This window comes from Setaria italica, chromosome II (assembly GCF_000263155.2).
Source record: "Setaria italica strain Yugu1 chromosome II, Setaria_italica_v2.0, whole genome shotgun sequence".
Taxonomy (NCBI): domain Eukaryota; kingdom Viridiplantae; phylum Streptophyta; class Magnoliopsida; order Poales; family Poaceae; genus Setaria; species Setaria italica.
The window spans coordinates 30,331,962-30,384,938 of NC_028451.1; the positions used below are offsets into that span (position 1 = coordinate 30,331,962).

The following is a 52,977-nucleotide window of genomic DNA, read 5'->3' on the forward strand; positions in this document are numbered from 1 at the left end:
GTGGTTAATCCGTGATCCTTATACGGCAGGTCTTCCTGGTTTTACGCGGTAGAAATTTTGATTTGCGCTATGTAGCCTACCTCGTATCCCTACAGTGGTATCAGAGTCATAGCTGCTTAGTTTTGGATTCGGGATGTGTGCATATGGAGATATGCGAGTTTTCCGTTTGATCTATGTCCTGTTTTCGTGCCCTTGCTGCAATGGTAGTGTAACGACATACTCCTACCGGTCGGTTTCCGCCATCGGAGTTAAGTGATACACGTAAATCCAGTTGCAGTGAGCGAAGATCAATATGATTGGTCGAATTGAAATCCAGGGTCATACGCCAGGCGCATTAGATGTGCAATAGTAGATGAGATCTACTACCGGGGTCGGGATTTTTGCCGTATGCGTATGCTTCGGTAAATCAGCCGTAACTTTTCGGTACAATCTCGGATCGGGGGGAATTTTATATGAAAATTGATCTACAGAAAAAGTTACACATGAAATTCAACGGCTTTGCCGTTTTCGGCGAAATTAGATTTCCCAAATTCGGCTTGGAAGATGGAGTTTCGGGCCTCCGAAGTTTGGAACGTTATGACGTCTAACTCTGTTTTGCAGGATGTATGTTTGTATCTTGTGATCAGTATGGCCCCCTTGTGTATGTGATGCATGTGTGTAACTCATTCGTGACCTGCGTGTCGCGCGTACGGCAACACGGCAGGAGCCATATGTGTTGTCACCTTAATGTATTTAATGGTCTGTGTACCAATCTGTGATGAGCCAAGCAACTATGTAATCTTCATTACTAGCTTCCTTAACTAGCTATTAGGCGTAATAGCATGTTCTAGTTCTTGGAGGACTCATCACCAGAAGGATGGCGCACATGGAACATGGAGATGGAGATCACCATGGTGAACAGGTTCTATGGAGATGGAGATCACCATATGAAAACGGGCCATACCGTGTCACAACTGTGTGAATGCTATTCTGTTTATGTTTTACTTTCTGCATGCTGTGATGTTAGAAGTAGAACGATCCCTCACAAAATTTAAGTTAGTATGCCCTCCCAACTAAAACTTGCACCGTCCCATGTCTTGTACAATTAGTGGTGGGTCTATGAAATTAGGGTGCCACTAGTTTTCCTTGACTAGACGGGTTTGTGTCGGACACTTACACGCATAAGGGTTGGTTTGCTTAACTAGGTTATCTTAACGGTTAAGGACCTTGGGGCATAAAGGTTGGGCGCCGAGACATAGAGATGTCACCCAACAACAGGAGTCATATGTGATATGATTAGCAAAAGTTGCTTACCGATCTACCTTGTTTGCTAGCGGTGATGCTAAAGCTCACTAGTGGACTTGTTAGTTGTGGATCCTGAATCACTAAGTTTCAATAGAGGGATATTGATTTTAGTGGGAGTAGATTCTGTTAAAATAGTTTAATGTGATTTGCTCTATCATAGATACGTTTGTCTTAGTGTATTTTGCATTACTTTGTTGTAGATTAAATGGCACCTAGCAGCACTACACCGTTTGCTTTGCGTTCGGTCCTTGAGAAGGACAAGTTGAATGGAACAAATTACTCGGATTGGATCCGCAACCTGAGAATTGTTCTCAGGGCTGAGAAAAAGGAAGATGTTCTAGACAACCCACTACCAGAAGAACCTGCTGATGATGCACCCGCTGCTGCTAAGAATGCTTACAAGAAAGCATGTGATGCTAACCTTGAAGTAAGCTGCCTTATGCTTGCTTGCATGGAACCCGAGCTGCAGATGCAGTTCGAAACAAACCATGAGGCGCACGATATGATCGTGGCGCTTAGAGACATGTTCCAAACACAGGCCAGGACTGAAAGGTTCAATATGTCTAAGGCCTTTGTTGAGAGCAAGCTAGCAGAAGGCGCAACAGTAGGACCACACGTAATCAAGATGGTTGGTTACACTCAACGGTTGGAGAAGCTAGGCTTCCCACTGGGCCAAGAGTTGGCCACTGATTTCATTCTTTTGTCTCTTCCGCCTAGCTATGGGAACTTCATCTCGAACTACCATATGCATGGGACGGAGAAGGGTTTGAATGAGCTGTGTGGCATGCTTAAAACAGCAGAGGCTGAGATCAAGAAAAGCGCTAGTACCAGCCATGTAATGGCTATACAGAACAAGCCTAGCTTTAAGAAGAAGGGCAATTCTTGGAAGAAGAAGGGCAAGGCTGGAACGTCCAAGCCAAACCCACCGCCCAAGGTTAAAACTGGACCTGGACCTGCTCCAGACAAAGAGTGCTTTTACTATCATGAACTTGGTCACTGGAAGAGAAACTGCAAGCAGTACCTAGCTTCCTTGAAGAATGGCGGAAGTAAGAGTACTTCTACCTCAGGTACGCTTGTTGTTAATGTTATAGACAACATATTTCTCGCTGATACAATTATTAATTCTTGGGTATTTGATACCGGATCGGTTGCTCATATTTGCAATTCGATGCAGGGAATGATAAGAAGTAGAAGCGTTGAAAGAGGAGAAGTTGATTTCCGCGTGGGCAATAATGCAAGAGTTGCTGCGTTGACCGTCGGGACGATGCAACTCCACCTCCCGTCAGGATTTATTATGGAGTTGAATAATTGTTATTTTGTTCCTAGTTTAAGTCGAAACATTTTGTCTCCTTCATGCTTGATGAAGGATGGGTATTCATTTGCGAGTGAAAACAATGGTTGTGTGATCTCTAAGAATAATATGTTTATGGCTTTTGCACCCATTGTGAATGTATTATTTGTTTTAAATCTTGATGGTTCACCTGTCTGTAATGTAAGTGCTAAAAGGCCTCGGCCTAATGATTTGAGTCCTACCTACTTGTGGCATTGTCGTTTGGGTCATATAAGTGAAAAGCGCATGAAGAAGCTCCATTCTGATGGACTTCTAACTTCGTTTGATTTTGAATCATACGAGACATGTGAGGCTTGCTTGCTAGGCAAGATGACCAAGACGCCTTTCACAGGATTTCCTGAGAGAGCAGTAGACTTGTTGGAACTCGTACATAGTGATGTATGCGGACCAATGAGCACGATGGCTAGAGGAGGATTCCAATACTTCATAACTTTCACTGATGATTTTAGTAGATATGGCTATGTCTACTTGATGAGGCACAAGTCTGAAACCTTTGAAAAGTTCAAGGAATTTCAGAATGAAGTTGAAAATCAGCGTGGCAAGAAAATTAAGGCCTTACGATCTGATCGTGGAGGCGAGTATTTGAGCCACGAGTTTAGCAATCATCTAAAGAGTTGCGGAATTGTTCCACAACTTACGCCGCCTGGAACACCTCAGAGAAACGGTGTGTCCGAGCGACGTAATCGAACTTTGTTAGACATGGTTCTATCAATGATGAGCCAGTCGGACCTACCGTTGTCATTTTGGGGATACGCTCTAGAAACAGCAGCTTTCACACTTAATAGGGTACCATCTAAATCCGTAGTTAAGACACCATATGAGATATGGACTGGAAAGGTTCCTAGTTTGTCTTTTCTAAAGATTTAGTGATGTGAACTGTTTGTCAAGCGACTTCAGTCGGACAAGATCACACCCAAGTTGGATAAGTGCATTTTCGTGGGATATCCAAAGGAAACTTTGGGATATTATTTCTACAACCGATCAGAAGGCAAAGTGTTTGTCGCTCGGAACAGGGTTTTCCTAGAGAAAGAGTTTCTCAAAGGAGAAAAGAGTGGAAAGACAGTGCATCTTGAAGAAGTTGAAGAAGAGCCGATCGGGCAAGAATCAATGAGTGATGCTAACGTAGCAGAACAAGTTGAGATACCCATGGCAAGAGAAGCACCGCCACAACCACGATGGTCGGCAAGGCTCCACGAAATGCGGAAAATATTATTGTTGGACAATGATGAGCCTGCGACATATGCAGAAGCAATGATGGACCCAGACTCCGAAAAATGGCAGAGTGTCATGCAATCCGAAATAGAGTCCATGGGAGACAATCAAGTTTGGAACTTGGTTGACCCGCCTGATGGTGTTAAAGCCATAGAGTGCAAGTGGATCTATAAGAAGAAAAAGGACATGGATGGAAATGTTCACATCTATAAAGCACGACTTGTCGCAAAAGGTTTTCGACAAGTTCAAGGAGTTGACTACGACGAGACCTTCTCGCCCGTAGTGATGCTTAAGTCCATTCGGATTATTCTAGCTATAGCTGCATATTTCGATTATGAGATATGGCAGATGGATGTCAAGATAGCTTTCCTGAATGGAAACCTAGCTGAGGATGTGTATATGATACAGCCCGAGGGTTTTGTCGATCCGAAAAATGCTGGAAAGGTATGCAAGCTTCAGAGATCCATTTATGGATTGAAGCAAGCATCTAGGAGTTGGAACATTCGTTTTGATGAAGTGGTCAAAGGGTTTGACTTCACCAAGAACGAAGAAGAGTCTTGTGTTTACAAGAAGGTCAGTGGGAGCTCTGTAGTATTTCTAATCTTATATGTGGATGACATATTACTGATTGGAAATAACATTCCTATGCTTGAGTCCGTAAAGGCTTCACTGAAAAATAGTTTTTCGATGAAGGACTTAGGGGAAGCGGCATATATTCTGGGCATTAAGATCTATAGAGATAGATCAAGAAGGCTTATAGGTTTAAGCCAAGATACTTACATTGACAAAGTGTTGAAGCGGTTCAGCATGGAAGAGGCAAAGAAAGGGTTCTTGCCTATGTCACATGGCATACATCTTAGCAAGACTCAGTGTCCTTCGACTGCTGATGAGCGGGATCGCATGAGTAGAGTGCCATATGCCTCGGCTATTGGATCTATCATGTATGCAATGATAAGTACTCGCCCAGATGTTTCATATGCGCTAAGTATGACAAGCAGACACCAATCTGATCCAGGTGAGAGTAATTGGACAGCGGTGAAAAACATTCTTAAGTACTTGAGAAGGACTAAAGATATGTTCCTCGTCTATGGAGGTGAGGAGGAGCTCGTTGTAACAGGTTACACCAATGCTAGTTTCTAAACCGACAGAGATGATTCAAAGTCACAATCAGGATTTGTGTTCACGCTAAATGGTGGTGCTGTTAGTTGGAAGAGTTCCAAGCAGGGGATGGTGGCCGATTCTACGACAGAAGCCGAGTACATCGCGGCTTCGGAAGCCGCGAAGGAAGGTGTTTGGATAAGGAATTTCCTCATTGAGCTTGGTGTGTTCCCGAATGCGTCCAGCCCATTGAATATCTACTGTGATAACAATGGGGCAATTGCGCAAGCAAAGGAACCAAGGAACCACCAGAAGAACAAACACGTAATGCGGCGATTTCATCTCATTCGAGACTTCGTTAACCGGGGTGAGATCAAGATATGCAAAATACACACGGATCTGAACATTTCTGATCTGTTGACAAAACCACTCCCGCAGGCTAAGCATGATGCGCATGTAAGAGCTATGGGTATTAGGTACCTTCTAGATTGACTCTAGTGCAAGTGGGAGACTGTTGGAGGTATGCCCTAGAGGCAATCATAGAGATGATGATATTCCATTTGTATCCATGATTTGTATATTGTGTTCATTGAATATCCATTAAAGGCTACTTGAATTGATTTGCAATTATGTGAATTGTATGTGAAACTCTTTACTTGTATGGTTATTCTAAAGTTGTCCCTAGTCGGAGTTCATGTGAGGACACACATGAATATTAGACTAGCACATGTATTAGTTGATGACTATGTTTCACAAGTCATGGACATGGAGATGTTGAACTAATAATGTGGACACATGTGGAGACATGTGCTAGGACTGACCCAACACGAGAAGTAGTTCTCTCTTTAAACAACATATACGCTTTGTCCTTAGACCTGAGATTGTCGCATGTATTCTAGATGTGGATCGACCTACTAATACCTGAGATTGGGGGGAAATATTAACGACCCGCTAATACGCTGCTTAAAGAAACAAACATGAAGGCCCAGGCCCACCGAAGCCTGATCAAATCTTCGCCTCGCCCGACCCGGGCGTCAGGATCGGGAGCGCCCGACCCCCCTCCCCAAGGTTTCCGCCTCGACCGACTGCGATCCCAGGGTCGGGGGCACCCGACCCCTCGCCACGAAGTTCTCCGTCTCGCCCGACCCTGAGTGGAAGGGTCGGGCGCACAAGGGCCCACAAGTCCAAAGACCCCCTCGGATGCGGTCCGCCTAGACAAGACAAATCCTGAGGGACCCCTCGTTACCCTCACCATAAATGCGCCGCAGTTCTGGCGGAGGGCAGGGCGACCGCGCCCCCCACGCAACCCGGCTCAAGTACCCGTGCACGACCATCCTGTGCGGGCTACAGTGCCGGCGGCCGACTCCCATTCGCCGCAGGGTACTCATGACTTGCGACGACCGGAGCAAAGGAGGAAGTAGCCCGTCCTCGAGTCCCGCACGCCCTCGGGTCCCGCGCGAACAGCAGAACAGATGTAAAGCTCCCCCTCTCAACAGCCATCACCGGAGCAGCGGCATCCACCGTCCACCCTAACGGACGCTAGGGTAACGACGAAGCCGCCTCATCATGATCTGACCTGGTACCTACGAACATCGAAGTAGCTACCTACGGGAGCAGCAACACTTGGCGTCCAACGACCGCCCCCTCCGGCATGCACGACGGCACGCGTTTAGGGTCGGCAGGACATCGGGCGCCAAAAGACCTCTCCCCTCCCCCCTGTCGTATTTTTTACCATCTTACTCTTTACTCTTCACAGACCTTTTACCCGATCCCAATTGTAACTCCGGCCGTCCCCTTGCGATATAAAAGGAGGAACCTAAAACCGGAAGGGGGGGATCAAGAAAAACCAGCCTCTTCTCTAGGACACCATTGTACACTACCGCTCTCGCGAAGTGCAACAAAACCAAAGAGACTTGGGACCTGTCCCTCTCTCGCCAATCTGTAACCCCCTCCTACAGAACCCCCGCGTGGGCAACACGAGCATCCTCGATACTGGACGTAGGGCTTCCCTTGCCCGAACCAGTCTAAATTCGTGTCTCCCGCGCAACCATCTGAGGCTGACGCGCATAAAAGAAATTTACTAGTCTAAAGTCTAGATCCGCTGATCTTGACAACGACAGTTGGTGCACCAGGTAGGGGACCTTTGCACGTACATCTCCAAGTCTCAGATGGCCAATCGCGATAGCAGCTTTGCTCCGGGCTCCCTGATCCGTTTCGGGAGCCTGGACTTCCTGGCCATCGGGGAAGGGATTGAGCTGATCCCTGTCCACGTCCTGCCCGCTCGTTCCGCTGCCCCCGGTCCCGCTGCCAGGACGGCGGCGAGCGGTCGGACGCCTTCCAGAAGGGCCCCACCAGAAGGATGGCTCTTCGGGCTACGCAACGCCACGGGGGCTCACGGTCGCCTCCTAGCGCGGTCCTTGACCACATCGCCGGCGAGCAACGAGCTCGTGGGCGTGGCAAGGACAATCTCCGACACCGGCTCCAGTAACGAGAGCGCTCGCCCCTCACGCGAGTGCCTTATGGTTGACGCGCACTCTGAGGGGTCCAACGGCGATGGTGCCGAGGGGAGGCAACAGGCCCTCCCCTCACGCGCCGCGGCTACGACCGGGGCCTTACCCAGGGCCCCAGAGTGCTCTCAGCAACCGGAAGCGCACGTGGGCGCTCGTCAAGAAGTTGAGCACCTCTACCACGAGGGGGGAGCGCGACAACGAGCGCGCGACGTCCAGGAACGCATCTGTGCGGATGGAGAACGTCCACCGCTCTTTGCCCGCGCTAGCCAGAACGTCGCCGCAGCGGCGGTGTTGCTCCGACAGCTCCCCGAGCCAGCGACGCCCGAGGAGCGACGGGCACGCCAAGAGATGCGCAACCTGCTCGAGTGCGCCGCCGTCCAGCAGGCGGAAAGCTCAGCGTCTCGACGACGCGGCCAGAACGCCAGCCGGGCAATGCATGGCGCGCCCCCGGAACCACGGGGGGAATCTGTCCATCAACCCCCTCCGGGGGCGAATCCGGCTGCAACCGCCCGACGAACACCGCCACCCGCGGTAGACAAGGCCCGATCCGTCCACCAACGCGTCGGTCTCGTCCGAGACGCCCGCGACACCCTGAACGCGCGGAGACGCTCCCGCGCGGACAGGGGGGACGGGGCAGATCGAGGCTACCACGTCCATCGTGGCGGGCGCTACGACAGCGGGGAAGACCGCAGTCCGAGCCCCGGAGCGGCCGGACCTCGGGCCTTCTACACGCGCATCCTGAATGCGCCCTTTCCGCCGCGCTTTAGCCAACCCACGAGCGTGGCCAAATACTCGGGGGAGACCAACCCTGGAGTATGGCTCAGCGATTACCGGCTTGCATGTCAAGCCGGCGGGGCGGACGATGACCTGTTCATCATCCGCAACTTACCCCTGTTTCTGGCAGACTCCACGAGAGCCTGACTAGAACATATCCCTTCAGGACGCATTCGCAACTGGAACGACCTGAAGGAGATTTTCGTAGGAAACTTCCAAGGGACGTACACACGCCCTGGCAACTCCTGGGATCTCCGGAGCTGTCGCCAGGGGGCGGACGAGTCCCTCCGGGATTACATCCGGCGCTTCTCCAGAAAGCGCACCGAGCTCTCCAACGTCGCCGACGCCGACGTCATAGGAGCCTTCCTAGCAGGGACCTCTTGCCGACCCCTCGTCCACGAGCTAGGGCGCCGAGGCCCACGAACCACGGAAGAGCTCCTCAACATCGCCACTAGCTACGCTTCTGGTGAAGAGGCAGTTGGAGCGATCTTCGATCATTCCAAAGGCAAGGCGAAGCGGGAGGAGGACGCCGACGAAGGCACCTCCAACCGCCAGCAGCAGAAGAAGAAGGGCAAGCAGTGACGCGAGGCACCGCTCGTAGCCCCAGTCGAGCGCAAGCGGGGGCAACCGCCCCCCGACGGCGCTCCTGGCTTCTTCGACAAGCTGCTCGAGGGGCCGTGCCCGAACCACGAGTTCCCCGTCAAGCACGCCTACAAAGATTGTAACCTCATGAAGAGGTTCTTTGTGGGCAATCCGGTGAAAGGTGACCGGAAGCGGAAACCCGACGAGGAAAAGAAGGGTGACGAGGAGAAGGAAGACGGCTTTCCTAAAGTGGACGGCTGCTTCATGATCTTCGGGGGCTCCGCAGCGTACGACACCAGGCGCCAGCAAAAGCTAGAGCGCCGGGAGGTCTACGCGGCCGAGCCTGCGACCCCGGCTTTCCTCGATTGGTCCGAACCGGCCATCACCTTTGATAGGTCCCACCACCCGGGACGCGTCCGGCATCCGGGGCGCTACCCTCTCGTCGTCGACCCCATCGTCGGTACGACACGCCTCACCAAGGTACTCATGGATGGGGGCAGCGGCCTCAACCTCCTCTACGCCGAGACCCTCGACGTCATGGGGATCCACCGCTCCCGTCTCCATCCTAGCAAGGCACCCTTCCATGGCGTCGTGCCAGGGAAGCAGGCGACGCCTCTCGGGCAAATCGACCTGCCCGTCACGTTTGGGACCCCTTCCAACTAAAGGAAGGAGGTCCTCACCTTCGAGGTGGTAGGGTTTCGCGGAACCTACCACGCCATCTTGGGACGGCCATGCTACGCGAAGTTCATGGCAATCCCCAACTAGACCTACCTCAAGCTCAAGCTGCCAGGGCCCAACGGGGTCATCACCATCGGCACAACCTTCCAGAAGGCGTACGAGTGCGACGTCGAGTGCTGCGAGTACGCCGCGGCCATCACCGTCTCGGGCGACATGGTGGCCCAGCTTGAGGAGACGATCGAGGACCAGCCCGACGCCAAGCTGTCAGGTACCTCCTTTGAGCCCACCGAAAGGCATCAAGGAAGCCCCTCTCGACCCCGGCAGCTCCGATGGTGGGGTCGTGCGGATCAGCGCAGCCCTATCCCCCAAATAGGAAAGCGCGTTCGTCGACTTCCTCCGCGCGAACAGCGACGTCTTTGCGTGGAAGCCCTCGGATATGCCAGGCATCCCGAGAGAAGTCGCCGAGCATTCCTTGAACATCAGGGCCGGCTCTAGGCCAGTGAAGCAAGGCTTGCGCCGTTTCGATGAAAAAAGGCACAGAGCCATTGGCGAAGAGCTCCAGAAGCTTCGGGCGGCCAGATTCATCAAGGAAGTACACCACCCCGAGTGGTTGGCCAATCCTGTTCTTGTACCGAAAAAGAATGGGAAATGGAGGATGTGTGTCGACTATACCGGACTCAACAAAGCGTGCCCGAAGGATCCGTTTCCTTTGCCACGCATAGATCAAATAGTTGACTCAACCGCCGGGTGCGAAACTCTCAGTTTCCTCGACGCATACTCCGGCTATCACCAGATTGCGATGAAAGAGGCCGACCAGCTCGCTACCTCCTTCATCACCCCCTTTGGCCCCTACTGCTACGTTAAGATGCCGTTCGGCCTCAAAAACGCAGGGGCTACCTTCCAGCGATGTATGCTTAAGTGCTTCGGAGATCTCATCGGGCGGACCGTTGAGGCCTACGTCGACGACATCGTAGTCAAATCCAGGAAGGGCGATCAGCTCGTTCCCGACCTGGAGCTAGCCTTCGAAAGGCTAAGGGATAAGCGTATCAAGCTTAACCCCGAGAAATGCGTGTTTGGTGTCCCAAGGGGCATGCTGCTAGGCTTCATCGTCTCCGTGCGCGGCATCGAGGCAAACCCAGAGAAGATAGCGGCCATCAACGACATAGGGCCGATTCGGAACATGAAGGGAGTGCAGCGCGTCATGGGATGCTTAGCATCCCTAAGCCGCTTCATCTCGCGCCTCGGCGAGCGAGGACTTCCTCTCTATCGGCTCCTGAAAAAATCCAACCGCTTTGAGTGGACCGGCGAGGCGCAGGAAGCACTTGACAGGCTCAAGGATCTCCTGAGAAAAGCCCCAATCCTAGTTCCGCCGGCCGACGGCGAGACCCTTCTACTCTACGTCGCGGCGACCACCCAGGTGGTCAGCGCAGCCCTGGTAGTAGAGCGGGAGGAGGAGGGACACGCTCTTAAGATGCAACGCCCGGTGTACTTCATCAGCGAAGTATTGTCCGAGTCCAAGTCACGATACCCGCAGATCCAGAAGCTCGTCTACGCCATCCTCATCACGAAGAGGAAGCTGCGTCACTACTTCACCTCCCATCCGGTAACGGTCGTCTCTTCATTCCCGCTTGGTGAAGTAATCCGGAACCCAAATGCAACAGGAAGGATCGCGAAGTGGGCGCTTGAGCTTATGGATCAGGGTATCACCTACGTCCCCCACACCGCCATTAAGTCCCAGGTACTTGCCAATTTCGTGGCCGAGTGGATAGAGGTACAAACTCCAGCGGCAGTAGAGGAGCAGGAGTACTGGACGATGTACTTCGACAGGTCGCTGATGAGGGCCCGCGCCGGAGCAGGCCTCGTCTTCGTCTCTCCGTTGGGCGTACGCATCAGGTACATGATCCGCCTCCATTTCCCTGCGTCCAATAATGTCGCTGAATATGAAGCCCTGCTCAACGGGCTCCGCATCGCAATCGAGCTTGGCATCCGACGACTAGACGTCCGAGGCGATTCCCAGTTGGTCGTCGAGCAAGTCATGAAAGAATGGAGCTGCCACGACCCTAAAATGGCCGCCTACTGCAACGAGGTACGTAAGCTCGAGGACAAGTTCGACGGGTTGGAGCTCAACCACGTCGCAAGGCGCTTCAATGAAGCCGCCGACGAGCTCGCAAAGGCGGTGTCCGGCCGGATGCCCGTTCCCGATGGCGTCTTCGTTAGCGACCAGCTGAAGCCTTCGATCCGTTACCGAGAGCCAGCAGGGGTCGGCGGGGCATGCCCAGCCTTGGGGGCGGGATCCAAGCCAGGGGAGGTCAGCAGCACGCCACCTGTCCTGGACCCGAGCACCGATCCCAAGGGAACCAACGCTGCTCCACCCGACCCAGCCCCGGAAGCCAAGCCTCCCGACCCCGTGGTTATGGAAATCGAGGCGGGCCCCGCGGCGGGGGCCGACCCCTCGACCGATTGGAGAGCCCCGTACCTCGACTACCTTATCCATGACGCGCTCCCGACCGACAAGACCGAAGCCCGTAGGATCACGCGCCGTGCGAAATCCTTCACCATCATCGACCAGGAGCTTTACAAGCGAAGTCACACTGGGATCCTCCAGCGCTGCATCCCGATCGAACAGGGAAAGGTGCTGATCCAGGACATCCACGCTGGGGCTTGTGGTCACCACGCTGCGCCAAGGACGCTTGTGGGCAATGCCTTCCGACAAGGTTTCTACTGGCCAACCGCGGTCGCGGATGCTACCCAGGTAGTCCGCACTTGCGAACGATGCCAGTTCTTTGCCCGCCAAACCCACCTGCCCGCGCAGGCGTTACAAACCATCCCCATCACGTGGCCGTTCACGGTCTGGGGGCTGGATCTCGTCGGACCCTTCAAAAGGGCGCCCGGGGGCTTCACCCATCTACTCGTCGCTGTCGACAAGTTTTCCAAATGGATCGAAGCAAGGCCTGTGGCGCAAATCAGGTCCGAGCAGGCGGTGCAGTTCTTCACCGACATCATCCACCGCTTCGGGATCCCGAACTCCATCATAACCGACAATGGTACGCAATTCACCGGAAAAAGATTCCTCCAGTTCTGCGATGACCACCACATTCGAGTGGATTGGGCGGCAGTTGCGCACCCCCGCACGAACGGGCAAGTCGAGCGAGCCAATGGCATGATACTTCAGGGTCTCAAGCCACGGATCTTCGACCGCCTCAAAAAATTCGGCGGGCGATGGGTCGCGGAGCTCCCAGCAGTCCTCTGGAGCCTGAGGACAACCCCCAGCCGGGCGACAGGGTTCACCCCATTCTTCATGGTCTACGGGTCAGAGGCCATCTTGCCCACCGACTTGGAGTATGGGTCACCGAGGGTCAAAGCATACGACGAACAGGGAAACCAGACGTCACTCGAGGACGCACAAGACCAACTCGACGAGGCGCGAGATGTAGCCCTGCTACACTCAGCTAAGTACCAGCAGGCCCTACGGCGTTACCACAGCCGCAGGATACAAGGCCGCGCCTTCAACGTCGGAGATCTAGTGCTCCGCCTCGTCCAAGACAACAGGGGTCGGCACAAGTTGACTCCCCCATGGGAAGGCCCGTTCATCGTCGCACAAGTGCTGCGGCCAGGCACCTACAAGCTGGCAACTCCCGACGGGCAAATCTTCAGCAACGCCTGGAACATAAAACAGCTAAGGCGCTTCTACCCATAGCTCTCATTTACAACTTATGCATGGTCTTGCCATCTTTTCCGTTCTTTCGTTTAAGCTCAGGGGTATCCGACCCTAGCCTCGCTCAAGGGTCGCATACCCCCCGGGGGCTACCAGTTTTGTTCTTCTGCGAAAAAGAAACCCTGAGCCACTTTGGCTCAGTTCCTTTCGTTTAAGCTCAGGGGTATCCGACCCTGGCCTCGCTCAAGGGTCGCATACCCCTCGGGGGCTACCAGTTTTGATCTTCCACGAAAAAAGAAGGCCTTTTCTTTTAAACTCAGGGGTATCCGACCCTGGCCTTGCTCCAGGATCGCACACCCCTCGGGGGCTATCGGGGGTCCCGACCCCAGCCGCTGGGCACCACTAAAAAGAAAACGTTTTTTCTTTTTTCAAAAAACCGAACACTCCCTTTCGAAAACCTTTGGACGCAAAAAGATAAGGATGCGTGAACGGTACTCAGCCAAGTTGCGATCGGACTGCGAAAAAGCCTACACCCCAGCGGCTACGGTACCTTCGCTCATCAAAAACTTACTGACGCACCCGGCAACGCATCCAAAAGCTTTCAAGACCAAAGGAATAACAAAGCGAAACGGTTTCCTTAGCGCAGATAAAAAGTCATAAGAACAGGCCCGTATGGCCAGCGCAAACGAGTTCAAAACGACTGACTTAAGTACAAACTTTTTTGGGCACAAGCCCAGTACAGCTAATTAACAGGAGGGTCGGCTGGAGCAGTGGTTCCGGGGTCGGCTGAAGCAGCGGCTTCGGGGTCGACAGGAGCGACGGCTTCAGGGTCGGCGACGGCAGCGGCTTCAGGGTCGGCAGGAGCGGCCTCAGGATCGGCAGGGGGGACGGCTTCATCCTCCAGGAGCTTCGCGAGGGCCTCCGCCGGCGCGGTCACCACGGCGTCGATCTCATCCAGCTCGGCGTCGGTGTAGCCGGCGCAGTACCCCTCACTCATCCCGACAAAGTTTATGTCGGCATAGTGAGAGCCAAAGACCCCGAAGGCGCGCCGCACGCCAAGGCGAAGCGCGTCCACGGCTATCTCGCGACGACGACGGCGCACCTCGAGGACACGAGCCGGCAGCGAGCTCGACCCCTCCTCCGGAGCGACGCCGAAGTCCTCACAGATAACGCGGACCGCATCCCGCAGGGCGTTATGCTCGCCGCGCTCCTCATCGAGCAGAGTCCGCAACCTGGCAAGGTCACCTGCAGGAGCCACTCAAGAAATCCCACCAAGTCAAAAGAGGCAAAACACCAAACGACATAAAAATGCAGGAGCAGAAAGAGCCCCACCGTCGGCCTCGGCTTTCAGCTCGCGCTCCCGGTCGACGCTGCGGGACAAGGCGGACTGGAGCCCATGCACCTGCAAACGGAATTGGTCGCGTTCCGTGCGGAGGGCTCCATTTTCCCCCCTCAGCCGCGCCAGCTCCTCGGCGTCTCGGCGGGCCCGCTCAGTAGCATTGGCTCTTAGCCCCTCGGCATCGCGGTGGGCCCTGTCCATGGCAGCCTGGAACTCCTCGAGGTTGAGGCGGGCCTTCTCCGCAACGGCCTGCAGCCTGGCCTCGGCACGCCGCGCCCCCTCTAGCGTCGCCTGCTCGCGCCCCTCCAGGTCGCGAACGGCCCCCTGGGCGGCACCAAGCTGCAGGGCCAGATCCCTGGAGCGCTCCCTCTCGGTGTTGTAGTGTTCCCAGAGGTTCCGCTGCCGCCGGAGGAAGTCGGACTTCTCCCGGCTGCCCTCTTGGAGAGCCTGCAAAACAGCATGCCGTTAAAGCAAAAAAGTAAGGAGAAGGAACTTATCGACAAGCGGCAGGAACAACATACCTGGCTGCCAGGGACCACGGTGTTGGCCAAAACTCCCAACGCCGAGGTCAGGGCCGCTTGAACCTGGGCGACACCGCCGTGCATCGCCTGCCACCTATGCCACTCGGCGGCGTCATCCAGCGCATAGAGGCGCCTCGGCGGGTCGTCGCGGGATGTCCAGCGGAGGACGGGACCTCTCCACGCCCCCGGGACGGGAGAAGCCGAGGGCGGAACAAGGGCCGACTCTGACGTCACCGTCGAAGACGACATCACGACGCCAGAAACCGCCGAATCCGTTGACGGCCCCGGCGGCTGCACGATCGTCGCCGCCGAGCCCGCCAACGGCACCCCTATGGGCACCTCCGTCTCGGCCGCCAGAGTCACCCCCGCAGGAGCGACCGGGACGGAGACCCCGGTCTCCGGCACCGCTGCCTCTGTCGCCGCCGCGTCCTCAGGAGCGAGCGCCCCCTCCGCCTCCGACCCCGCCATGGCAACGGGGGCATCCGCCTCGCCCTCCGTCGTCTCCACCTCCTCCGCCTCGTCGGCGTCGAGGTCGATCACCTCCCCGGCTTGAGGGCCCGGGGGGATCACGGCCCGGACCGGAGGGGCGACCGGTGGAGCCGCAGGCGGAGTGGAGTCCGCTCCCCCTCCTGCGGCTGACTCTGCCGCCATTCCGCCAACCAACTCCGCAAGGGCCACCTCCGCAGGGGGGCCTGTGGCCGCACCAGGAACCCCGCTAATCGCCACTGGCGGGTCTACGGTCCGCCCCCCGGAGGAGGACGACGCCCGCAGCGCCTTCTTGGGCGCCAGCCGCAGGGTGACGCCGCGGGGAGAAGTACTGCACGCCGATGGCCAGGCATCAGCAGAAACAAATGGAAAGGAAGGATGACACGTAGGAAGAGTTAACTTACGCCCTCGAAGCGCAGGGATGGCGTGCGCGCTTCGACTCGGAGCCGGACGCCGACCCCGGGGCGTCTGGCAGTGGCCGCTTGTCGCCACCCCGCTGCCCTCCACCTCCAGGCGCGGCGGAGGAGGCAGCCCCCGCGGATCCCTGAGGAGCCCCCCGAACGGACTCCTGGGGAGCGCCCCGCGCCGGACCCAAGGCGGCGCCGGGGGCGGACTCTGAAGGCCCCGGAGGGGCACTCCGTGTCGACACCGGGGCGGCATCCCTCGCCGGCCCCGAGGAAGCATCCCGCGCCCCTTCCTGGGGGAGGCCCTGCGCCAACCCCCGTGGAACATCCTGCGCCGCCCCTTGAGGAGCAGACCACACCGGCTTCTGAGGCGCGCGCTGCGCCGACCCCTGAGGGGCGGTCCACGCCGGCTTCTGGAGCACGCGCTGCGCTGACCCCTGGGGCACAACCCCAGGACCCGGGGGAGCCGGATCCCGGGCGGACGCTCCCGCCGCCGCACCCCCTGCAGCCGTCTGCGGGGGTGCGTCACGAATCACCAAAGCCCCCGAACGGAGGGCAAACAGCTCTTCCTCTTCCTCCTCTTCCTCTTCTTCTTCTTCTTCTTCTTCTTCTTCGTCTTCTTCGTCGTCATCGTCATCGTCGTCGTCGTCGGACACGACCGCCCCTCTCCGCCGCCGTTGGAGCTCCTTGGCAGCCTTCTTCCGCCGCTTCTCTGTCTCCTTGTCCTTGCGGCGTTTATCCTTCTCGTCCTGAAGGCGGTTGCGAGCCCTCCGCGCGGCATCCTCCGGCACCGGCGGGAGGGAGTCCGCAACCCAGGTCAGCATGCCCTGCGAAGCGAAAAGGAGGATCCACATCAGAACGACAAAACAACGTGACGGCAGGAGGGAGAAGCGGTGACCCAAACACCTTACTAGGTCCACGAAGCCCGGCTCCGGGCGCATCGGCGGATGCCCGGGGATCGGGTAGTCGACATCCTTATCCTCCAGTGCTTCCCGGAGCCGTTGCCGGATTTCGGAGGCAGCAAGCGCGCCTGTCGCCAGGGCGGTGCCCTCGGGCGGCACGTCGGGAGACATGACGCCAAGCGGCCGGGCCCGGAGCATCAGCGGCGCCACCCGCCGGGCGTGGTACGCGCCGATGACCCCGACGCCGGTGAGCCCCTCCCGCTTCAGCTGCCCAATGGCCTGCAGCAGGTCGGAGATCTTCCTCTTCTCCTTCTCCACCGGCCCGTACGCCCACACGTCGGGCGCCGCGTCGATGGTGCGGCCGGTGAACGCCGGCAGGGGGGAGTTCGGGTAGTTCTTCACGTAGAACCACTGATTGTGCCACCCCTTGTGGGACACCGAGGTCTTCACCGCCATGTACTCCTTGGAGCGAGTATGACGGAGATGGATCCCGGCGCACCCAATCGGCACCAGAGGCGACCGCTGCTGGCTCCCGGCCTTCCCCGCCTTCTGATACAGGCTCACCGTGAAGAAATACTTCCACAGCTCGAAGTGGGGCTCGATCCCCAGGAATCCCTCACACAGCGCGATGAATGCCGCGATGTGCTGGATCCCGTTGGGGTTGAGGTGCTGGAGCTCGAGCCCGTAGTAGTGGAGGAGCCCACGGAAGAAGCGGCTTGGGGGGGAGGCGAACCCCCGCTCGTGGAAGTGGGCGAAGGAGACGACGTAGCCGGCGGGCGGCGACGGAACCTGCTCCGGCCCCGGCAGCCTCCACTCGTCCACCGCCGTCTTCTCGCAGAGGAGCCCCTTTCGCACCAGGCCCTCAGCACGGTTGGCGGTGAAGTGGGAAACTCCCCAGGAGGCCATCGCCGAAGAAGGAAGGGGACCGACGGAGGCGAAGACGAAAGCACGCGGCGTGAAGCGGCGGGAACGAGGCGAGCGAGGCAAGCACAAGTGAACTAGGAAGGCAAGGAGGCTCGAGCGCGAAAGGAGAGGAACCAGCGTGGCATGCTCCTGCTTTTATAGGAAGAGTACCGGGGAAGCCAAATCGACGCCCCGGCCGCCATAAATGCGGCGCCAGGTATGCCCCCGCCACGCCCATTTCCTTTTCGAAAACCGCGCGCACGATCGGCCGCGAAAAAACATCCTATCTTCCTCGATCCGCGGGACGGCGCTTCCATAACTCCGCTTCCCGGGAACCGCGCCCACGACGCTCCCCACGTACGGCCCAGGAACACCAACCGCTCCGGTACAAGGCCAACAGGGAGGTAAGAAAGGGACACGGGGCTGAAAACGCCCCTACGGCCCAGTACGGTCCAGGGGTTCGAAAGCTGGCCCAACACGGGTTCGACAGCTGCCTCAGGACATCCCCCGAGCAAGGGGTGAGAAGGGACGGGCCCGCTAGCGGCCAACACCTAGGCGAGCGAACGCCAAGGGCGCCCCAAACTCACGTTCGAGTCTCGCTCGGTACAAAGTTCATGGTTTTTCCACGGGGAAAGGCAACGAGCCCCCAGATCCGGTCGAACGGATCCGGGAACTATATGAGCTGACCGACGGGAAATTGGAGTACGCCACCAGCTTGACCCGAGTCGGACCCCCCCGAACGGGGACCAGGACTCCACTCAAACTTACCCGTTTGCAGCTCAAACGACCACCACGGTTCGTCCAGCGTGGATAACGTGGTACGGCTCAACCCCTCCGACCTAGCGAACGGACGCTTGAGGGGCAACGATCAAAAAAGCCGACCTAGCCTCCCGATCGGTCTCCTGCAACGAGCGGGAGCTCGGGGGCTAGCCTCGCAAACAAATACCACGCGTGTGGTCGCGAAATTGCAGGTTCCCTCGAGCATGGCAGAGATAAAAAGCGCGCCATAACACGGAACCGGCGGCAAAAAGCGAAAGGAGCCTCCGGAGGAGCACTCCTGCTCCACCACAGGCTCGGGGGCTACTGTTGTGGGGAAATATTAACGACCCGCTAATACGCTGCTTAAAGAAACAAACATGAAGGCCCAGGCCCACCGAAGCCTGATCAAATCTTCGCCTCGCCCGACCCGGGCGTCAGGATCGGAAGCGCCCGACCCCCCTCCCCAAGATTTCCGCCTCGACCGACTGCGATCCCAGGGTCGGGGGCGCCCGACCCCTCGCCACGAAGTTCTCCGTCTCGCCCGACCCTGAGTGGAAGGGTCGGGCGCACAAGGGCCCACAAGTCCAAAGACCCCCTCGGATGCGGTCCGCCTAGACAAGACAAATCCTGAGGGACCCCCCGTTACCCTCACCATAAATGCGCCGCAGTTCTGGCGGAGGGCAGGGCGACCGCGCCCCCCACGCAACCCGGCTCAAGTACCCGTGCACGACCAACCTGTGCGGGCTACAGTGCCGGCGGCCGACTCCCATTCACCGCAGGGTACTCATGACTTGCGACGACCGGAGCAAAGGAGGAAGCAGCCCGTCCTCGGGTCCCGCACGCCCTCGGGTCCCGCGCGAACAGCAGAACAGATGTAAAGCTCCCCCTCTCAACAGCCATCACCGGAGCAGCGGCATCCACCGTCCACCCTAACGGACGCTAGGGTAACGACGAAGCCGCCTCATCATGATCTGACCTGGTACCTACGAACATCGAAGTAGCTACCTACGGGAGCAGCAACACTTGGCGTCCAGCGACCGCCCCCTCCGGCATGCACGACGGCACGCGTTTAGGGTCGGCAGGACATCGGGCGCCAAAAGACCTCTCCCCTCCTCCCTGTCGTATTTTTTACCATCTTACTCTTTACTCTTCACAGACCTTTTACCCGATCCCAATTGTAACTCCGGTCGTCCCCTTGCGATATAAAAGGAGGAACCTAAAACCGGAAGGGGGGGATCAAGAAAAACCAGCCTCTTCTCTAGGACACCATTGTACACTACCGCTCTCGCGAAGAGCACCAAAACCAAAGAGACTTGGGACCTGTCCCTCTCTCGCCAATCTGTAACCCCCTCCTACAGAACCCCCGCGTGGGCAACACGAGCATCCTCGATACTGGACGTAGGGCTTCCCTTGCCCGAACCAGTCTAAATTCGTGTCTCCCGTGCAACCATCTGAGGCTGACGCGCATAAAAGAAATTTACTAGTCTAAAGTCTAGATCCGCTGATCTTGACAACGACAACTACGTTGATCGACTACGTACGACTACGTGATCGTCTTCACTGCATCGACGCATATCTACATCTTCCGCACCAGTAGTGCGTCGAGTGGTAATCCCGTGATCCTTATACGGCAGTTCTTCCTGATTTTACGCGGTAGAAATTTTGATTTGCGCTAGTGTAGCCTACCTCGTATCCCTACACTTGTGCCACACCCAACCAGTTCTTTTCCTCACCTGGCACAGTGACGCGCCCACCCCGCCTGTAGCCATTCCGCACACCTCTTCGCCTCCCATGTTATTGCAAACCCCCGCCACCCCCAACTCACATGTGGCACAAGAAGCACTAGTACACCGGGGCACACGCACCACGCACCGTGCGCCAACCGTGACCCGGCTCACGATCAGCACCCGCAGTAGCGCCCGCCTCACCGCCAAGGAAGCCGGCAATTTTGTAGATTCCACGACAAAGGCATCCCAGCTCAAGGTGCTACAAAACAGCTTGTCTCTCTTCTCAGCAGCCGTGCAACGCCATGTGAACAAGAAGAAGCTCCTGTAGAAAACAAAGAAGCCCATTGCGCCTGTGGATCTCGCAAAGCTCGCTAGCACCGTGGGACTCGGCGAATCCGCTGTTCGTGCTCTAGATCAAGTCCTTGACATTGGCGCTGCCACCTCCTTCCAGCTGGACCAGGTGCTTCAGAAGGCTGATGCATGAACTCGAGATGATCACCGCGCGGTCTGCTTTGACCACTTCTACTAGCCGACACGCTCTAGTTTGGGGATACTACCCCCACCTGCTCCCTGCTCGCTCTAGCGTATCTAATGTTGTCTTATGTATGCCCTATCCCTTCTGTCTAAATCATGTCCTTACTAGAGCTAGAGCTTTTCTCTTTGTTGTTTGCTATTATGGTCGGTATCTTGTTACCCTAGTGTTGGTGTCCCTATTTCACCCATGAACTCTAAGAATGTATCATTTTCTCTCCTTTCCTAGAATGTCCGCGGTTTAGGTGATAATATCAAGTGTTTTGTCATGCGTGATGCCCTTTATTCTACTCACTTAAACGTTGCTTGTCTTCAGGAAACAAAGCTCAGTCACACCGATCTTTTAAAAGCTCGAAGCTTCCTCCCAGCAAATTTAGGGGGTGTTTGGAAGACAAGGGCTAAATTTTAGCCCCTGTCACATCGGATGTTTGGACACTAATTAGGAGTAGTAAACATAGACTAATTATAAAACTAATTGCACAACCCCTAGGCTAAATCGCGAGACGAATCTATTAAGTCTAATTAGTTCATGATTTGACAATGTGGTGCTACAGTAACCATTCGCTAATGATGGATTAATTAGGCTTAATAGATTTGCCTCGTGATTTAGCCTAGGGGTTCTGCTATTAGTTTTGTAATTAGCTCATGTTTAGTCCTCCTAATTAGCATCCGAACATCTGATGTGACAGAGCTAAAGTTTAGCCCGTGTCTCCCAAACACCCCCTTAGACGTGTTCTAGTGCATCGACGCCGAAGAATCGCACGGTGGCATTCTGACAGCTTGGGATTCTTCCATTTTCTCCCTGAATGCGTGCTTCTCATGTCCTCACTCCCTCACCACAACCATATCCTCTACCGCCTCCAACTATTCTTTTTCTATCACTAGCAAATCACCAGGGCTCAGCAAATCACCAGGGCTCGCTTGCTTTTCTGGATTCCCTGGAGGAAATCGCCAACCTCGTGCTTGAGTGCTAGACCCTAGAAGGGGATTTCAACCTCACTTATGGTGAGGTAGACAATAGCAATGGCGCCTCCAATTCCTCACTTTGTGCAGCATTCAATAATACAATTGCACAGCTACAACTCTTCGACCTCCCTCTCCTGGACCGGATGTTTACTTGGTCCAATCACCGTAGCTCGCCGACTCTAGCCCACCTTGACCGCATTTTCTTCAACTTGTCCATGAGTGCCACCTTCCCAAACTCCTCCTTGAACTCCATACCTAAGCCCACCTTCGACCACACACCCATCCTCCTGTGTATGTCCACGACCATCCCAAAAACCAATCTTTTTCGTTTTGAGACCGCCTGGCTCAAACACAATGACTTCTTGCCTGCGGTGCTCTCGGTCTGGAATGTAAACTCGGCACACGACGCGGTGGCGATAATGGCATGTTCTCTGAAAGCCGTTCGGTTCGCATCTAAAGAGTAGGCTCGGCGTAAGCGAGCACCCCCATCTCTCCTACCAAATTGCAAATTCATTATTTACCTGATTGATGTCCTCGAGGAAGGGCGTAATCTGTCTGTAGGGGAACTCCTCCTGCGTTGAACATGCCAGGACAGGCTGGAGCTCGCAGTGCGCGAACACGCGGCGTACTGGAAGCAGCACGGCAAGTATCGCGCCATTCGCGAAGGAGACACGAACACATGCTTCTTCCACGCGTAGGCGACACAACAGTTTCGGCGCAACAACATCCGCTCGCTTTCCGTTGATGGCGTCGTGGTGACCTCACACCGCGACAAGACATCAACGCTCACCGTGCACCTGCGGGAGCTCCTGCGCGCACGCCAAGCGGATATTGGCGTCATCAACCTTGCTGCTCTCTACGCCAATGCGGAAAGGGCGAATGCGGCACCGCTACTAGAACCTTTCTCGGAGCCGGAAGCTCAGGCCACTGTATGATCCATGAACCGGTCCAGCTCTCCTGGACCCAATGGGTTTGGACCCACTTTCTACGTGGCGGCGTGGACCACAGTGTCGTCAACCGTGATGAAGCTGATGCACGCAATTCAGAATAGGGAAGCTGATCTGGAGCGACTCAATCGGGCTTATATTGTTATGATCCCCAAACTCACTACTGCCTCGACTCCAAGCGACTACTGCCTCATCTGCCTTCAGAACTATTCCTTGAAGATCGCTGCTAAAATGCTCACCACAAGGCTGCAAGGTCAGATCTCACGGCTGATTGACATTGATCAGACAGGCTCATCAAAGGAAGGTCCATTTCTGAGAACTTCGTGTATGCTATGGAACTCGTCCAATGTTGTCATCATCGCAAGCTCCCCACTCTGGTGCTCAAACTTGATTTTGCCAAGGCTTTCAACTCTGTCGATTGGAGCAGTCTCACCGCGATCATGACAGTGCGAGGTTTCCCAACAACGTGGATCAGCAGGATATGTGATCTGCTGCAAACTTCCAAACTTGCGGTCCTAGTCAATGGAGTTCATGGCCCCTAGTTTGCCTGTGGGAGGGGCCTGTGGGAGGGGCCTGCGCCAGGGCGACCCTTTGTCCCCTTACCTCTTCCTCCTAGTTGCCGACATCCTGCAGCAAATGGTAAAATCAGAACCCAAGATCTCACACCCGGCAGCACCTGTGCGGTCATGTCCAGTACTCCAGTATGCAGATGACACTTTGATTCTGTTGCAGGCTGATCAAGATTGACTTGAAGCGCTGAAACATGTCCTTACCGATTTTCAATGGCGACTGGTTTACAGATCAACTACCACAGAAGCACAATGGTACCCATGAATGTTTCCAGCTCCGATTCAGTGACTTTTCAACACATCCTCGACTGCAAGCTAGGGAGTTTTCCTCAAACATACCTGGGGCTGCCATTATCAAATGAAAAACTTTTCCTATCAGCATTCAGCCCGCTCATTGCCAAAGTTGACAAGCAACTCAATGGATGGAGAGCTGCCCTCCTCAACGCCACCGGCAGAGCTGTGTTAATTAATAGTGTTATCAATAGCCAATGCACTTATGCAATGTTGGTAGTTCTTCTCCCTCCCGGCATTGTTGAAGCACCGGAAAGTATAAGGAGAAGGTTCCTATGGTCTGGTGAAGACAAAGTCAATGGAACCCAATGCTTAGTTGCGTGGGAAACTACTTGCAAGCAAAAGGAACATGGCAGGATTGGCCTCAAGGACCTGTCCCTGCAGAACAAAAGTCTGCTCCTCAAGCTCCTGCACCGGCTTCACCACCCGGATGAATTCTCCTGGGCACACTGGGTATGCCACCTGGTCAGTGTGGTCGATCTCTGTGGAGAGATCAATGGGGCTCACTGGAATGATCTCCAGAGTTTGCTCCCGCTTTACAGAACTCTAACCTACTCGGTGGTTTCAGATGGTTTAGCAACTAGTTTTTGGTATGACCGGTGGCTGCTAGTAGGCTAGCTTTGTGACATATTCCCGATGCTCCTCACCCACGCAAAAGATGGAAATGTTTCTGTGGCTCAGGTAATGGCCAATGGCTTGGAAGCACATCTTGTCTCGCGCCTATCACGCCAGGCCAGTGAGGAACTGGAGAAGCTCAATAACATACTTGCCCGTGTTTCACTCCGGGAGGGAGAAGATCAATGTCTGTGTCCCCTTGGCACTGACCAGGCTCGTCTTTCTTCTACAGAGGTCTACTCCAAACTCATGATTTCAACCGGTTCGTCTCTGTCCCCTTTTGCCAAGTTCATATGGCGAAACCGAGCATCCCCCGCATTCAGTTCTTTGGGTGGCTGCTAGTTCAAGGGCGTATTTAGTGCAACACAAACCTCGTCAGGAAGAACGTCCTGGATGATCCCTCCTGCGAGCTGTGTGGACAATACGAGGATTGTGACCATATCGTCTTTCGCTGCTGCTTCGCATCGCACGTCTGGGAATCGCTAGGCATCCAAACTAAAGGCGCAACCGTTACACAGCTAATGATTGTTGCTCGTCCGACAACACTGCCGGCCCGTCAATTTTCATGCTTTCTCCTGCTTATCTTCTGGATGTTATGGAAGCAGAGAAACGATATTGTGTTCTACCGCTTCACACCGTCACATCCAAGGTTTTGGCAATCCTGCAGAGATGAAGCCCGTCTATGGAGCCAACGATTTAGAACAGAAGATAGATCAATCTCTGAAATCTGGTGCCTACTCTTCAATTCGATGTAACTTCACTGTAACCTACAACACCCCTCTGTTTTCCTTCTGCTGAAAATCTCAGTGTAAGACCCTTAAAGAAAAGAGTTGAGGCACTGCCGATAAGCAAATTAATGTGAGTTGTGAGGTACAATAATTATTAGGAAATAATCGAGCTAGAGCTGTAGCTACGAGTGCTACAGACGGGTTGACGAGAGGAATGGAAGTGATCGACACAGGAGCTCCTCTACCTGAACAGTGGTGGAGTTTGAGCAGAAAGGCCCACGCATTTTGAATCGAGCCCAATCACATCTCTGTTCGGAGTCCGGATAGCCCAGTGTGCGATGGCCTATGGTCACGGGCCTTGAAGCAATGGGCCTAGACGAGTCACGATCGTGCCAGCCTGAAAGCCCAAGCCGAGTGTCGGAGAAAACCGCAGCGCAACTTCTGAGCAGACAGAGCACGCATAGGAGGCTAGGAGCGTCATGCTCTCGACAGGCCTCGGAAGTGGGCGAGTTAGACGTGATCGAGTTACAGCCTTACAGGTCAGGGACCAGGGTAGATTTGGTCGGCGAAAGGTTGGCTCCGCTGTCGATCAAATTAGCAACCAGTCAGAGAGAGACAGGAGAGCAGTTGCAGCACACCATCAGCAGAGCCACAGAGGCTAGGCAATCCGGCTCGATCCGTGCGCATCGTGGAAGCTTCAGATTTTACGGGAGCCGAACTGTTCCGAGAAGGATTCCGATCCCAGGGAGTTTTACGAGAAAAACAAGACGCGAATCGATCGGGTCGGCAGGCGTCGATCCCCTCCTCGGCCGACGCGACGGAGCCGCGCACGCAGTTCCCAGCCATGTGAGTATAGGATTGGACAGGACAGGATAGGATAGAATGGAGAGAACAATGGGAGGCCACTGGGAGTGGACGGGAGCTGACCGGCGCCGCCGCCGTCGGCTTCCATTCCATCCCGCCCCTGCGCCGAACGCAAAAGGCGCGGTCAGAATTCTCTGAGTAAACCGAGCCTGAACTCGAGCTGCCCAACAGGTTCGGTCCACTCGCAGTACTGCGCGCGGCTTATCGTCATCACGTCTGCCGTCGGCCGGCGCGCCCATCCGATATGATCCCACGCTTGTCGCCAGCCCCGTCCCGTTGCGAGTCAGCCAGAGCCAGCCGCACACGCCGAACCGTGGACTCGCGCGATGACAAAATTCAGACGGCGATGCGCTCGTGCACAGACGAAGCTTTGACCAGTTGACGACCTCCACGGCTCCACCCCACGGGCGCGCGCTCTACTCCATTTCTCCTCCGGGCTGTCCACCATCCGCGCCATGATTCTAAGTGCTGAGATGATAATTAATTAAAGTGATCATATCATGTCATGGTTGTGCACATGTACCAAACATGCGTGCAACCGGGAAGGCGACGGGCGGAGGCGTCTTCTCGAGATCCTCCTCCCTCCCGTCCCTTGGTTTTGGTGTGGCGACGCATCCAAATCCAAGCCAATCACGTAGTCTGGTACAGTACAGCTCAGCCGTCACAAAGTCCAAGCCTCGCCAACCTTTTGTTCGGACGTAGCATGTGACTCCGCACGTCAATCCGCTCCAACTGATTAGTTCCATCAGTTCCTCATATGGACTGCTCTTCAGCGAACACTATGCCTGTGCGTGCTGACTGATGAGGCAGAGAGAGTCTTGTCCTAGCTAGTGCAAATTCTATGTACGATCGATATGATGCAATGCAATTCCGACATAGCAAGATGAGATTTGTCCGGAACTTCTAGTGTCGTTGACCATATGCATGATCTGGTACCCCACATCGCATCGTCGTCGGATAGATGAAGTGACCAACACGCATGTGCGAGCCAAGGCGATGGTTTGTGGCCTGATGGATCACGAGGCCGACATGTTCCAACCGATCAAAAAGAATCTGCACACGCACAGCGGCACAGGCCCCCCTCCTAGCTCGTAGTACTAGTACGTCTAGCTTTGCTTCGCGTCGATCGCCGGTGGCCGGTGGGCAAGGTGCCACGCAGTGACGCAGGTCGCTCACACCTTCCTGCCGGGTTTCAGCCGGATCGGAGTCACGGTCACCGACCTGTCGTGCATGCAGTGCAGCCAGTTCAGACGCAGCGACGTGGAAAAGTACGACTTTTTTTCTGGATTGATCGTACGGTGCGGAAAAGGATATCAGTTGAGTTCCTAGGCCTCGTTTACTTGGCTAAATTGGGAGGCGCCGTAGCAACACTGTAGCGTTTCGTTTGTATTTGTGAATTATTGTCCAAACATTGACTAATTAGGCTCAAAAGATTCGTCTCGCAAAGTACAACAAAACTGTGCAATTAGTTTTTAATTTCATCTACATTTAGTACTCCATACATGTACCGCAAGTTTGATGTGATGGGAAATCTTCTTTTTGCATAGTGTCAAAGTTGGGAGTTGAGAGTGAAGTAAACAAGGGCCTAGTGTGAGCATGGAACCCGATGAGTTGACCCGGAGGGTACGTGCCACTCTCCCCATTGTGGTGTAACGGGAAAGCAATAATCGATGTGGTACGTTACCGGTTGGTTGCCAGCATCAAGGTCCTAGGAAAAGATGAACCAAAACTGCAAGGATGCTTGCTTGACAATCGAGATCAAGGCATTAATTACAGAGAGTAGATGCATGAAATCTGAACGCATCTTCCTCGAGTCTTCGGGATGGTCACACACTACCTGTAGTATTTTGGTTGACACTCATTTTTTTAAGCATCTTATATCTGGCCGGAGATCGAAGTTAGGCGCTGGGCATGCATGTTGCAAGGGCGGTGGTGGCTCTAATCAATTGCTTCCTCCAAGGAAGAGGAATGATTAGCCCCTTGATTAGCTTATTGAAGCTAAAGGAATAAGTGCCACTTGATTCCTGCTTAGCAGGTGCTAGTTTAATTAGTTTCTTGACACACACAGAGAAACCACTGTACTATACACATTACACACTAACATGGCGTGCTTTCTTTGTTCAGAAGGTCAGCACTGACACCACCTCCACCTGATTGCTATTTTGTAACCAGATTGTCCCCTAATTGTTTCCTCATCAATCATCATGCAACCGATCATTCATTCAGACGCCAAACTTGAGCTCAGTTCACATGCACAGACAGTGAGACAGAACACAGAGTGGAGCAGCAGTGCAGTAGAGATCACTGGCGCATTATATCCGACGAGTTTTATTCCACGAGCATTCATCGAGCGGTTGTACAGACTACAGAGGGGCTATAGATAGGTCAGACAAATTTCAACAAGTCACCACACGTACGCCCAAACTCTCCAAGCTAACAAACAAACAAGGTGGTCAGTGATCAGAATTCAGAATGAAAATGAAACGATTTGTGTTGACATCTTACCAAATACACATCACTCTAGACCCACTAACAACTCGAATTCCAATCAACCAAGCACAGCACTGTATACTTAGCTACAGCACGCACGGATACGTACGCGTATACAGTACACGTACGTAACGTACTTGCGCTCTACGGGCGCAAAGGGAAGAAGAACAGCTTACTCTGAATCTCTGATCCCCTCCCCTTCCACCCGTGTACTCCTCCAATCCCCGAAATCAGAGACCATACTCCGTCGCCGGCCTGTCGATCAGTGCGTCGGCGGCGAGGGAGGGTCCGGCGACGGGTTCATGCCGCCGCGGGTGTTGGTGTTGGCCGTGGGGGGCCCGTAGTCCATCAGCGTGTACACCATCTCCTCCGGCAGCAGCCTCCCGCGGAGGCCCGGCGCGCGCCGCCCGTCGTGCCGCACCGCTCGCATCACCCGCACCTTCCGCGCCTCCACCATCCCTGCAATCGATCGATCAGCCGCCGCAAAAGAAGAACGTCACTCGAATGAATACTCGATCCATCCATCACAATTCACACGCAGCAACATGAAAGGAATTGGAACAGACAGGGCGAGACAGGCCGCCCGGTCTGTCGGCCGCGTCGGCGTTACCTTGCGAGAAGGAGAGCGCGAGGACAGCCGTGACCAGGAGGAGAGCGAGAAGCCTCTGCTCGGCTGCCATGGCGGCGAGAGAGGAAAACAGAGGGCGGGCGGGGGTGTGGTGGGGGTGGTAGGATCGAGGAGGACGAACGGTGTGGGGTGGGATCCGTGGGCTTTAAATGAGGCTTTCGGAGGAAGGCTTCGAAACTGCCGGGGGGGCGCTTGCGTACGCCAGCCGGGCCGCCCGCCTAATTTAACGTGCCACTCCGCCCCTATTGAGGCTGCCAGGTGGGGCCCGCCTGCCCAACTCTGGTCCCTCTCTCTTACCGTTTCCGGGGACGGAGGGGCCGTGTCAAGTGATGGGCGCGAGGTTTGGGCAGAGGAGATTTGGGTTCAGATCACGCTTATCTTAGTTTATAGCTTTGACCGAAAATTTTTAATTAGTTTTAGGTCCGCGTAAGCTGCTAATTCACTCCCTCCGTTTCAAATTGCAGATTGTTTTAATTTTTTAATTTATAAATGTTATTAGGACCTAACCCGGTAACTAGGATATTTTCTATAGCATACCATGTAAGCAAAAAGGTATGACATGAGAACTTTTAATAAATGGAGAGAATGAAATTGTTTCTCATGCGAGAAACTATGTCTACACACAATCCAAGAAATAGGGAAGGGGAATTGGAGAGGAAAGGAGAGAAGAAAAGAGATTGGTTGATATTTTATTATGAAGAAAACCATTTATTGCCTACATAATTTTATATCTAATATCTATATCTATATGACATGGCATGTATAGAAACTATGTGGTGGTGTTTTGGGTTGGGACTGCTTTTATGCATTTAGACATACAGATGCATAATAATATCTATGAATCTAGAAAAATCAAAACGATTTATAATTTGAAATGGAGGGAGTATATTTGAAGTTTATCTGGATAGTGCGTAGTGCCAGGTGAAAGTACAACCAACGAGAAACCTCGCAACGTTGAAAGTAAGGGGCTGTTTGGATACAATATACTAAACTTTAGGAGGGTCACATCGGATGTTCGGATGCTAATTAGGAGGACTAAACATGAGCTAATTATAAAACTAACTGCAGAACCCCTATACTAATTCACGAGATGAATCTATTAAGCCTAATTAATCCATCATTAGCAAATGGTTACTGTAGCACCACATTGTCAAATCATGGACTAATTAGGCTTAATAGATTCGTCTCACGAATTAGACTCTATCTGTGCAATTAGTTTTGTAATTAGACTATATTTAATACTCCTAATTAGTATCTAAACATCCGATGTGACAGGTACTAAAGTTTAGATGTGGGTTGCCAAACAGAGCCTAAGGCATAGCACGGAACACTTATCTCTGCAGGACAGACAGAATTAAAACAAGCTTAGAACTTCTCGTATAATGAGCTTTGAATTTCTAAAAAGATGAGCTTTTAGCTCAATCTAACTTTCGACTGGAATCTGTAAGTTTTTAAAGTTGATTTCAAGTAATTCATCTATGCTCGTAAAAGATAGTAAATCCAATCCTTTCTTTCCGAGCTAAAACTTCCAAAACTCGATTTTGTGGTCTCACTTAGGTCAATCTCAATCCATAATTTCATCACATAGTTACCAAGATTGCCATATCAGCTTTTCAACATGATAATACTGAGAGTATATAGTTTCATTGCACAATTTCATATATACAAGTTGTAAGTGCGGGTGCCCAAGTGCGAGGGCACCGTCACCACGCTGCGCACCGGCCCGGCACGTAGCAGCTGCGCCGCGCCGGCAGCAACAGGATGTCGGCAACTAGGAAGACACCATCTTCCTCATCATCCTGGATCTACAACGGGCGGAGCGAGGGAGGATGGAGGAGGCAGTGCGGGGGAGATGTAGCAGCGTGGAGGCAATTTGGCACGTGCGGGGGAGATGCAGCCTCGATCCGCCGATGAAATGAGGAAGGGCTCGTTTCATCAAAGTTTCTTGCACTTGGTAACACAGAGCCGAGACTGTTTCACGGTGATGAAATAATTTTTTTCTCACCTCGTTATTATCATGCCAAACCAGCAATGTTGCCTATGTGGCAAGGATTTTAATGCCCATAACACTCTGGTAAAATGCCACTAAGACTGACCTTACTTGACCTAACAGTGACCAATTTTGGAACAATAACGATATGGGTTTCACAATAAAGTGGTTAAGAACTTAAGATCTACGTGTGTGCATCCATAGAGATAAGGTGGGTGCATGTGAGCTATATGTGAGATGTGTTCCGCATAAAAGAAAAGGCAAGTTAAAGGGGTGTTTGATACCAGGTGCTAAACTTTAGCAGTGTCACATCAGATGTTCGGATACTAATTAAAAGAACTAAATATGAGCTAATTATAAAACTAATTGCAGAACTCCGGGGCTAATTCGCGAGACGAATCTATTAAGGCTAATTAATCCATCATTAGCAAATGGTTATTGTAGCATCACATTGTCAAATCATGGACTAATTAAGCTTAATAGATTCGTCTTACGAATTAGACTCCATTTGTATAATTAGTTTTATAATTAGCCTATGTTTAATACTCCTAATTAGTATACAACACATTTGGTTCCTTCGTTGAGCACTGTGTTACCTCACCGAGTAAGGATAGAGGATAAGCACAGACGTTTGCTTTGTGCGTGGGCAAGTTTTTACTTGCTTATGTGGGAGAGCAAAATTGGCAGCTCCTCGTTAATCGCGTCGTTGAGGGGGTGTTTGGATACGAGGTGCAGGATCACATCGAATATTTGGACGCTAATTAGGAGGACTAAACATGAGCTAATTATAAAACTAACTGCAGAACCCTATACTAATTCGCGAGACGAATCTATTAAGCCTAATTAATCCATCATTAGTAGACTCAATCTGTACAATTAATTTTGTAATTAGACTATATTTAATACTCCTAATCAGTATCAAACATCCAATGTAACAGGTACTAAAGTTTAAAGTTTAAGAGGATGTATCAAACACTCCCAAGGCGAGGCGAGGCAAACGGAGCTTGAGAACCAAAGGCGCCAAGAGGTTTCGCTCTTAATCAAGGGACACGGAAGCGAGATTTTGTATGGTCGTCTCCGCGGACGTGTGGAGTGTGACGCATGGCTGGGGAGCCAAGAAGAAAACAAATCAAAGTAGCCTAATCTTGAAAGCCCAAACTCATTTAATTGCCCGCCGCATTCTATCCTAGCCCATCGTTTTGTGGTCAAACTGATGCTAGAATGTTTTGGGCTAGAATTGAAAGCCCAAACACACACCCCACGATCGTTTTTTGGGCTTCCCAGTTTCAGATTTCCTGTTGGATCGGCCTGGATTACAAGAAAGAACCGTTTGAAATTGTAATTTTTTAGTTCAATTTGAAGTTTTTCCCTAAAAAAAAGTTCAATTTGAAGTTTTGAACCACTGCATTGTTTAAAATAATAAAAAAGGACCCACTACGTACTTTATTTTTAAAAAATCGAAATTTTGGATATACTATATTTTCAATATTTTGGGTCTACTATTTTTGATATATTCACACACAATATTGAACTAGTTTATTTTAAATGTTGCATTAGGTTTCACATATTATTAAATCTAGTTTAGACATGGTAAATAATTTATAACTGTATAAAATTATAGTCCAGCAAACATGATTAGTTATAGAGATTAGACTTAAGAAACGAACAACCAAGTAACGAGGAAAAAAATATTTTTGCACCTATGGGCAGTAGCCCTAGCCCATTGTTGTTGATGGGCTGTAACAATTGGGCCAAATAAACTTTGTGTCTCTGAGACAGCCAATCCTGGATTTAGCCCTCCTCTCTACTATCTACTGGCTAGACCTCATACTACTGGCTAGATGAAGAAAGAGCTTCTGAGCGAAGGCTTGTTGGCGTGGATTATCTTGTTAAGCTCTGCATAGATGGTGAGCGTGAAGAAAGGACACTACCATCAAAGCAAAGAAAGACAGCTCTCAAATGGATTTGCTGGTCTATGATGACCAAACAAGCAACGGATTGAGCAACTAGCGCGAAAGCCGCGAAAGTAAAATACATTGAAATAAAGAAAGTTCAACAACTAGTAGTAGCAAGAAGAAAAGGTGGATCCATTCGTACAAGAGCTAAACTTATGATATAAAGCAAAGAACACTTACTTAATAGGAACTTCCCAAGAGCACTACTCCTTTTCCAGAAAAAGAAATAAAACGAGTGATCTTCGAAAAATAGAACTCGAAAGAACGGGGCTTCGGGTAACCAAATATGAACTGGTACCATAGGCACTTTGACGGCAAAAGAGGCGAAAAAGGCAATCCATAGAAGAATTTGGCGCCGCTCACTAAATTCTGTGGTTAATAAAATTTGGCTTCCGGATTTTTTTTCTAATGAAACTTCATTATTTAAGATTAGTGCGTGTGTCCTTGTTCATTCATTGGATGTGCTCTCATCTTTCTCAATCCTAGCCTCCATTCTTTCTCCACCTCGAGTCGCCGCTAGTGTTGACGGCAATTAACACGTCAAGTTGTAAACCGCAAGCACACATATCATCGTAGTTTTTCCCTTAGAGTATTCTATCCAAGATTTATCAATCTGTGGATCGCTAGTGAACTGACTAGGGTTCTCTATCTAGCTAAACGGATCTAATCCTATCAAGAAGCATAAATTGTATATAAAGGGCAACCCAATCGAGAGATAGGTATTATAGAAAGGGTAAACAGATCACATTCATATATATGAGGTAACACAACCAAAGGTAGCATGAGCCTATTGTGTTCTTTGTTGTAGTTCCCACTAAAGTGGTAACCAATCTATGTAGCATCTTGATAAAGAGTTATCTCTCAGAAAGGCGGCTCGCAAGCGGCCTACTTTCTTATGGTTACCACTGCGAGGTGCGTGTTGACACCTCTGGTTTCCCAAAACTTTACCTCAAACGAATCCCACAATACTCGCCATTCCTACTCAATAATACGCAATCGTTCGACCTTTTCCCTCCCACATGCTGTCACCACGTAAGGGTAATCACATCGACTTCCTACGCACTACTAAGATGTATGCGCAAGACATAGACTAATCACCACGATTACATCTATTCCTACTAAGAACATATGCTAGCTAAACATATAAGAATAAGCATGCAACATAGTAGATCAAAGTAAGCACAAGATTAGATTGATATCACCATCGTGTGTACATAAGCTTTGATGATCACAAGGCTCGGCTCCAGAACTCCACCATGGCTTCGCCGCGTAGGGACGACCATGGCGGCTAGGGTGTAGCCTAAGGGTGTGTTTGGTTGGGCTGTGACTTTTGGAAAAGCTGCTGTGAGCTGTGGGCTGTGGAAAAGCAGCTGTGAGAAAGTAGCTGTGGGAAAAGCAGAAGACCATTTGGTTAGAGGAGCTGTGAAACTGTAGGCTGTGTAAGAAATACCTGTAATGCCCCCAAAGGTCCATGGGTGTTTTTATATGCAAATTGCTCATAACAAAATAATGTGTTTGCTAATTTGCATGTAAATAACAATTTTAGAAAGGAAAAAGGTAAATTTTATATGTTCTTCATCCATTAAAGTGATTGGTCCACATAAATAGAACAATATCCATCAAAACTTTTATACAATGATGCCATCCCTCAATATTATTGTCCTCCTCTTGCACGAACCAAAGCATCAGCTATTCTAGTACGAATGGTATTCATGGTATCCTCATTCTCCACATCATCACTCTCATCTCCTTGTGTTTGTCTCGTGCCACTTGTATGTTGTACCAAGTACTCCTCATCATCATCACATCTCTTGAACTCCTTATCACACAAATTGCTGTCATGGATTAAATTATGAAATGCAAGACAAGCCATAATGATATGCTTCTGAGTACGAGGTGAGAAACTTGGCATGCCCTTCAAAATACTCCACTTCTGCTTTAAGACTCCAAAATACCTTTTAATGACATTACGAAGAGATGAATGCAATAAATTAAACATCTCGTACTTTCCTTGAGGAGGCCCTGAACGTTGCCGAAATTATGGTATATGGTACGTGCTTCCTTTGAAAGGCGCAAGATACCCAATTTGGTTTGGGTAACCCGAGTCCACGAGATAATATTTTCTTACAAAACCAAGTTAGTAAGATACATAATAATACAAGTATTGCTAACTTGATGAAGGAACCATATATACCTTTAGGAGGTACGGGAAATGAAGGAAAATTTGCCAATGCATGATTGAGGATACGTGTGTCATGTGCAGAACCCGACCACCCGGCAACCTGTGGCGGAACTGTCCAACTTAAACTGGTTTAAATGCGCCTAATCGCTGCCGTTGCAGCAATTATTCGAAACGCACTTAAAACAGTATAAGTTCGGTCGTCCGTCGAGTGTCCCTAGGACTCCTCGAAGATCCACGTCGTGTCTCATAACCATACATCAGGATTGTATCCCGCGATGGGATAGCATCAACAAATATTACATTTTTAAAGACATATCAAAGGTACAATATATTACAACCATAGTTTGAAACAAACTTAATAGTGCAGGTTAGCGTGGTTCTAAGAATTTAAAACATAAACCAGTCCGGAAGAAAAATAAACATTTAAGTTTTATTCTAGAGTATCATGAGACTCATAAGATACCCTAGATCTTTGGGGCTTCCTCTTCGATGGGTCCCTGCTGGTTTTCTGAAAATAACAACAAGGGATCCTCTGAGTACAAAGTACTCAGCAAGTCTTACCCGACTAACCAATATAATAGCTTTCTTTGGAAGTGTATGCTAGCTTTTTGGTGTACTTGGTTAATGCAATTTTTGCCGAAAAGCTTACTACAAGTGATGCCTTAGTTTTATCTTTTATTTGGGTTAAGTCATTACTTAACCATTCTAGATGATGAGAAAAGAGTAAATACAACAATAAGGTATTTAAGCCATACATCACTCGTTTATCAGAAAGGTATAACATTCATGAACTTATACTACGATGCTCAACAGTGATCAAGTGAATTCATAACCGAGAATTGCGGCGATCCGGATCCATTTACATCCTGCAGGAGAGTACCCTGATCACCAGCTATATACGACTGTACGGGTCGTACGTAACGACTTTTCGATTAGCAAATCCAATGATTGGGAATAAGACTACCCGGACCCAGGGACGCACCCCCACATGGGACCCCACGTCTGGCCTGATCACCATGTGAGTTTCAGGCTACGCCCTTGCCAATCTCCAGCACGTCAAGCGCGGGGGCGAAGTATTCCCGATCAGAGAGTTTACTAACCTACTGGGCTTTACTGGTCCCATACCCAGTAAGTGATCAGATGCTTATCACTTGATCAAAGGTTAAGACAACGAATCGGGCCTTAACCAAATTAACTAGCAGACAGAACTACATCTCTAGCTTCTGTCCGCTTCTCAATTTCCAAGCTTTCTTTCCATAAATCACATGTATGACTCAAGTTTTTCCTTAAGGTTGGTAAACCAAGCATTTAAGCAACTAAGCATTTCTAGACTTGGGTATCTTCTAAGGTTTGAACAAGTGGCAAAGATGTCCTTAAAGCAAGGTATGATTATACACAAGAATAGGTTTCAAGCAACTCCTAGACTTAATGCATACATATAGCAAATAACCGATAATTGGACACATGAAATAATAACTCTCAAAATAGATAGGTATAAATGCACCGGGGCTTGCCTGGGATCAACAAGGTTAGTTCTTCGGAAAACTTCTTTATTAGAAGAGGTACTCCACATTTCGCGAATGCTGTCCATCTCTAGCTGAATTCCATGAATTCCCACTTCAGGAGTTGTGACGTCTACGATTTAGCATATGCAGGAGTTAGAGATGCAAAACTTTTTGAATACAAGACTATACAACTTTCCTTCATGATAAAGTTGCAAGCCAACAAGGACTATACAATTTATCATGATAAAGTTGCAAGCCAACACACAAAAACTCGAAAAGATTAACCCACCATTTTTATTTTCTTTACTAATCCTACCTTAGACCTTTTCTTTTGTTTTTAAAAGCATTATAATAATTTTCTAATCTCAAAAACTTATTTCCTATGACTTAATAATGATTTGTGGATAATAAAGCATTTTTCAAGTTTTATACATTTAATAATGTTTAAGTATTTATTTAAATACCTTAAATAAAAAGGCATTAAATAAATACCTAAATTTTTATTATTTTTCCTAGGGTTTAAGAATTTTAATGCATAAAGGAAAATAAAACAATCCTAATAAAATTGGTTTCACTAATTTTGGACACTCCTAGAATTTCCTGTGAATTAAATGGTGAAAACCGTATTTAATCTATTTATCTAATAAAAGAAAAACCTAAGGTTTATTTAAAACCCCCGGCCCAACTTTTCTCACTCAGCTTTCTTCTACCCACCATCACTTCCACCTAGGGCCCATCCGGCCTCCTATTCTCCTCCCTCTCTTCTTCACTAACATGTGGGGCCCACGGCCGGCACCCTTCCTCGGGCCGAGAAGTGGCCCGTCAACTTAACCTTCCACGCGTGGGCCTTCTTGCGACGGCTCCTTTTTGGGCCGGTTCCCCCTTTTCTCCTCTTTCTCAATCCCGGCCGGCCCACCTTCTCTTTTCTTTTTCCGCTCGACCGGCCTACTAATCCGGCCCGCGGCCTTCTTTTCACCCGCCGGCCCACCTTCCCTTTCTTCACTTCCACCTGAGCCGCACGGCCCATTTTCCTTTCCGACCAGTGGACAGCCAACCGGCTTCCCCTTTACCTTTTCGTCGCACGGGCCAGCTGGGCCGACGCCTTCCTTTGGCCCACGACCGGCGACCGGCCCTCATCTTTTTCTCTCCCGCTCCACCTGGGCCTCTCCTACCGCAACTCGGCATCCCGGCCCAAGCAACACTCGGCCGGCCTGTCCTCCTCACAGATCAACGGTCCAACGAGTGCCTATTCTCTAACGGGCCTCCTCAACGACCGGCTTGCCTTTCCCTCCCTTCTTCTTTTATTACGCTGCGCGGGCCAGCTGGGCCGGCACCTTTCCCCGGCCCAAAACGAATGGCCGGTTCTTATCCTTTTCCTTCCCTCCCTCCTGTGTGGCTGACGGGCGGGCCCCCTTGGTCAGGGGCTTCTTCCTCCCCTGGCCAAGAACAGAGGCGCACGCCGGCAAGCAAAAACGGGACGGGCTCCGGCCAACGGCGGCTCGCCGGTGGCCGAGACGGCCGGGGCGGCGGCGCCTAGGCCAGGCGCACCTGCGCCCACCACCAGCTCGCCGGGAGGCGGCCCGAGCCGGCCCCTCCACGGGCGGCTGCGGCTTGGCCATCGGCCGGCCCTAGCGACACACGGAGGCGGCACGAGGATGACCGGCGGCGCACCCTACGGCTTCTACACGACCCAAGCACTCCCTAAACTCGACCAAACGAGTGAAAGAAGGGGCAGCGCGGAGGGCTCACCGGAGGACAGTAGCAGTGGCGGTAGACAGGAGATGCGGCAGGAACTTGAGCTCGACGACGGGAAACTGAGCAACGGAGCAGCGTGGGGCGTTGAGGAGGAGCTGACGGAACCTTGGGCGGGTGGAATTGCAACGAGGGGCGGCGGCGTGGTTGAATTGGCCGGCGGCGGCACTGATTGCTCAACTCGGTTCGCACGGCAGAAGAACAAAAAGACAGAAGATTAACTAGATGAGAGCGAGGCGATAGCGACGCAATTCACCGTGCATGACACCCAGCTTAGCTCGTGGTAGGCGGCGGGGTGCGAACGTGGCTGTCGCGTTGGCCGGCATGCGCGAGAGCCGGCGGCGGCACGGCTCTGCCTGTCGCCTCTGTTCTTATTGTTCTTATTTCTTCCTTTCAAAACGATCTGTTCATCCCTCCATTGCTCAAGATATTCCATCTCAACTCGTAGAACTCCTTTAAGCAAACTTGTAGAGTAATCCATGTACTCCATTTGATAGATTAACCTCTAACCGAAATAAGCACCCTAAGGTCGAGATTTTGGAGCTCCAAGTTCCTGTCACGTTTTCTGTTAACTCAACATTTACGATTCAGTTTCGACAGCCTTCAAAATGTGGTCATTTACCTCTCTTTGGCACCGCTTTCAGTAGCCTAATTGTATTTCATATAGGCCAACCACTCACCATTTGTGTTCTTCAACTAATAAGAATTCCATTTTGCACCAGAAACCATATAACTTCTACACCAAATTTTTCTGAAATTGGCTCCAAACATTGCTAACCAAGGCTGTTTTCCAGACTTAGAATTATTTCGGCAAGGAGTTCGAAATCTGCTCATTTGCTGACTTTTGGCTCCAATTTGAATTCAAATCTTCCACTTTCTCTGAACGACAATATTTCATTTACCTTCTCCATAGTCCATATTTCACTAATGTCCAAAAACATCTGCTCACTTTTAAGGAAATTTCTCCAGAAATTGGTTCTAAAGTCACGCACTCACTACCATTTTCAGACTTAGAATTTATGCAGCTCAAGAGTTGGCCGAAATAGTTAGAGTGCTGACTTTGAGCTTTGATTTAAATTTGATTCTTTCGCTATCTCTGAGCAACAACACCTTATTAAACATGTCCAAGGATCATACTTCACCGCTGTCTAGTTGCCTTTGCCCACTTACTTGAAAAATTGGGCAGAATTCAGTTTCAAAAATAGATACTCATCATGTTTTTCTGAATTTCCCGTTTTCGGATAGTGAACAGTAAATGTAGCTTTTCATTTCCTTCTCTGATTTCTTTTGAGTGTTTAGGATCAAATATTATTCCAAATTTTTGACCCTTAAGTTCTAATCATCTTTACACTTCTATTCTATATTTTTGCCGAATTTTTCTGAATATCAAATTCAAAATTCAAATTTCGGCAAAATTTGACCCGAATTTGATTTTCGGTCAATTTCTTTTTCTTTTCTTCTCGAATTGCTTCCAATTCTTCAAAGTCACTTTGATGACTAAAATGGCGGGTGTTACACAACCGCAAAGGTAAACCTCATGTCAAAGTCACAAATAGCTAGCACATTTTGAGATGTATATCCATGACGGCATGTGTGGTTAACCATTTCATCCACTGGCACTACCACTTTAATATGTGAACCATCTATTGCTCCAATTGTGCCTTTAAAGTATGACCAAAAATGGTCCTCTCTCACCCTTTCATGCTCCATAGAAAAAGTAGGATCTCTCAGCTTAATGTTGTCCTTAGCTAACTTGCGTAAACACTTCAACACTTCGTGAAACTTCATGTGAACTATCCAAAGTGACCGTGTGAAACAATTTTCAGCTTGTGAAAAAGATTGTGGTCCTCCGACGATCCACAAGAACATTGCCAATAACTCAGTAGATGAAACATTATTGTTTGAGGTCAATCCGTAGGTAGAGACCAGCAAGTCATGAAGTTTCTCAAAAATCTCAGTGCTCATCTGAAACATCTTATAAAAATAACTCGGACGTGACATACACCTCATCACCCATTGAATTCAAGTTTTTGATGTTTCCCTATATTCAGCTTTGTACAAATACCGTTTAGTATACAAGTTGCCCATTTCTCCAATAGCACCAGCATGCTGTGCAAGTTCAGCTAGCAGTAGTAGTCCTTTTTGTCTTCCTTTAGCTACATCTCCCAATCTATCATCCATCTACATGATACATTAGTATATTAATAATTAAATACAATAACTTTCTTGACAATACTAAATGAAGAAGGTCAACATAATATAATAATAGATAAATAATGTTTCACATATCTAAGCAAATTATGGTTCAACATAAGGTAACTTATTTTGGTTCAACATAGGGTAACATATGACAAGAAAATAATTTGACAAACATGAAAACAAATCAGTGGCGCTTCATCATCTCCTTTTCTAGCTCCCTCTCAATCAAATCGAGCCTTCCTTTCATTGTTTCTAGAGAGCTAAAGAGCTCCATAAATTCAAGCTTAACAATTAGGGAGGCGGCTGTGTACATTAGAGCAGTTTCTTCTTGCACCCCACATTCTTTCACCATCTTCATAATCTCTGCAATGGTAGGAACTAGGTTGGTTGAAGGAGCTGATGATGCTTCAACACTTGTGGAGATCCTCTCTGCAGCATTTTCTATCTTCAAACAAGTGTTCTTGTACAAACGAAAGAATAGGCTCTTCTCGTCCTTCTCTTCAACACCAATGGAAGTACCCTTGCGTTTCCTTTTTTCTAGGTTCACTGTCATATCCTTCTGTGTAGGTTTTGGTACCTCATCCATATCCTCATGACTTTCCTCATTGGAGGATATATCTCCAGGACAGGATGCAGAAGACCCACTGACATGTGCTTTGCAAAACAAGATATGTAGGTCATCAAGGAACTTGGGTCCTTGTTTTCGAAACTTCACATGTTGGCACTTGATTCCTTTCTCACGATTGTTGCATCTCTAAAATTGAAATTTTTTTTAGCAAGACAACCAATAACAAAGAATAGGAAGAATATATTTAAAATGGCAATATTGTTCTTACAGCAAGGTGTTCATTCCACCATTCTTCTGAGCAGTCAATAGTTTGTTTTGCCTCATCTCATCCAAGACCGGTGGCACAATTCTTGAACTCCATAAATGTTGAATACTTCTTTTTCAGAAGATCTAACTTGTTCTTCAATTGTTTTTTTTCTTCTGTCACCAGATTTTTCTGCAAACTTGGAAATAACATTTTTCCAACCGGAAGTAGTGAAAATTCCCAACGGCCTATTCCCAGCTTCAATATCTTCTTTGCAGGCATCAATCAAATGCCTTAAAAAACATCACCCCAATCTGCCTTGTCACCCATTCTTCAACCAACAAAAAATAAATCATAAAAATCTGTAAAGCTGTAGCTGCATGTAGTGAGAATGCATCATGCAACGAAGAGTAATGAAGAGCGGCCACATGTAACAGTACAAAATGCACAGGAAGTATGAAATGCACAGGAAGTAGTTTGTAGGAATTGAAACTCTAGTATGAAACATTCTGCATGACCCAATCCCTAGATATTCTGTATGAAATTCTAGTATGAAATTCTGTATGACCCAATCCTAATCCCTAGCCACAAGTAACAGTATGAAATTTTAGTATGAAACATTCTGTATGAATTCTTTCTGCAATATGATATTTTTTTTGCAAGGTAGCATGATTCTTCTCCCTGTTGTCATTGCATAGAGAACTTCTATGACCGGTGCGAATGCTCTTATCCAGGTGGCCTTGATTTTTCTTTGCCCTCCTACCACCAGTGCATTTTTTTCCACTAGTAATGAAAGCTCAAGATTCGGTGGAGTGCGGGTTACCAGATGGATGGATGAGCAAGGAGTGGCAGATGGCTGGCTGGCAGCCGGCAACCGAGGGGGACGGGTGGCGGGGTGTGGCGGCCGAGGTCGTCGGCTGGTGGCCGTTCGGAGGCGGCGTGTGGCGCGCAGCCGGGGGTGCCGGGTCGGCGGGAGGCGGACCAGCGACCGGGGGTGGTGGATGGCTGGCCGGCGGACGGCGACCGGTGGCGACGGGCGGCGGGGTGCGGCGACGAGCGACGGGCCGCCGATGGCGGCGCACAAAGGATACGGAAGGGTATGCAGGGAGGAGCAGACGGACGCGTCGGGAGAAATAGATCGTGGTAAAAAACGAACTGTTACCTTCGTAACCAGTGGCAGGTGGGTAATATTTTACCCCAAAAGCACTTGAAAGTAGGGGGGAAGGTGGTTTTGATTTTATACTAGAGCAAAGTTGCTTTTGGGCAAAAGCACATAGATCTTTTAGGCCCTTTGGTTGGCTTTTGGCTTTTGCAAAAGCAAAAGCAGGTTGGAAAGCCCAACCAAAGGCACCCTAAGCCATCTCCTAGATAACTTCAAAGACTTGCAATGACCCTCAGCTCCCTCTGGTGTGTGTCCTTAGTTTTGTCGAGTTCTGGTGGATGGATCTGCGTGCTTGATGAAATATCGGAGTATTTATAGTCTGGAGACCGCATGACAGAAATTGGAAGGTGAGAAGAGCAAGAAAAGCCCCAGGCTGATCGTCCTGGCCCTTCCTTGTGGCCTCTCGTGTCCTCCTTCATCTTCAAGTCTTCTTAGGTGTCATGGATGTTGGAGGTATGCCCTAGAGGCAATCATAGAGATGATGATATTCCATTTGTATCCATGATTTGTATGTTGTGTTCATTGAATATCCATTGAAGGCTACTTGAATTGATTTGCAATTATGTGAATTGTATGTGAAACTCTTTACTTGTATGGTTATTCTAAAGTTGTCCCTAGTCGGAGTTCATGTGAGGACACACATGAATATTAGACTAGCACATGTATTAGTTGATGACTATGTTTCACAAGTCATGGACATGGAGATGTTGAACTAATAATGTGGACACATGTGGAGACATGTGCTAGGACTGACCCAACACGAGAAGTAGTTCTCTCTTTAAACAACATATACGCTTTGTCCTTAGACCTGAGACTGTCGCATGTATTCTAGATGTGGATCGACCTATTTAGGGGCTATCAAACGCTACGCCGTAACAGGGTAGTTATAAAGGTAGCTTTCGGGTTTGTCAAGAAGCATGCTATGAGACATGGTCAGTCAAGATGGGATTTGCCCCTCTTTGATTAAGAGTGATATCTCTGGGCCCCTCGAGTGATCGGATCCGAAAATGCATGGCCATGCTACGTACGGTTAAGAGTTAATCTACAAAGGGATTCCGAATCACAGGATCGAGAAAGAGCGGTCGGCTTGAAGCTAGACCAAATATCGTGAGGCAAAGGGAATAGCATGTATATTATGTTGTGATGGTTCGTCTGATATGATCTTCGTGTGCGTATAGGAGTTGGCACGTCTTGCTAGAGGCCGCTACCGACTATTGGGCCGAGCAGGAGTACTCGGACCATGTCTATACGTATCCGAACCCATAGGGTCACACACTTAAGGGGCTGGAAGCCCAATTCGGATCTGATCCGAGTTGGATTAGGTTTAGAAGTACTAATGGGCCTCGGATCCAGAGGCCCGTCAGGAACCTCTATAAATAGAGGGGTGGGGGCGCCCTAGGGTTTACACCTTTTTGGCGAAACACACCTGCCGCGCCTCCCACGCCCTCGCCTGTTGCAACTCGCGGATCTAGCAGTCCGGCTTGCGACGCTTCCTCCCTGCACGTGTGGATACCTTGGAGGTGTTGCGCCTGCAGCACTTGGACGAGCCGCCGACGAGCCACGACGAGCCGACGACGAGCCGCGGCACCGGGGGCGATCTTGCTGCACGTGGAGGAGCTGCTGGACGTGACGTGATCGACTACGTACGACTACGTGATCGTCTTCACTGCATCGACGCATATCTACATCTTCCGCACCAGTAGTGCGTCGAGTGGTAATCCCGTGATCCTTATACGGCAGTTCTTCCTGGTTATACGCGGTAGAAATTTTGATTTGCGCTAGTGTAGCCTACCTCGTATCCCAACAGAAGGAGCTTGTTTTATAGTTTGTACGTTAGTACCGGTTGGTGGCTCTAGCCGATACTAAATTGTGGCATTTAGTTCCAGCTGAAGCTAACAGCCGGTACACACGTGCGTGAACACTATTTAGTATCGGTTGAAGCTAACAACCGGTACTAAATGGCTTCCAAGGAATCTTGCCGTTGGCGACCCGGTCCCCATGCCGCCATTTAGTACCGGCTAAGGCTCCAAACCGGTACTACAGAGGCTCCGGTGGTACTGTGCATGATGACCGGTACTAACGTGTTGGACAAATGCTCAGTTTTCCAGTAGTGTATATTCATATGGAGTAATATTGAGTTCAATCAATCACGTGCGCCAACTGTGCACTGATATATAAAGGTCAGAAAAAGAAAAAAACATGTGCGGTATCTAGAGTGCATATGGTTCCCACTAAAAAAGGAGGCACTTTTAAGTTTCTTTATTTCCTACATCCTAGCTTGTAACATTCGAATAAGGAGACATAGCAACTATTTTTTTATGTTGAGAACCAAATTAGCAAGAAAATACTTCCAATTATTTCCCTAGGATTCATAATATGTTTTTGCATAAATCTTTACAATAAAACATCCTCAATTCAGAACAAATGTCATATGTTATGCTATAAGCTTGATGAGCATTAGCCGGAGCAAGTGAAAGTTCATGGACGATTGACACATCAATCATATCTAAATTATTCTAAGCCACATCCTCATTGCATGATGAACTAGTTAACCAACTCTAGTCAAGTAACCACCATTGATCAGCCGAAATGCGTCCATGTACTGTCCCCATTGCCGAGATTGAAAAAGAGGCCGTCTTTTCCATCACCACATGTGTTACACTGCTCCTAGACACCTACCATACTCAACAACGCACAAACTACGCCTTTCTGTGTGGACTTGAAATGAACCAAGAGAAGATCCTCCACTTCGCAGAGGATGCCTGGAGACGTCTCCACTGCCGCTAAAACAAGAAATTTCAGCCACTGGTTCTCATCCTCGTGCATGCCCCACTATGGATGATCCACGAGTCTCCCAGTAAAAATATCTCTGGCATCGCGGTGCATTTTGCATAGTTCATCAAAATGCCGTCCAATTTCCTCTGACGGCGACTGCTTTAGGTCTCGAATCGGTAGTTCTAGATCTGAATTGTTTTACGAAAACTCGACATTCATTTCATGCAAACACATTTATGCGCGAGCTATATATACCTTGAAATTTGCCCGTGCACATAAATAAAGCGCTGTAGTATGTTTTTCTCTGATTAAACCCTTTTATTAAGTCATAATGTGCCATGTTTTGGATTAGGGATAGCGGTGAAACATTATCATAGAAGCAAATCTATATGTTTGAAATTTGAAAGTGCATATGGCCCATCGATTAGATAGGCACAACACAGTCTTAGTCTCACTAGTCTTCTTTTATAATACAAGAAGAGCACCGGTTCTACTCACTCAACAAATGGCATGATCATAATCGCCAAGTAGACAGATGACTAGAGATATGGACTAATAGGAGCATTTCAACGCCTAGCTAGTGGAAGGGGGGAAACTAAAGGCAGCAAAAGAAGTTGGGCCAGTGTCCAATTCCACTGAACACCGATTAGACTTTGCGAATTCCATTGCCTTTTTGACTCTTGGTCCCTAAACGAATGATCTAGGTTGCATGAGATGCGCAATAAAAAGGGGTCCAGGGCATTGCCATTCGCCAAGGAAGGTGCAAGGTACATGAAGGCAACAGAATAGATTGCATTATCCATTGAGAGCTTTGAGAGGTAGTACTGCACTGTTGAAACAGGCCACGGCAATGGAGAGGGCACCGGCTCTGTGTCTTCTGATCTCTTTGTTGGCATTCTACCTCTTGGTTCCATCCAGTGCTGTACCTCTCTCAAGTGAGCTCACATTTCTTAAATTTTGTCTGCTTGGATTCTATCTTCTGTGCCTTTTGCTGTGATAGCAAGTGATCAGACCATTCCTTTCTGTGGCTTACAGGACTGCAAAAGATGCCCATGCAAAAGGCTGGTCAGATGCCGTCGGTTAAAGGCAGCACTCCAGAGCCAAAGGTACCATAGTCTGATAACTGCATCATCACCGTGTGCTCAGAAAGAAAGTTAAGCCTGATAGCCTGCTGTCAACGCTAGAATTTCGAGTTCATGTAAACTTTACCGGCTTTGTTTCACCAGATTCTAATCTTAGGATGCTTCACTTTGTTTTATTTTCTAGAAGACATGATCATTTCTCATGCATCGTCTCTTTCAGATGAAAACGGAGAGGTTTGTGCCAGAGGATGGCAAATCCGTAATCTCCGAGAGGATGGCCTTCGAGACTCAGGACTACGGTCCCCCAGTGCCCAACAACCACCACAAGCCACCGGGCTGGAGATGAGCGGCGTCGTCACGGCGATCACTATGACCAGTGTCGTGCTCTTGGCTGATAGTAGATGCTCAAGCTGGCTAGAGTCCTGGAGCGCCAGTGTTGGAGCTTGTCCCAACCAGGCAGCAACCTATTCATCATGTCACGAAGAGCAAGAAACGTGATCTTTTGTTTTTTTAAAAAAAAGAAATATGGCTTTTGGTGTGGTATTATAAGATGCCCTAGGGGGTTAAAATAATTATTAATTACAACCAATACAGATGGCTATGTGGTTAAACGGTTATATGTAAAGTTTGTAATTAGAAAAATTATACCATGTTTAAAATACACGAATTATTGTAAGATTCCAGTGGAATTTATGTCAATTGATAAAGTTTTCGTACAAATTTTATGTTCTAGTTTCCAAGGAGCATCACGTTAATATATTGCATTGTTTGAGAATATGTAACGATTTGCACTTGTAAAGCCAAGAATATAGGCCAAGAAGCCTGGATTCGCATGATCTAGGCGCAACGAGCCTAGGTGCAAAAGCATAGAAAAGAAAATGAAGACAACATGAGCATCCTACATTGTTAATCCACGGCTAACATCATTAATTAGATAATCCTAAAAAACATCATTAATTAGAAGGGTTTGCTACAGTACTCAGAAGTGAATATAAACCGTACATTTATATCGATTTAGATAGATTTAATGACCTATTACCGTACATTTATATCGATTTAGATAGATTTAATGACCTATTAGATCATTTATTTCTAGATTTATTAATTTCAAAAATTGGATAATTATGGCAAATATCTTTCCATCAGATCTAACTTGTGTTATCCTATTAGATCTGATAATATGTGAGGTGACCAATTAGAAAAAAATGTAAGTAACCTTCTATACGTGACAAAGTTGCAGAAATAAAGATATCATGTGATACTTGATAAGAGAGAGGCTTACAAGTTTTTTTTTCATGTGTGTTTTGAAAAAATATACGTAACGTGACATCCCTATTTTTCATCAAAGTGATAGTTGCATTTTGCGTAAAAAAAATCATGACTCAGTGAAAGGCCAACGTAGCATTCTAACGATGGCATGCAAATGGACTTCTTCAAAAGAAAAAAAATGGTGACAAAAAAAAATCTCTCAAACCGTATCTCAGGAGCGAGTTAAGCCGCGACCGGTCGCGCAGTCCACCAATCGTGCGACATTAATTACGACATACTGCTACATACAAGCGGCTTATTTATTACATATTGTTGTATGCATGCTGTCGTTATCAAGAATTACGAGTCAAGACAACGGCAAGTGAATTTGTTTTTATGCGCGTAGGGCTCGGATGGTTTGCACGAGAGGACACGGCGTTAGACTGGTTTAGGCAGGAATAGCCCTACATCCAGTATGAGAGGCAGCTCGTGTTACTCGTGCAGAGTTTGTAGTAGGGGTTACAAACGGGCGAGAGAGGGAAGCTGGTCCCAAGTCTCTTGGGTGTGCACTGATGCTCGTGAGGAGAGAGTGTGAGTTGGGGGGTGTTCGGTTGGCTTGAGAGCTATCCCTTGCTCGGTTCCTCCAGTCTTCTTTTTATAACGCAAGGAAGAGACGGGGGTTACAGTTGAGCGAGGAGTCAGGGGAAGTAAAAGAGATAAGCGAGTAAAGTAAAGCAGAGCACAGGGCGAAGGACCGAGTCCCCGGGATTGCCGCCATCCCTTCCGGTCTCTGTCTCTCGTCAGTGTGACCGCTGGAGGGGGGCGGCTGTCGTTGGGCCCTGTCGACGACCCTCCGGTCGACCATCGTTGTCGAGCGTGCGAGATTTGTGTGTGGTGTCCGACCGTTGTAGCCATGCATGATGATGATGATGCCCGGCCGCAGCAGCTGTGCGTGCCGTGGAGAACGACTGTCCTCTGTAGCCCCGCGTGCTGACCGGGAGGCGCGGCCTACATGTCTCTGCCATCGGACCGAGCGCGAAACTGGGCGGCGCTCCCTCCTGTGCTGGGGGCGTGGGTAATGAGTGCCCTACTACGAGCAGGGGAGGCGACGGATCAGGACGGTGCCACTGTAGCCTGTGCGGTCGTGGCTACAGTGTACCGCCTGAATACTGTGGCGGGTCACGTCGAGGGGCGCGAGCGCCTTTCTGCGCGCCTGAGCCGCATCGTATTTATGGTGAGGTTGGTAGGGGCCCATGAGGACCTGCGCCCATGTTCGCTGATCCACGCCCGCCCTCGGGCGAGACGAGGCCCTGTTTGGTAGGCCCGGATGCGTCCGACCCCCTGCACCCGGGGTCGGGCGAGGCAGAACCTTGCGGTGAGGGGTTGGGCGTATCCAACCCTAGGACCGTGGGTCGGGCGAGGCGGAGCCTTTCTTCGGGAAAAACCATGAACTTTGATGCCAGTCCGGGCTCGAACGTGACGTCGGGACGCCCTTGGCTTGCGCTCGCCTGGGTGATGGCCACTACCGGACCCGACCCTTCTCACCCCTTGCTCGGGGGAGTCCTGGGGCAACTGGTGAACCCATAGTAGGCCAGCCTTCGAACCCCTAGACCGTAATGGGCTGTAGGAGCGTTTTAAGCTCTGTATCCCTTTTTTACCTGCCCCCACGAAATGAGGGAGGGGGAGACGTTCCCTGCAGTAGATCGTGCGCGCGATTTCCAAAAAAGGTAGGAGTGATGGGGTACCTGGCGTCGCATTAACTGCGATTGGATTGCCGCTTTCACTTCTCGCGCGCCCAAAGATAAGGGAGTCCGCCTCGCCAGTTCCGCCCCGCACTCGTCCTCAAGCCTTCCTTACTTTCTTGCGCACTTTTCGCCTTCCCTCGCCCCAGTGCAGCAGCTTTCTCCGCCCCCCGCCGTCGAGCCTTCCATCCCCTCAGCGATGGAGTCCTGGATGCGCTCGAACTTCAGCACCTCGCGCGCCAACGGCCTCGTGAAGAAGGGCCTCCTTTGCGAGAGGACCGCCAAGGACGAGTGGCGGTTCCCCGAAAGGGAAGATGCGCCGTAGTCGGATGGCGGCTACGTCATCTCATTCGCACACTTCCATGAGAGGGGGCTCGCGGCTCCGCCGAGCCTCTTCTTCCGTGGGTTGCTGCACTTCTATGGGCTCGAGCTGCAGCATCTCAACCCCAATGGGATCCAGCACATCGCGGCATTCGTCGTGCTATGCGAGGGGTACCTGGGAATCAAGCCCAACTTCTCGCTTTGGAAGTACTTCTTTACAGTTAGCCTGTATCAGAAGACTGAGAAGAAGGGGACCCAGGTGTGGGTAGTTCCAGTGCCGATGGGGTGCGTCGGCATCCACCTCCACCAGAACCATGCCAAGGAGTACATGGTGATGAAGACCGCGGCGTCCCATAAGGGGTGGCACCAGCAGTGGTTCTACGTGAAGAACTACCCCGAGTCCCCCTTGCTGGAGTTTATCGGCCGTGTCATTGCAGCGACGCCGGACCACTGGTTGTACAGTCCGTCGAGAAGGAAAAGAAGCAGATCGCCGGTCTTCTTCAAGCCATCGACCGTCTGAAGGATAGGGGCCTGACCGGGGCTGGAGTTATCGAGGCGTACCATGCTCGGAGGGTGGCGCCGCTGATGCTTCGGGTCCGCACGCTCGACGACATGGTTCCCGGCGCGCCGACCAAGGGCACCGTCCTTGCGACGGGTGTGCTTGCCGACGTCGAGATCGAGTAGCGCGTCTGGGAGGCGCTGGATGACAGGGACGTCGTCTACCCGGTGCCCGGTTATCCTCCGATGCGCCCGGACGAGTACTTCATCCCGCTGGTGAGGATTTCGTACTCTCGTTCTTCTTCCTTGCATTTCCTGGTCTATCGTCCTAACGCGGAGTCCTTGTATTTACAGGGCAATCTGACCCAGGTCATGGCCTCGTGTCCGCCGGTGCTAGAGGACGCAGAGCGGCGGCGGCAGAACCGCCTCCTCGCCGAAAAGCAGAAGAGGAGGAAAGACAAAGAGATGGCGAGGAAGAGGAAGAGGGCCGCGAAAGAGTTCCAACGGCGGCGGAGGGGCGCGGTCATGTCGGACGATGACAACGACGACGATGATGATGAGGATGAGGAGAAAGATGAGACCGAGGAGGAGGAGGAGGAGGAGGAGGAGGAGGAGGAGGAGGAGGAGGAGGAGTATGTCCTGGCCCCCACGCCAGGTGCGCTTGTTATCCGGGACCAGCCCCCTCAACCGGCCGCGGGGGGCAGGCCGAGCAGACCACCCGCCCAGGGCTCGGCCCTACGGGGCTCGGTGGCCGCGCCCCAGGCGTTGGCTCGGGGCGCGCCTCGGGGATCGATGGAGCCGACCCCCGACCCTCTGCTTGCGTCACGCGAGCAGAGAAGTAGTGGCAAACGGCTGCTGTCGGATGTCCCGGGGTCGGCGTCGAGCTCGGAGGCAAAGCGCGCTCGTCACCCTCGCGCCGTGGTGAGGTAAGTGGAAAGTTGTTACTTACCTTATTCCTTTCCTGGCATCAAGCTGCTTTTGATGAAGTTGTCATTGTCTCGCAGTGCTGCTCCTCGGGACTTCGTCCCGCCGCTGGCGCCGAAGAAGGCGCTCCGGGCGTCGACCGCCCCTGCGGGGCCAACCGTGACCCCGCCAGGAGCGAGCGGCGGTGTCGTTGGAGAGGCCGCGGTGCCTCCTGCGGAGGCGGCCCCTGCGGCGGCGACTGGAGAAAGGGTGCTGCAATCAGGCACAGTGCAGGGGCCGACCCCTGTTCCGCCTTCTGCCTCCGCAGCCGACCCTGCGGGACAAGATGCTGCCCCTGGGGTTCCTCCGCCTGGCGAGGTGATAAACCTTGGTGACGAGGCGGAGGAGGAGCCGGTGGGGGAGGCGTCAGCGTCCGAGGCCCCGGCCGCAAGGGCGGCGGCGACAATGGTGGTGGAGACAGTGGTGGTGGAGACAGTGGTGGTGGCAGAGACGGGGGCGGCGACGGCGGAGATGGTGGCGCTAGCCTCGGCGGCGACAACGGGGACGGCGTTGTCGGGGCGGGCCGAAGAGTCCTCCCGTGCCCTCATCCTGCTTGGTCACAACCCCAACGCGTGGGGAGGGTCGACCATCCGTTGCATGTCCCTTGAGGACCCGCAGAGGCCCCGCTTCATGTTGGACGATGTTGGGGAGCGTGCAGAGAAGGCCCTGGGCCCCGCTGGGTCGGGGCTCGGGATCCGATCTTCTTCGCTGTCGTAGCGGCCGCCATGGTGGACGTGGTAGCCGCGGTTCGCACCATCCTCCCTGTCCGCACGGGAACACCTTCGCGCGTCCAGGGTGTCGCGGGCATCACGGATAGGACCGACGCACCGGTGGATGGATGGTGCTCCACTGCCTGCAGGCGGTGGGGTCCGTCGAGCGGGCGCGGCCTGGTTCCCCCTGGAGTAGGCTGGTGGACACACTCCCCACGCCTTTCGGGAGGTGCGGTGGGTGCCGCCCTGCTGGCGTTGTGCCCGTGTCGTCAGGACGCGGAGCTTTCCGCCTGCTGGATCGCGGCGCACTCCAGCAGGTTACGCACCTCCTGGTGAGCGTGCCACTCCTCGGGCGTCGCTGGCTCGGGGAGTCGTCGGATTAGGGCCGCCGCGGCGGCGATGTTCTGGCTGGCGCGTGCTAAGAGTTGAGGACGATCCTCATCCTCGCAGATGTGCCGTTGGACGTCGCGCGCCCGTTGACGTGCCCCGCCTTCATTGCGGGGGCGCTCGACCTCCAGGTTGGGCGCCGCGCGCGCCTCTGGCAGACATGGCCGCTCCGGGACCCTGGCGAGGGCCCCGGTTGTAGCTGCGGCGCGTGGTGGGGGAGTGTGCTGCCTCCCTTCGGCGCCGTTGTTGTTGAATCCCTCGGAGTGCACGTCAGCCATGAAGCACTCACGTGAGGGGTGGTGGCTCCCATTGTCGGAGCCAGCATCGGAGGCTATCCCCGCCACGCCCGCGAACTCGTTGTTCGCGGATGGCACGATCATGGACCGTGCCAAGAGACGACCGTGAGTCACCGCGGCGTTGCGCAAGCCGAAGGGCCACTCCTCCAAAGGAGGCCCCGTGGTACGTGCCCGGCCGCCCACCACCATTCCAGCGGTGGAGCCGGAGATGACGCGGTGAGCGGGCAGGACGAGTAGAGGAATCGGCTCGATTCCCTCTCCCGTGGCGAGGAAGTCCAAACTCTCGAAGCGGATCTGGGAGCCAGGAGCAAAGCCGATGTCGCGGTTGGCCATCCGAAGTCGGTGAGGTACGCGCAAAGGTCCTCTACCTGGCGCGCCAACTGTCGTTGTCAAGAATTACGAGTCAAGACAACGGCAAGTGAATTTGTTTTTATGTGCGTAGGGCTCGGATGGTTTGCATGAGAGGACACAGGTTTAGACTGGTTCGGGCAGGAATAGCCCTACGTCCAATATGAGAGGCAGCTCGTGTTACTCGTGCAGAGTTTTGTAGTGGGGGTTACAAATCGAGCGAGAGAATGAAAGCT

General features: G+C 51.3%; 2 protein-coding genes across 2 annotated transcripts; one reads left to right on the plus strand and one right to left on the minus strand.

Moving 5' to 3' along the window:
• Positions 1-28,001: 28,001 nt before the first annotated feature.
• On the minus strand, positions 28,002-28,949 carry LOC101772764. Its single transcript, XM_004956742.2, has 2 exons — positions 28,797-28,949; positions 28,002-28,645 (listed from the first exon to the last, which is right to left on the minus strand). Exons 1-2 carry the CDS (start codon positions 28,864-28,866, stop codon positions 28,449-28,451), a joined length of 267 nt encoding a protein of 88 aa, XP_004956799.1. The 5' UTR covers positions 28,867-28,949; the 3' UTR covers positions 28,002-28,448.
• A 16,856-nt stretch (positions 28,950-45,805) lies between these two features.
• LOC101773174 lies at positions 45,806-46,948 on the plus strand. The gene is made up of 3 exons (XM_004956743.4): positions 45,806-46,081; positions 46,182-46,252; positions 46,449-46,948. Exons 1-3 carry the CDS (start codon positions 45,997-45,999, stop codon positions 46,572-46,574), a joined length of 282 nt encoding a protein of 93 aa, XP_004956800.1. The 5' UTR covers positions 45,806-45,996; the 3' UTR covers positions 46,575-46,948.
• Positions 46,949-52,977: the final 6,029 nt, after the last annotated feature.

Coding starts and splice junctions, on each gene's coding strand:
- LOC101772764 (XM_004956742.2), bottom strand. CDS start 28,866: ATGGCAGCCGAGCAGAGGCTTCTCGCTCTCCTCCTGGTCACGGCTGTC. Junction 28,646..28,796: donor CGCGCTCTCCTTCTCGCAAG/GTAACGCCGACG, acceptor GATCGATTGCAG/GGATGGTGGAGGCGCGGAAG.
- LOC101773174 (XM_004956743.4), top strand. CDS start 45,997: ATGGAGAGGGCACCGGCTCTGTGTCTTCTGATCTCTTTGTTGGCATTC. Junction 46,082..46,181: donor CAGTGCTGTACCTCTCTCAA/GTGAGCTCACAT, acceptor TGTGGCTTACAG/GACTGCAAAAGATGCCCATG. Junction 46,253..46,448: donor GCAGCACTCCAGAGCCAAAG/GTACCATAGTCT, acceptor CGTCTCTTTCAG/ATGAAAACGGAGAGGTTTGT.